Here is a 72,089-nt window from a genome sequence, read left to right on the forward strand (position 1 = left end):
GTAAGCGTCGAGAAGAGATCTGAAGTTTCTCACACAGATCTGGTAACTGAAATCAAAGAAGGGGTCATGCATGTAGCAGATCTGCCCCCTTTCACAACAGACCGGGTCAGATCTTGCAGATCCGGGATGGATCTATCAGATCTGTCCATTTCCAGGCAGCAGAGCGGTGAAAATCCGCCAGATCCAGTATTCAAATCAGTAAACCTGGACCAGGATAAGGTAGACTCAGCGGATTTGAAGCAAATTTTCATCAGATCGACAGAAGGCAGACATGTCTGTGTGCAGATCTGGGAATGGATGAGTGTATTGGAACTAAAAAAAGAGATTCAGGTCAAACTGGGAACCCCAGTTGCATTACAAAATTTACTATTTTCAGGACTCTATTTACAGGATCAACACACACTACAACACTACAGGGTTGCTAAGGACTCAACCATCATTCTCAATATGAGATTGCGAGGTGGATCCAAGGGAGCCTGCTCAAAATCAACAGGTACCTTCCGCGATGCAGCCAAAGGGAAAGAACCCCAAAAGGGGAAAGAACCTACAGTTGCTAAGGAACCCCCAGGGCAGTATATTGTAGATCAAATGCCGGAGAGCCCCTCTATCTCCTTGGACATACCAGAGGTAAACTTCATATTCTCAGATCTACAAAAAAATGCAGTTATTTGCAGATTCAACGGGTTCTGGCCTAGAACTGATGCATTATACCAATGGATTCACACGGTTTGGACAAAAAATTGCCAAATCTACCTATGCCCAAAGGGATTCTTCATAGTTCTTTTCCACTCAGAAGAAGAAAAGGAAAAAATTCTCAACCAAGGACCATGGTTTTGGGGTAGTGCTGGACTTTTTGTTACTCCATGGTTTCAGGATTTTGATGCCAACACCATGGTGGTATCAAGGATGCCAGTATGGGTTAGGTTGCATAATCTCCCGTTACATTTCTGGCATTCCAAGGCCTTAAGAGCTATTGGAAACACCCTCGGGAAAATGTTAAACACTGATGCAGAGAGACATATAAAAGGAATTTTTACCTTTGCCAGAATATGTGTCGAGGTAGATTTCAGCCAAGGTCTACCTGAAAGCATAATTCTAAACTTCAATAACTCACAGTGGAAACAATCTTTGGATTATGAGAATACAACTTTTAAATGCAGGGGATGTCAACAAACAGGCCATCTGTTCAATGCATGTCAAAGTTTCGACAAAAGCAAGATGCAACAAAGGAAGCCCAAAGGCTGGCAGAATGTAGATGATCATGTAAAGAAGAGAGATACTGAAAAGAAAGAACCCAATACAACACAGAAGGAAGACCGGGACAAAAAGGAAAAAGAGAATATTGAAGAAAAGGAAGAAGATCTTCAGCAGGAAATAAGTGGGAACAAACGAAGTCACAGTCCTGAAGGATCAGATTCAGACAAGGAACAACAAATGAATCCAGAGGAAAACCAGCTTACTATTATTGACTCCATGCACAACACAGAGGGTTGGCGAAAAGTGGAGAAAAAGAAGGGTCGAAAGACTTAGGTTAGTTGGTTTTTGTTTCTTTTTGCTTTCCGAATATCTAGGAAGCTTTTTTCTTTTATGTTTGTAGTCAAAAAAGCTGAAAGCTGATACCAAATATCAGCAATATCAGAAATGCTTACAGCATATGCAATGTAACTTTTTATTTTTTCTTAATAAAAAGTTTGCTTTTTTCTTCAGAAAAAAAAAAAATCTATTTTTTTCCTAATACTTTTTATATTATAAATCAGATTTATATTTTAAAAATTTAGTAATTTAGTATTAACAAAAAGGGAGATTATGGGCCAACAGTGTTCTAAAATTTGTACATGAAAATATACTTCTACCTAAACTACCAAAAAATTGTTCTTGGCACTATAGTTATTGCTTATACAAAAAGGATTGCCACTAAGTACACAACAGAAGGAATCAAGAATCAAACGATACTTGTAAGGAAACATAAAATAGTTTTATGCAGACGACCAGACCAACTAAAATAAAAAAACTGCAACAACCACCATCAACCTCGACCGTTGCTTGATGAATTAGCTCCGCGATGACACTAAGTTTTTTTTTCTGAGCAGAACTGGGTCTGGAACCACCCTGTCCAAATTCAACGCTTCAAGTGATGAAGTTTTCCACTAATGTGACCCAAGCATTGAGGGAGGATAGCTCTTGGTGTAGCTCATTCAACGAGAGTTTCATAAAGAACTTGAAGGACTGTCACTGCTTCTCGGCCATATTGTGTTGTCTTTTCCTCACCTCCAGCAAGGTCTTGGTCGAGTCCAAAACTATATCAAATACCAGAACTTCATTTTCATGGTCTAGAGACTTTGAGGGGTCCGCCATGGACAAAGAATGCCACTCAGCGCTGGAAACAGACACACAAGATCAGCCTTTAGAATTTGGATAAGAGCACACTCCATGCATTATAGAGGGAGCCCGAATTAGAAATAAATAAACTACATAGGGACGCAGACACAAGCCGAACTGAAATTTGAAATCCAAATCTGTATCCATATATTCGAAAGGGCTAGGGAAAGATTTATAATGGTAAAATTAGTTTTAATGTAGGATGAAAAAATGATGTATTTCTCAATAAAATATTATCACGATAATTATACCAAAGTGAATAGAGTTTAAACTACCCTGAGAGATAGTTTAATTCTCCGTTTAACATGTTTTTTATCCTTAACCCTTATCCAAATTTAAACTTAAAACCCAGAAAACCATTAAACTTTGACATACACCTTAACCATTAAGGTGAAAAATGAAACAAACAACCATTAAATGTAAATAATACTTTTTATACATATATTCAATTCAATACATTGATATTAAGCACCCTGCATTGTCCATAGTACACCAATCCCCTAGAACCAGTCGTAACATTAACGTACATTAAGTTTTACATGTAACGTACACCTCAACGGAGGAAAACGCCATAGTCAATTTAGGGGTTAAATTTGACGGGTAGTCACCCCATAGTTCATTTAGGGGTTAAATTTGACCGGTGACTAACTGTTAGAGCATTTTTTTTATGACAATTTTATTTTTAAATTGTCCATCATATGACTTTTTAATATTTATTTCTACAAATTTCATTTATTTTTTATAATTTGCAAAATTTTCATAATGTGTTGTATCAATCAACTCAAATGTCATAGCTACACTTTCATTTCAAACGATGAAATCTCTAAATTTTTTATTTCTAAAAAATAACAAAAATATATATATATATATATATATAATGACTCTCACATGAAAGAGTCACTGTAAATATTATTGCAATGAAAATTGGACAAAAAAATTCACACATTTTCTTCCTCATGTTTATACCAACTTATAACTATTTCATGGAAGCTGATATATTTTAGAGTAATTGAATTATATATTTCCAAAATTCAATCAATATAAACAAATCAAACAGTTGAATTTTGAAATATCAATAAATTGACTTCTCTTATATCTATGAAAATTAGTAAATCTAGTTGGAATCTGTAAAGATGACAGATTTATATTCATTAATTATTAAATCTAATTTTAGAGGTTTCCAGAATCGATCCCTAGGCTATGATGGTATGAAACACACATTATCTCCCACTCTAATGCAGCCATCTGGCACAAATGCCTGTAAATATTACACACTATAGGATAAATTGACTCACTGTTTTTACATTTTTATTATACAACGGTAAAATAATATTCACGTGGTAATTAATATTTTTCATCTGAATAAACATAAACTGTCTTGAAATTTGAATAATTTTTTTTTATCAACTTGGGAATTTCAAAACAGATCCACTTATTAAATATCACAGTTTTCACACTTTACTTACCCATATTCACAATTTCAAAGAAAAATATTTACGATTTTGTAAAAAATTTAATTATATTTGACTAGCAAAGCACCTAATTTCATCTTTGCTTATGACCTCTTTACACGAATCAAACTAATTATGAAAGCCCTCATATAGAAGTTTAGAATGTAGCTATTGTCAATGGCGGTAGAAGAAAAACAGACAAAACACTTCAAAGTCTTATGGACTCAAAATTTATTGAACATCTCAAAATCCTAATAACTAAAATCATCAATACAAATTATGTGATATAAGTGTTTACTAAAAGAAGCAACTGTTGACGTTGATTTTGCACTAATTTTTGGAGTGTTTCTGGCTACCAGAAAATACCAAGATGGATGAGGTGAAGGCTTCAATGGAAAACAGCGTGTTAATTGTCATTGTACCCAAGTAGTGTGAGATTAAACATGAAGTTAGGGACTGAACGGAAAATGTTTGTAAATGGCAGTTATGTATACAGGTTTACTTTTTATTTAGCGGGTTGTTTTGTTTTGGATTTTTAAAGGGTTTGGGTTTTGAGATGGTACTGTAGAGCCCTTGTGGTAAAGACATGGTAGTCTTAAATGTAAATGGTTGACGATTTATAATTGTGGAAATAATGAAATAGATGGCTATTTTTACCCTCTTTGATTGTAATCGGTTGTATTGCTAAGCTTTTGATGGATCATAAATTATGGCAATTAGTTACCATTCTACAATTGCCTATTTTAATCTAGTGTACTGATTATTGTTGTAGGTTTCTAATTAAAATTAGTTTCAAAAAGTTGTATTTCTGAATTGGGTTTAAGAAAGTTGTATTTCTGAATTGAGTTTTTGGTTGTTTTAAGTTTATTTTTGGGTGATGAATGTGTAATTCCTAATATATGAATTGGAAAAATCCATTATTTACTGAAATAAAATGTACAGAAAACCTCTCTTTGAATAGAAAGCCAAGCAGACAAGTTAATTTTTCCTACGACCTTGAATTTTATAAATTGATTTTTACTTCTAATCAATAGTCCTTCATTTGCTACAATTGTAAATATTTTTTTTAATAATCCATGTGAATAGTAGAGAAAAGTTGAGCAAGAACAAGCACAAGAAGATTTTGTTCATATATTAAAATCAAGTTTGATCAAGAATGTAAATATATTCAATGGAGTCATTATTTCAAAATTTTCGGATAAAAAAGCAAAAGAATTTTCAGATAAAAACACAAAAGAATCAAGTGCAAAAACCACCTACCTGTAGCCAAATCCACCAGCGAGATGCTTAAGAACCATTCAACATATTTTTGTTCTCAAACTCTGCTAGAGTCTGTGTTCAAATTATGATAGCTAAAAAAGCTAGAATTTGGAACTTGAATTGGAGCTCGTGAAGTTGTGAATATAACTGGTAGGGTGGTAACTACTCGCTGGAAGCCTTAAGGTCACGACTCACCAATCCAATTAATTCATGCTACATGAAATGGCATGCTTAGTCCTCTGGGCTTAACTATGTAACACCTTTTCATCATGGGTTCATGGTTTAGGGGAACACTGTATTATTTTTTAGGTCACGACTCACCAATCCAATTAATTCATGTTACATGAAATGGCATGCTTAGTCATGTGGGCTTAACTATGTAACACCTTTTCATCATGGGTTCATGGCTTAGGGGAACACTGTATTATTTTTTAGGTTAGGCTTTTATCGTACAATTTACTTTCCTTATGAAATATCTGCATATACATTCATACGCTTTAAAAATATAGTTATAGAAAATTGCACATACTTTATATAAAGTTAAAGTTGTTCCGCTGTCAAAACAATTAATTTTATATCATTACGTATGGGATATGAGATTTTTGTTCAACATATCATATCAGAATCTAGATTTTATCATATCAGAATCTAGATTTTATCATGCGGTAGTTATCAGACATGTCGATATTATAAAAATAAACAGGTCACTGAAAAAGCAAGCAGGAAGGAGGCGTTCTAGGTCTGTTATTTAGTAACATTAATGAACTGAACGCTGAAACAGCTATTAAACTCTGCCATCACTGCAGTGTATATATATAATAATAAAAAATGTAAACTGTTCAATTTTCAATACGCCCGTCAATATGACATTTTCAAAAATTATTCACCAATTAGCGATGACGTGTAGAGTTGGAAATCAATAATATTTAACTTGTAAAAACCCAAAACACTGGCATACGGGCGTCAAATTTAACCCGAGTCCACTCAATCAAATTCATATATATATATATATCACCGTAAAATCCCATTCAATACATTGACATCAATTACCAATTACCCTGCAATGTCCGGAGTACATAAATCCCAGAAGAATAATAAATGAATTTTTCGATCTCTTCAAAATAAAGCCGTTACATATTTAGTCAATTTGGAGGTGTACCGATGATGCTAGAGTCGCTAACTGCGCAGCTTGGCTGCCTTATTTCCCACCAACGATTCCATTGTGGATTAACAATATGTAGAAGAATTGGGTTGCCGTCAGAACAAAAGGAATACCTCCACTGTTTCCTGCACCACCACCCATAACAGCAGTGGCCAAATGTACACAAATTTCTAGCCTCATTAACAAACACATCTAGCAACTAATTCGAGCTAATTTTCCTACCGGCATTTAACAATAGGTACACAGCTCTTACCAGGCGTGAGTTCCTGCCCTGCAAATCAATTTCCTTGCATTCCACCCTGCACAAGCTCATTAATACCAGTCATGTGTTGATGAAGATAGATAGCTAAATAGGTTTGGTGCTGCAATATCTGCCAGATATACATATACACATATAGACTGTGATCCATTAAACTCAATATATGTTAATATATACGTATATCCCCTAATTGATCATATTATTGGTGATATTGTTTCAAATTCAAGATTGTACAGCCTGAATATATATTAGATTTAATGCCATACTTCTCATTGATTATTAATTAATGAATATAATTATAAATCAATGAGAAGTATCAATTTGAGGCCCGTATGGCAGGGTTATATTAGATTTAATGTCATCCTTCTTCTTTATGCTGACGATATTGTTTTTTTGGCAAGGTGCCCATCTTATCTTAATAAGCAACTCAAGCTTCTTAAGGATTTCTGCTCTACCATGGGTATGACTGTTAACACTGACAAAACAAAAGTTATGATTATCAAATCCAATAAGGACACTTACGCTAATTTTATGTATGACAATAATAACTTGGAGGAAGTGTATTCTTACAAGTACGTAGGAATTGATATTCATCACAAGCTCAACTGGAACCATAGCATTGAGAAAAGGATTAATGGGGGGTGGAAAGCTTACTATGGTCTTGAAAATAATTGTAAAATTGCAAACCTTGTAATGTGGGATAAGAAGAAGTTCCTCTTTGAAACTTTAGTCACTCCTGTTATCTTATATGGCTGTGAGGTTTGGGGTTGCAGCATCTCCAGAGAATCATGGAGAAAGATTGAGCAAATCTAGAAGCGTTTTATAACTTATAACCTGAAAATTAAAAGTAATACACCCTATCCTATTCTCCTTATAGAAGCAGGTCTTTCCCCTATTGAGAGCCTAGCTATGCTTAGGTTTCTGTTGTACAAGCACAAAATCAGTAACATAAACGATCATAGACTTCCTAAGCTAGCTTTAAATTCTAGCCAAAACCACCTAAGGCTCAATCGAGGGTGGCATAAAGACACAAGGGCCTGGTTAAACTATTGGGAGATCAACGAAAATGATGCATTGCAAAACACAAATAACATTAAAGATATTGTTACTTCTAAGTTCAAAGAAAAAATGTGGTGTGAGAAAGACTTAGCGGCTAAAAGAAAATTAAGTTATTATAAGAAGGTCATCAACCCCACCCTAGAAGATCAAAAGTATCTCTCTATTTTAACTAGCTCAAAGAAGAAAATTAATATAGCAAAGATTAGAACGAATTCTCATGAGCTCCATAGTGAAACAGGTCGTTGGGCAGTTCCTAAAACGCCATGGACGGAAAGGATCTGCCATATATGTAAGAATAGGGACATCGAGGATGAGAACCACTTCCTCTTAGAGTGCCCCGCGTATAACCACATTAGATCTCAGTTTCACAATCTTTGTTACAATACTGACCTTCCTAGCCTTTTACAATGTCAAAATTATAGTGAGCTCGGGAGGCTTCTCTCCAAGCTTTTTGAGCATAGGAATAAAATCTTAAATCAAAATAGATAATTTGTTTCTTTAGGTCCGATAGACCATTATTTGGTCTCAGCGGACGTTAACCATCATCATCATCATCATCAAATAATTTGAAAATTATAACAAATATCTCACTTCAAAATTATATATATAATGTTTTACATATACGTGCATTCTAATCACTTTGTACCGTAGGCAATGATACAAACATATATTTTTTGAGAGGATTGTCTCTCATACACAATGGACAAAACAAAACAAAAAAATCAGTTAAATACATGAAGTGCTACATGCATCAAAGAAAACAAAAAGAAAAAAAGGTCCAGAAAGGTATCAAAGCCAAAAACATGTCATGCCCTTGAGGAAAAAAAGGAGGCCCAAGCCGAAATAGAAACAGAGAGAGTCAGCAAAACTCAAAGGAGCCGAGACTTCAAATGAAACCATGGAACCACTCATTATCTGTTCAAAATGCATATAACCGAGCAAAAGAGATGAACATGTTTTAAGAGGGCATCAACGTCAACGCTCTGCTATCTGAAGACGAGTTGAAATGTGACCTCCGAGAAGAGTTCCTTAAGGTCTCAAATGCTCTACATCCAGTTGAGAAGGGCAAGGAACCTGAAAAGAAAACCTCCCTTAAATCCACTAGATCGTGGAAAGAGAGTCCCCGATAATCAAAATGCTATCAATACTGAGTCATTGTGCCACCTGTAAAGCCCCCAATAAATCCAACATCTCAGCCCTATAGTTGTTCCCTATGCCCCCAAACCATTTGAGCGAAAGGATAGAGAAGGGTCAATATGGAGTGAAACACCGCACCCACAACGGCTACTAGTAGGGGCCCCATCAAAGTAATAAATAGGTAAGTTATTAGCCAGATTGATAAAAATGATAGACCAGGAGGAAACCTTGGGTGTCCTTGGCCCCAATAAAGAAAGTCGTGATGTGGAGGGAAATCAATAAGGCATCAGGGGAGGATCCTTCAAAGATGTGTGCGTCTTGGGCACACCAAATACCCCAGAAGACATAGAGGGGAACAACTCTATAAGCTTGATTTTGCCATTCCCATGAGCATATGTAAGCAACCACTAAGGAATGGTCAGCTCGAATCTTTAATCCCAAGAGAGAAATCACCCGCTTCCAAATGTCCTTAGCGAAAGGGTAGAGGATGAAAAGATGGAAACAAGCCTCGGCCTTTGACTTATAGAGCAAACATCTGCCATGTCCAACAAATCTTTTGTTCAAAAGGTTGTCCCAAATAAGAACGTGATTGTGTAGAAATAACCATGTAAAACACAAGGTCTTAAGTGGGACTTCCCAACTCCAGAGCCGAAAAGTAAGATCGACAAGGAGGGATTGAGAGTAGGAAATGATGTGCTCATATGCTTCCAAACCTGCAATTCTGCCATCAAATAATAGACCGCCCCACACAAGTCTATCTGGACTAGTGTACAAGGAAATACCAGCCTGACAAAGATTGTCTCTATATTGTGTACAAGGAAATACCAGCCTGACAGAGATTGTCTCCATATGTTTCCCATTCGGCCTCTAGGAATGTCAGTATCCCAAAATATCGTTTGTGAGGCCAAGAAATGGTTGATAGAGGCAGCTGTTGACCCCTCCCAATACTGGCCAAATTGTTGGGCCCTTTCATATTGAGAAAATTGATTAACAAAACCAATAGGAGGTGACTTCTTGGCATACCTTTGATGGCATCCAACCCCACTTGAATTCTTTGTCCATTCCCTACAACCTAGCGTAGATTGTTGCATAAGTATGGGATCAGAGTCTTTAGACTCCACCAAATAGCTAAAATGCAAGACTTCGATGGAGTTTATGCTTGTATCCATGCCTCTAGCTCACCTCAAGAAATATACTTCACCATCATAATGGATTTCCATAGACCTTGCTCCCAAAATACATGCCAGAGACTAGTCATTAGGAGAGTGTGAATAAAGCTTTTGATATTTTGGATTCCCCGACCACCTTTATTTACAGGGCTAGAAATGAGATTTAGTCCAACAAGTGGAATCCTTTTTTTGGTAGCACATCCAAAACACAAAAAAATTTACCTAATGGACTCAACATTTTTTATAATAACATGAGAAATTAGGAAAATGTGCATCCAAAATATAGGGAGACCTTGAAAAATGTTATGTAAAAATAATTTAATTTTAGGTTTATTATTTAATTTTAGGTTAATTAGATGAAAAGGCACGATCATAAGATCATGCCCTTTCCCCAAAGGGTGCCCATGGTGGTATATAAGCCAGGGACCCTCACTGTAAATAATCATCATTCAATTCAATCAATTATTAATAAATAATTTTATATATATCTTTGTGTATCGTAGAAGTTTTTACTTCATCTGGTATTGGAGCGAACGGTCTTTTTGCCTGGCAATCACCAACCTTCATCTCTGCTGCGTCATCCGTCATCTCCCCGTTCTGCTACCACCTTACCATCCGCACCCCATCCCAATCCACCTACTCTACCTCTGTTTCCACTGTCCATAATTCCACTGCCATCGTAGTTGACCCAGCATTACTGACAAACCCCCGAGCTGCGTTATTCCCTCTGCTGCCCTTCGCCCCCGCTTTTGTCGACAGCCCCACCATATCCTTTTTTTCTACCCCCTTCGCATCTTGTTTTCCCCAATGTCCGCCTGTCCCTCCGCTCGAAATACTGCGTCCATCTCTCCGCTGTCTCCATCCGCCCGGAAGACTGCAACCTCCATCATCCCTGTCCGTTGTCCACAGTTTGTCTGCTGTCTGTCGGTTGTCTATCCGTCACCTTGCTGCCTTCCCGTCCGTTGCCGTGCTCACACCATGTCCCTGCTATTTCCGTCTGCTGACCTTGTGCAGATTTGAGCAAATACAACATCATATTAGTTAAAAAAAAAAGGTCACTGTCGGGAGGTAACCGTTCAGCGAGACGTAACTATCCACACGATATATATATATATATATATATATATATATATATATATATATATATATATATATATATATATATAATATAATTATAATTATATATAAGTTATATATAATATATAACTTTAATTTAGTTATAAGTTATATATATATAACGTTAATTTAATTAATTAATTTTTTTTAATTAATTAAAAAAACTTATGTCATATAATTAATTTAATTTAATTATTAAAAAAATAAATAAACTGGCAGATAAATATACACCCCCACAAACTCGCTCAATGTCGACAATATCAATCACCGATTTCAATAAAAGATTGACTGGAATGGATATTGAGGTGACTAACAACTCTGACGATGTCAATATGAGATTAATCGATCTCAAGGGTAAGTTTAGTAGGAAGTCTGATGATATCAAGAGGCTTTAGGATACGACAAATCGAATAGAACAACAAATGGATTAGAATGAGAGCCGGTCGGAATTGAACCAAAAACAGGCTTTGGCCATGTTGAATTTATTGTGTAGAAAGCATGATATTACACCCAAACAACTACTCCAAGAAGATGAAGAAAATCAAGAGCATTATTCATTAGACTCAACAAAATCAATAGATTTTCATAAAGTTGAATCTCCAAAAAAATCAGCGACGTCCCCACCAAAAAAATAGTAAAGCAACTTTTTCAAATAAGCAACTTTAGGATACATTTACCAATCAACATCCTTTTTTGGTTCAACCATTAGCGACATATCAAAAAAGGGCAAAAGTCAAGATGCCTAAATTCGATGGAAACGAAAAATACAATGTTTCATGGATAAATAAAGCAAAAGAATACTTCGAGATTTATGACATCAACGATGATGACGAAAATGGAAGGGGAAGCATATAATTGGTATATGCGGTGGAAAAAGATGATACACGCAATTAGTTGGAGGAAATTTAAGTATGCATTCTTTAAAAGATTCCAAGGTGTAAAAGAAGAAGAATTCTTTTCAACACTCATCAAAATTACGACAAAAAAGAAGTGTGGACGAATACACTCAAGAATGGGAGACCTTAGTAACACGAGTACTTGGGTTATCAGAGTCTCGTCTAATTCAATCATACGTCTCCGGACTTAAAACCCATTTACACGTAGAACTTGAGATGCATGACATTACATCAATAGAAGTAGCAAGATGAAAAACAAAAACTGCTGAGAAGAAATTTGAACAAATATTTTGGTCAAAATAGGAAAAAGCATATTCAAGATGAAGAGTACCCTGGTCTATGGACTCAAACAATACAAGATATGTTCCACCACATTGTTGTGAAGATGAAAAATCTAATGTGGAAATACAAAGGATAAAAGAAGGCAAATGCAAACGCTGTGGTGAGAAGTGGGACCCCAAGCATAGGTGTGCTAAGAGAAAATAATCAAAGAAACTATATAATTGTGAAACAACTAATGATTCAAACAGTGAGGAATCTGATATAGAAGATACAAAAGATGCCCCAGAATTCTCACCAGAATTAGATGATGGAAGTATTCCGTAAGTGTCACTATCAGCTACGATAGGTATATCACAACCTCAAACCTTAAAGTTAAAAGGAAACATAAAGAAAAACAACATAGTACTTCTCATTGACTCTGGTAGCACACATAATTTTTTAGATGCAACCATAGCAAAGAGACTCAATATTTTTTCATTTCCGTTACCAACATGAAAGTGATGGTAGCTGATGGTAAGAAGATTGAAATTGTGGGGAAATGCCATAAGGTCAAATTGTAGATTCAAGACTTTAATTTAGAGTCTCTGTTCTTCACGGCACCATTAGGAGGAGTAGATGTAGTCTTAGGTATCCATTGGCTATGAAATTTAGGTACTTATGCCGCCAACCATCAAGTAAATTCATAAAATTCAAATGGGGAGGTCAGAAGTACAACTTACATGAATTCCAAGCACCAAAGAATCAAATCGTATCATCATCTCAGATGATGAAGATGATTCAAAAAGGAGCACCCACTTATGTAGTACAATGTCACCAATTGGAAATGTTAGCTGCAAATATGACCAGCGAAGAGTCACCAGAGATACAAGATCTAATTTAGAAGCATGAAAAAGTATTTCAAGACCTACCTATGAAAATGCCTCCTAACAGGGAAATTGCATATACAATAGAAGTCAAAGTAGGGTCAGACCTCGTCAACATCAAGCCATAACGATATCCACATCACCAAAAGACGGAAATTGAGAAATTAATCCAAGACCTTTTAAAGTGTGGGATCATCTCGAAAAGTAGAAGTCCGTATGTTGCTCAAGTGGTATTGGTAAGGAAGAAGGATGGTTCATTTAGGCTATGCATTGATTATAGAGGAATGAACAAAATAACAATTAAAAACAAGTTCCCAATTCCATTTACCGATGAAATGTTGGATGAGCTACATGGCGCAAAATACTTCTCAAAATTGGACTTAAGGTCAGGCTACTATCAAATCAGGATCGGATTGGAAGACATACCAAAAACGACATTCCAAACACACGAAGGTCACTATAAATTTAAAGTAATGTCATTTGGGTTAACCAATGCACCAGCAACATTTCAAGAAACTATGAACAAATTATTTCGTCCACATCTTAGGAAGTTTGTATTAGTATTCTTTGACAATATTTTAATTTACAGTAAAACTTGGAAAGAGCACTTACACCATCTGGATAAAGTTCGTACACTACTAAAAGAGCATCAATTTTATGCAAAAAAATCCAAATGCACCTTCGGAAAGGAAGAAGTAGAATACCTTAGACACATTATATACCATGAAGGCATATTTAAGGTGGACCCTAATAAAATCAAAACTATAAAAGAATGGACCAAACCTGTTAATGTATCCAAGCTAAGAGGGTTCTTAGGTTTCACTGGATACTACCGAAGGTTTATTAAAAGCTATGCACATATAACTGTGCCTCTGACAAACCTTTTAAAGAAGAATTCATTTCTATGGGATGAGGAAGTAGGAAAGTGTTTTGAAAAATTAAAGGAAGTTATGTCTAATGCCTCCATATTGGCAACACCGGATTTTTCTAAACTATTTATCATTGAGTGTGATGCTTCCGGATTCAGAATAGGTGCAGTATTAATGCAAGAAGGGCATCCAATAGATTTTGAAAGTAGGAAGCTTAACAAAAGAGAATGCCTCAAGTCCACATACAACAAAGAAATGCTCGCTATTATGCATGCACTAGCTAAGTGGAGGAAATATCTTTTGGGAAGTAAGTTTTCCATTTGAACAGACCATAATAGTCTCCAACACCTCCTTCAACAAAAAACAGTTTCTGAAGAACAACAAAAATGGATTGAAAAAATTGCTGCCTTTGACATGGAAATACTACATAAAAGAGGAGAAGACAATGTAGTAGCAGATGCCTTATCCAGGAAAGATGAAGAACCAACACTACTGGCAATCTCGATTGTTGTTCTTAAATGGCTTAACGAAATTCGAAGTGATTATGCCAAGGATCCAAAAATCATGACAATAATCAATAACCTTCCCAACAACTCAAAATTTGAGTGGAAGAATGATATCCTATGGTACAAGAGAAGAATCTATCTAAATGCAAATTCCAAGTTTAAATTTAAGATACTCAAGGAGTCACATGACTCACCATCAACTAGACATGTAGGATTCTTTAAGACTTACTACAATGCACGTCAATCCTTCTTTTGGAAAGGAATGAGTCGCGATATTTAGAAGTATGTAGCAGAGTGTGACACATGTCAAAGGAATAAAAGTGAAAATATTACGACATCAGGATTACTTCACCCTTTTAACATTCCAAATCAGAAATGGGAAGAAATTTCAATGGACTTTCTCGAAGGACTACCAGTATCTAAAGGCAAGGACAATATTTTCGTAGTAGTCGACAAACTCACCAAATATGCTCACTTTATGGCAATCAAGAAATCATACTTAGCGAAAGAAATTGCTGAAATAATTTGCAAAAATATATATAAGTTACACGGTTTTCCGAAAGTCATTGTGAGTGATAGAGATGCCAAATTCAAGGGTAATTTCTAGAAGGAGTTGTTCAACCACATAGGAACCTACCTAAATATGAGTTTCGCTTATCATCCTCAAACAGATGGAAAAACAGAGGTTGTCAATAAATGTTTGGAGGCATACCCACATTGCTACACTACAGAAAAACAAAATAAGTGGGTTCAATGGTTACATCTCGCTGAGTGGTGGTATAATTCTACTTATCATACGTTAACAAAAGTGACGCCATTTCAAGCTTTGTATGGATATGAACCCCCAAAATGGAAGGATCTAGCTGTTGTCTAAACAAATCTACCTGCTGTTAAAGATCAACTAGAAGAAACCCAAAAAATCATCTAAATATTAAAAGAAAACTTGAATAATGCAAGGAATTGTATGAAGCAACAAGCAGACCGAAACAGAACCAAAAGAGAGTTTGAAGTCGGAGAATGGGTGTTTGTTAAGCTCCAACCATACAAACAATTATCCTTAAAACAGAAAGGAAAAAAAAAATTGGCACCAAAGTTCTATGGACCTTATCAGATCAACAAAGATATTAGCCAGGTTGCGTATGGTTTAAGCCTTCCAGAGAAAATTTGTGTTCACAACATCGTCCATGTCTCCTACCTTAAAAGGGCGCTAGGTGACCATCAATTAGTGCAAACAATGTTTCCATCCCTGGATGATGAGGGAAGGGTCATTCTAGAACTAGAAGGTATTTTATCTACTAGAGAAAGAAAGCTTCGACATCGTACAATGAAGGAATATTTGATCAAGTGGAAGGACTTACCCGAAGAAGAAGCTTCTTGGGAGAATGAATCATTTTGTCAACAACATCCATCGTTACGTATGATTTGAGGATAAATCATTCTTTCGAGAGGAAGGCAATGTTATTTAAAAATTATTTAATTTTAGGTTTATTATACGAAAGGTCATGATCATAAGATCATGCGCTTTCCCCAAAGGGTGCCCATGGCGGTATATAAGCCAGGGACCCTCACTGTAAACAATCATCATTCAGTTCAATTAATTATTAATAAATATTTTTGTATATATCTTTGTGTATCGTAGAATTTTTGCCTTCAAAAAACCGCTCAGACCATGATTAACTTGCCTCCCATAGATAACCATTTATGGTCCCATCTTAGCAATGCCCTCTCAAATTTAACAGTGAACCAATCCCAATTAGATATCTTATATTTCTTTGGCTTCAAGATGCATCCCAATTATTTGAATCCCAGGGATATTGATCGAATCTTCACCCCAAACAATGATTCTATGCCATTTAATTCAGATGAGTCTCCCCCATGAGAGATAAGCTCAGAGTTTTCATTGTTTTTGAAGAGACTTGAGGCCTTGTGGAAGTTCTGAAATATCTTATGAAAGGATTACCATTAAGAAAGTTTTGCTTCCCCTACACAAGGGATGTGGTCTACAAATAATAGATGCAATAATTGACTGTTCCTAGAAATCCGACATCCCTTAATCGCACTTGGTTCCTTCATGGTTTTATACCTTTGCTGAAAGCATTTATGATGAAGATACATAACAATGGAGACAATGCAAATCCTTGTCTCAACGTTTTTTTCATTTTGAAGAAATTTGTAGGCCCCCCATTGATAAGAACCACCATTGAAGCCGAAGAAATGCATGCCATTATCCATTGAATGTGCCTATCCTTAAATACAATTTTATAGAGAATCATAGTAAGGAATTCCTAATCAACATAGTCATATGCCTGATTAAGATCAATTTTCATAAGACATGATTTATATTTCCTAGATTGAATTGAGTGTATGCATTCTTTAGCAATAGCCACAACATTTTGAATTCTCCTATTGGACAAAAGACTGAATTTCTCCAACAAAATGTGAAGGGAAATGATCTTTTTGACACGATTATCAATGAGCTTGAACATCATTTTGTAGACATAATTACATAATGAGATTGGCCTATAGTCTGAAAGAGACTTAGAATTCAATTTCTTGGGAAATAGAGTTAGGAAGGCCGAATTGATTGCACCTAAAATACGTCCAGAGGTTCTAATTTCTTTTGCCGTCCTTACTAGCTCTGGCCCCATCAGGTCAAAGAAATGGAGAAAGAAATTTCTTAGCCAACCATCAAGCCCAGGGATTTTATCCTTGGCCATATCCTTGAGAGTTTGATGTAACTCCTCATCAGTGATCTAAGCATCCATCAATGTTGTGTACTCATCGCTGACCTAATTAGAAAATTTATTGGAAAAATCCATATTTTCTGCCATACACTCTTCCTCCCTGACGTGGAATTGGTTTTTGAAAAATAAGAATGCTCCCTCTTTAATCTCCTCGGATGAAGAAATAATGTGCCTTGTCCCATCTTCAATGACTCATATTGTATTAATTTGTCTCCTCTTAGATGCAGCGCAATGGAAAAATTTAGTGTTTCGATCTCCACCTTTAGTCCATGCCAATTTGCTTTTCTAGCGCCATTCTTCCTCTTGCATGTTTAATATTTTGTATTTTTTAGACACCATATCTAAGATGGCCCAATGTTGCTGTTCAGAGAAGAGGACAAGGGAATTTGGGTCCAATGTAATGGATATTTCGTTGTCAATGAATAAAATTTCATTTTTGAGCTCCATCCTGCGATTTTTTATCCATTATTTGACCAATTTTTTTAGACGTCAGAGTTTCTCCAATGATCCCGCTATCGTATTGTTCATATCATAGATAGTAGGTTTAGACCATGATTGATAAACTAGATCCATAAGATTATACTCTTTGACCCATATTAGATTAAATTTGAAAGGAATCTTGACCTCCTCCAATCGCCCTGCCATTCCAAAACAATGGCATCATGTTTTGAGATATCTGAGTAAAAAGACCAGGATTTGACATGTATCATCCTATGGAACAAAAAAGAGTCCATGTGATATTCCCACTTAGCAATATTGCTAAGGGAAATATCAATCTTGCCCAATTTTGTCTTATTTCATGTTTTCACCTAGGAGATGTGGGTTCAGAGGTCCCACATGAATTTTGGGGTTAAGTGGGGTCCCAAACATTGGGAACGAAGGGAAATATTGCGGCTCTAGTGGAGTGTGGGGACCACCCCATGGAGAATTATGGCCCACATGTGGAAGACACTCTCATTGGAGTGAAGTTGGTGGGGAAAGTCGATCTGGGCCCACGTAGGCATTTTGGAGGCTCTTTAAAATATAGAGAAAGAGGCACTCATTTTGGTCATTCATTCATCTATTCAAAAATCGTGTCTTTGACATAGCACGCTTAAGCTGAAGCCAAGTCTGTAGTGTTGTTTAGCAAAGAGTGTCTCCGAGCGTAGATATCAACCCTTGCTTCGGTGGAGTTCAAGCGTTATCCCAAGGAAGGAGTCCTACCTATACCAGTTTGTACCAGCTGCGGGGAGTGCGCATTTGTGGAGAGGATTGGCAACAACATTATAGGGACTACGCAGCTCTTGGAGAAGGCACACTTGGAGGTTGTGGAGTGAAGGGAGTTAGGGGATGAAACTTGAGGTGAAGTCCGGGGAAGTGTTGTGGGGGCTTTTCCAATATTTTGGCGGAGCAAAAAACAATACATTTGCTTCAGGTTACATCTTTATGCTTGTGGAGGAGGGCCAAGCATTTGGGCGTCAATTTTCGAGTGTCAGAACTAGGACGAACTCTTTCTGGGTTTTTATGGGTTTATTGAGGAGAGGCCAAGATTAATTTGGCATAATTTTCTGATTAGATTTTAGGGGTCAAACAGGGGCCCCAACTCAGCCAAGAGCTATATTCCCTAAGGAAAAGTTGGGCCAAAATTCCAAGGTCAACATTTGGCCAATTCCTTTCGTGGGTTTTTGTGGGTTATTGGTGGAGAGTCTGGGGTTAATTTCCCAAAATTTTATGAGCATCTGAGGAGGCCCTAGCAGTAGTTCTTTCCAGCCAACAACATATTTTCTAGGTAGTTTCAACACATAGCCAGGAGAGAGCAACATTAGATTTGAGAGGGATTTCTTATTGTTCTTTTGGGCTTAGCTAGCTTGCCTTGAGTAAGCCCAGGTGCACTTTTTTAAACACCACATTGTACCCTCTTATTTATTAATAAAATGGCTCAGATCAACGCAATTCATGGAGATTTTTGGTTGTTAAATGTGCTGTAAAATTTTGTATGTGTTTCTGCTATGTTTTATTTGTTTAACATTGTATATTTCCATTATGAATATTACAGTCCATCAGGAATCTGTTTAATTCTTTTTGCAATTCTCTCATTCCCCAACCTACCATTGTGAAATGTTGGCCCCAAAGGGTTAGGGACACTATCATGGAGATCCTTTCGACAGAGGAGATTGAAGAAAAAACCTGTTAAGGGATCCATTTTTTCTTTGTGTCCCCAACACTCATTGGTGTGTGGTGTGAAATTCAGATCCTCAACCACAATGAGAGGATGTAAATCCAGGATGCTATAGGAATCAACTAGATCCCATAAAGATTTGCGATTAGAGTATGGAGCATATAGATTTAATATATGGAACCTGCAATTCCAACCAGGACCATGGCATGTTAAAGTTAATCTAGCATTGATTGTATAAGTCTGAAAAGTGAAATAGGAGAGATCCTAGATAGCTGTGAGACCTCCCAAATTTCCAAAGGAATTGGAAGCACAACCATGCCATGATAGACAAATGGTGAGTAGGATCTCCAATGCTTTCTCTTTGGACATCACCGTTTCTTGAAGTTGAACAATAGACAAAGTTGTAGTTCTTATGTGATATTGAGGAATACTTTTGTCGGGGCAGATCCCAACCCTCTCAGGTTAAGGGACTTTAGCTTCATTGAGAACTAGATGACACAAGGAATGACGCTCTAAGGTCCTCATTGTGAGTATCATCCCTCGATTCATATAACTCATTTGAAGGTCCCGGATTGAAAGATGGAAGAAGTGTCTCCTCTATTGCTTCAGAAAACCTATGATTCAATTCAGATTCGATATCTCCAGTAGGAGTATTTTTTCTGTATTTTGGCTCTTTTTGCCTGCATCGATTATGATCCAATGATACCGAGCCACCATCCTTCATGGATAATCTGCTAAGATATGGATTTTCTTTATATAAATTGGTTCGAGACCCAATCCAAGAAAATCCTCTAGGGTTGGATGTCCACGTCCACCGATAAAGGAGACATATTTGTGTCAATGATATTCTTGTTGCAAATTGGTGATAGCAGAGATATTCGACTAGATTTGTTTGTGGACTGTACAACCTCTTTTCCTTTTCTTTTTGTAAGATTCCTAAAAGGAGACTCCCTAGATTTCTCCTTATTTACATTCCCATATTCTCCATTCACTTCAACCATTGGGAATTCTAGTGCCTTTCTTGAGTTAGGAATTGGTTGCTCTTTTTGTGTAGATGCCTCAAAACTAGACCATTCTCCCGATACAAACTTGCTCAGATCAGGCCCCTTATCTTGCCAGCGTGGGTGTATATTGTCCATGATGAAATCCCTAGACAGCCACATCCTATCCCCACAGCACATCTGACAATTGGCCAAAAGATGCCCTGTTTTGTGGCATTCCAAGCACCTAAAGGGGATTCCCCAATAATCAACTTGTTTTCTGATAGAGAATGTTGCCCAACATATGTCAATTGTAGCTTGTAGCCCCCCAGCTAGGTTCACTTCCATCAAGAACCAACCAACCTTCTTATCAAGAAACCTCATACAACCATCATCGACATAGTAATTTACCTATTTTGCCTGCAATTTCCTTAATAATGGCCTTTGTTCATAACTCCATGGGGAAACCAGATAGTTTAGCCCAATTGATTTTTCTTTTTGTAGTTTCAACCACAGGGTCAAAGCCAAGTTTCCAATGTTGGAGGGTCAAGAAACCTTGGCCTTTAGCCCATAGCAAGCTAGCATTCTTCGCTGCATCCTCCTCATTTAAAAAATGGAATCCAAGCCACTCATTGACCATCGCACTGAACTTCGGCCGATAATCGAGGAGGGATGTCTAACACTTGTGTGTCAATTCCTTCATCTGAACTTTGTTCATCTTTATGAACTCCCACCTCCCAAGTAGCATACACTTTCTGAGCCATACCACGTTTTCCCAATCTAGATCAACTCCAAGGATTACTTTATGAATTTCCTCATGGGCCTTGATTGGCTTCTTGCCTTTATCCTTGGTTGTTTTCCAGTCTAATGATTTTTCTTGGGCATAACTACTTGGGCTAGACTCCTCTGTCGATCCAAATGGGACCTCTCTGCCCCTAGCTAATCCGAAAGTAGTATTGTGTTGATACTCGCCAAAGAACATACCTTTTTTCCCCTCCTTCCCTGAAGGAGGATGTGGCCCATGTTTTCCTGTATTGGAATGTTTTTTCCTATTACTCGCAACAATTTCATTTCGGGGTGCCACAATGACTTCTATTAACCTTGCCACATCGACATCCAAATCCATAATTGGGCATTGGGCCTCCATTTGGATTATATCTACTTCCCACAAGGTCCAAAAGAATAATGAGAGTAATGCAATTCACAATCTTGATCAACATAATCTAACTGGTTGATCTAATGGGGAAATAAAAAGAAAAATCAAAACCTTATGAACAATATTCGTGATTGCATAGCACCAATACTTAACTATTGAGACCGCCCTGATTAATGTATTCTTCCTACCAATCACCATACAGAAAAGAACCACCAATCATAAAACAAAGTCGTAAGATTGTCTTATTCGAGGGCCTATAAGAAGTTCACACCTGGCACCAGTAGATGTGGTTTGACAAACGGTCAATATCCACCAACCTTAGGTCGTAGTCTAACGAGACTATTTTTTTTGCCCTAAAAGTTATGAAAATTCCGGCCATATTTTGAGAATATCCAGCAAAGATTTATTGTAAATCCAAGTTACAATGGTTAAACTTCAAAATTTTAAGTGCCCTAGACGTTTTTGATGGTGCTGAATCCATTTTCACCATTAAAAACATGATTCAAACACTGTCTCTACAAGGTTTTTTGTCTTTTTTTTTTGCCTAAATTCCAACCACATTTAACCATCGGTGCCATTCCTCTGCCTCGTAAACGACTCCCCAACCCTACTCAGTGATGTCCAATCTTTATTAAGAATTTAACAAGTGAATACGATTAGATTTGGGGGCCCTTCGAAACCCGATTGAATGAGTGGGGCAACTGGACAATAGATTCATGCCGCCAGACCAATATACCGCCGCCATGTCCTTTGAACCCATTCCCTCTGATTGGACACAAAGGTTCAATATCGAACCAATGAAATTTCCACTTTATTCTTTTCTCCGAATATTTTTTTCCTTGTACTGCGGGGTAGGTCTGCCAGATATTACCAAACCGTAAATGGCTTTGGAATGGCCAATTGTTTACAGTCCATCAATCATTTCAAATCACTTGTGGGATCCAAAATGACGGAACCAATCCCTAACTTGCAATCGATATATGGATAGTGGAATTTCAAATATACCTAGCACCACCAACCTTCATTAATTGCCAACGCTTAATCTAGAGACTGCTACAACATCGGTTTAGGTTCGAATGTGGGGGTCAAAAGTAACCAGAAAATTTCTCTAAGCTGTAAAATCCAATAGTTCTGCAACCAACAACTGCATTTTAACCATTTCTCTGCTAATCTGCACGTTGAAGTTTCCAAACTTGTCACATGTCGGTTCTTCTCCCTCGGGCTTTTCCTCTAGGATCTGTTTAATGGTTTTTGTTATCTACATCCTTATGAATCAGGACTACGTTAAGATATCAATTAGGGTATCAATGTCCATTGTCAACTCAATACTTCCAAATCACTTGGATACAAGACCCCAGATTTACAAGTAGGGGAGTTTTCCACTAAAATTCAGCTTTGGCAACCAAACTATCACTCTGCCGGTGAATATAGTTCATATATATATATATATATATACTATAGTTTATAAAAATATGAGATAGCACCCAGGCCGTAATAGCAGCTGATGCAGTAGCGGCCAAACTCTTTTCTGACCATAACCTGATATGATTCATCCCAGAAATGCAAGAAGCCGCTCCCACCACGCCTGCTATTAGCGCAAAGATGACCATGAAGCCCGTAGCAGCGTTTCCCATCGGAAAATACACCCAGAAGGGGTCGGGAAATGGAATTCCAGGCCTACATCCGCACCATTACATTATTTTCATTTATTCTGTTCGTTTCTATTGTAGTGAGAGAAACCAGATGTGTTTTACAATTGAGAAATGCAACATAATCTATTCTAGAACTTACACAACATAATCTAATCTACAATTTACATTAAATATGATGCTAAATAAATACGCATACCTATAACAAGTGCATTTTCATCGCTTCGTTAATGGCCCATCCTGCGGTTCCACATACGATTGCATACATACAGAAATTCAAAACCAACAGAAGCCGTGCAATCGGTTTGGATTCTTCCCTCTTAGCCATAATTAATTAATTAACGCGCAAACACACAGAGACATATATGTAGACTGCTTTCAGCTCAACTCGTAGGCTACGAAGGAAAACGGACCCCTTCAAACTGTAATGAAAGTTGAAGGACAAACTGCACTTCTTAAAGAGCGAAGCAGACAAAAGGAATGGAATATCTCATGATCATTCGAGAAAGGAAAGGAGGAGACGTGGCGTAGATGTAAGGATAAATGGACGCTTTTGTTTTTTTGGTTTATAATATTTTGTAATAAACATCATCCGGTCATATTTGTCAAATCTCGGGCAAAGGAAAATGAACTCGGAGGGTCATCCTACCTCATCACAATTTTACAGAGCTGGTCTCATGCACTCAACTTGAACTTCTTATTGATGACGATGACGTGGTTTATATATATGATATCATGAAAATGCTTTTAGATATAAAGAGTAAATGGACAATTTTTTTTAAACGTGAGGATGATGACGATGATGAGCCCAACAACAATGATGACAAGGACATGATGATGATCAACGATGACAAAGACAATGATGATTTTGAGGATGATGACCACTGCTACGACAAAGGATGCTGACATGATGATGACGTGCCATCTTATCTCAACACAATTTCACAAAGTTTGTCACATTCACTCAATTAAACTATCAACATGATCACGACCACGATGAAGAAAATCCACTAAAAGCTATATGGTTTATTGGATGTTATGAAGGTAAGAGATTAATCAAATATTTTGAAAATTAGATATGGATAATTTAAGACAAAGTGCTTTTCTCTTCAATTTTCTTACAATCACATAGGTGACAAACTCTTTCATCTCATGGCATTTTAGGAATTGACCAAAGCATAGTTTCATTATGAAGCTCATGAGAAATAGTTTATTTTTTTTAAACAATAATGAGTACTTTTTCTATTAAGTCTCAGTCCATACACTACAAATACTCGGGGAATTTACACTTCAGCTACATTAATGGGCATCAATTTTGACATTTTCAGACTATCTAGCCATGCCCACTTGTCATCACTAACTTTAAAAAGTAATAATACTCTTGTTATTCAACTAGTGCAACCACGACCAAACTGTGACAGAAGGTAAATGCAGTAGAAACCAATTATTACAATTGCAAATTAGATGTTAGGATCAGCTAGGCAGATTATGTTAAAGTCCATGCTCATTTCTTCTGGAGGGGTGCTCGGCTTGGCCATCTACAACTGAAGGTCCTCTATCATGCTTCTCAATGCCCCGACCTCATTCTCTAAGTGGATTATCTATTTTGTTTTATATCTACGGTGTCTAAATTCTCACATGCAAATTCACTTTGTTAATGCAACAATATTTGCAGGTCATATATTTTTGCTCTTAATTCGGCAGTCTCTCTATCACATTATTCACAGACAAAGAGGACTGGGGATGCAGAATTAGGATAACTCCTTTCAATAGCCAAATTCTTGAAGGTGCTTTTCACGACCCAACCTGAGAATGCTTGCTGACGACCTTAGGAACTGGTAGCCATGGAGAATAAACTTCGCAAAGAAGAGACAAAAATGTGAAGGGAGAGATAAAGGAACTTAATTGACCCCCAAATAGAGTTGAGGAATTCTCTTCACTTGCCGAGATTCTCTTCATAGAGACAATTTCTCGGAAAAGGGAGGCATAACCTAGACCAAATAGGTGAGTCACCCTAGATTGAGATGCACCTACCTTCACCATAAAGAAATTAAAAATCCATACCCTTACTAGCTTTTGGTCAGACTTGTCGATAACCAACAAAATGGAGAAATTTAAATGGCCCCAATGTGATTCAGAGTATGAGAAATTCACGTCACCCGTCGAAATTCTCTTCACAGAGCTAATTTTTCTGAAAGGGGATGCACAATCTAGAGAAAATAGAGGAGTATCCCTAAGCTTAGACACTCCCACCTTGACCACAGAGAGATTAAAAATCCATACGTTTACTAACTTCTATCCGGACCAGTGAGCATCGAACATTATGGAAAAATTTAAATGACCCCAAGGTGATTTATAGAATTTACCTTGCTGATACCTTATGCGGAGATAAAATATGGAATCCGAGCCACTAGGATCCCAAGAAGCCTCCATCATCAACCTGGTGATTGAGGGGAATCATTCTGCATGTAGTCTGAGCCTCAATCCATCAAGCGGTCTAATCTTGTCCAAAGGGACTAAATGTAGCTCTCTGGTTGAGGGAATTCGTATGAGGAGAAATTGATGTTTCCTGAGATGAGTCTTGATCAGTGAGGAAGGAAGGAATTTTCTCACACTTGCATGCAAATTCAGCTAGATGAATGTCACGTGGGGATGGTTGAGAATGCCTTGTGTCATGATGAAGAGAGAGGGGATGATCATGGTCTTGAGTGGAGAGGTACTACATTTCGATGCCAACAAATTGAGGAGTAGAGAGTTGGTGGGTTATGAGGAGTTCATGGGGGGGATAGGGATAATGATATTATGCTTCCTTTTGGGAATGAGACTAGAAAGATAATTATAAATGAGAGCCAAATCCATCATAACCCTTAGGGGATAGGGGAGAAACCTTCAACACCATTAATTTATGTTTGACCTTCTTTCATTTGGCAAGCCTTGTTTTCCAGTAGATCGGCCTTCAAATTTAGGTTCCTTAGGATATGAAAGGATTGAGAGCTAGCGAATGAGAGGAGGATACCTTGGGCTCATTGAAGCATCTGATTTAGCTTGTTATCCTGAGAGATGGAGCTTGCTCGCAAATGCCTTATGACAAGAAAATAGTCTCCTAGGATTAAGATGTCTCTAATTCCCCTCTTTTGGGCTAAGAGGAGCCCAGTGTAGAGACCATATGCATCTGCCTGATTATTTGACTTTCTTCCTAATCCCCAAGCATACATTTTGACTTTTATTCCTCTGGGATTGCAGAGAATCCCTCCCCCTCCTGCTAGCCCTAGCTCATGAGAATTAATTATAATCATGGTAATATTCATTTTCTTTTTAACACTAGTCAATACAAAGAGATGCCTTTGTTTTTCAAGATTGGGATTGGGGTTTATCATTAATTTGTAAATTACCGTGGAAATTCCATTGGATGGTTCATCACAATGCATATACTAAAATATATCAAAAAAATATGAAACCTACACTATGAGAGTTTATTTCTCCTTAGATTTATCGATATGTTAATTTTTTTTTATTGCATATGCATGCAAATTAAAATTATGTATAAAATACAAAACAATGAAATAAAACTCATAAACCACAAGTGACATAAAATATAACCTATAAAATTCTTTAGGGAGAAAACCCACTTGGAAGGTGAGGTTGTTCTTCTCTCTTTCTCTAAATGGAAAATGGTTGAAAGTACAAAGAAATGGGGTATGTGGCCCATGGGATGCTACAATGCACAAATCCTCTTTGTTTTCTCTCTCCCTATCCATTCTCGGCTACTTTGCTCATCTATGGAACAAAATGCACTAAAAATACAATAGTAGTATTTAAAATTATTTCTACTAGCCAAAGCATTGAAAATATGTCTAATGATATATTGGATCATGAACTACCCGTGTCATTGCTAAACTAACCATCGAGAATAAGCGGTTGTACACTCCTCTACTTATCCTAGAAAATCCCACTGGGAGTCAATATCGATGGATTACACACAACAACATGACCAACACAAGGTTCCACACAAGTTTCAACTTGGTGATAATGTGTGGTCACATTTACAAAAGGGGTTCATTACATACCCCAATAGGAAGCTCAAACCACTCTAATATTGAATTTACTCAATCACAAATGGTATGGGTGAAAATGATTTTGAATTGAGCATTCCCCAGCCTTTCCTTGGCTTGCACCTAGTGTTTAATGTGCAGTTGCTTCGACCATATTTCCACCTCTACTGGACACCTCAAAGGCATCCAAGGAATTGCCCCCCATAGAAATTAATCGTGTTTGTATTGAAATGAATAAAATGGATCATAGCATGGACACCAAGACAAATGATACTCGCAAACAACACATACAACTCTATTAAGTTGTGAAAGCAGGGCAACTTATTCACTAAGGAAAGTGGCTCACCATGAGGCAAATTGAGTAGATGTTTCCCCATTTGATGGGGGAACTAAATGCAATGGAGAGAATTTCTTGCTAAGAGGGAAGGACTGATTTAGGTGGATATCATTGGCCACCTAACTATTCCATAGGCTCAAAGAACAATTCTCGATTTTGGTAGTTTTTCTACAATATTTTTTTTGGTCGTAAAATTTTGGGGCCATTTTGAAGACCTAAATGAAATGTTTTTGACATGTCGAGGGACCAGGTAAAATCTTTAGGGTTTAGCTTGGGCCCCAATAAAAATGTATAATTCTCATCTTGATCTTTCCAGTAGGCTACCAAATGCATTAAAGTGATATCCTAGATAAACGTTATGACCCCATGAAGTTGACATACCAACTAACCCCATCATGAGAATTAGTTATAATCATGGCAATATTCATTTTCTTCTTAATGCTAGTCAAGTTAGAGAGATAATTTTGGTTTATGAGATTGGGGTTGATCATGGATTTGTAAATGTCATGAATATTCCATTGGAAAAATCATTACAATAAATATACTAAACATATATTAGAAAAATATGTGATCTACACTATGAGGGTTTATTTTTCCTTTGATTTATGAATTTTTATTTACTATTTATTATGTATGCATGCAAATTATAATTATGTAGAAAATAGATAACAATGAAATAAAACTCACAAACCATAATTGACACAAGATATAACTTGTGAAACCATTTTGAGAGAAAACCAAAATAGAAGGTGAGACTAATCTAATCTCCTTCTTTGAATGGAAAATGGATGCAAGTATAAAAAGTGAGGTCTGTAGCCCATGGGATGTTATGGTGCACACATATTCTCTGTTTGTTCTCTCCCTATCCACTGTCAGCTACTCTACTCATCTGTGGAACAAAATACACTAAAGGAGAGTGGAACCCCTTTCCCTCCTTGTGGCCTAGTTATAACACATCCTGATAGCCTACTAGTGGTTAGGGCTAACTTGGCATCCTCTCAAATCTTGGTGGTCAAAATAGGAAGATCAAGTTCTGGGTGGTATAAATTTTGCATACAGACTCTCATGAGGTGATTCATGCTGCATTGAAAAGGTATCTGTTTGTAGGAAAACACTATTGAAAAGGTTCAACACTTAAGAAAAAAATTTACCCCCTCCAAAACATGTCATTTAATTCCTCAAACTAATTTTGAAAATTTTTAGACTGCAGTTCTCCAATTTGGGAATGACTGGTAAAAATGGTCCCACGATCTGATTCCTCCACGTTTTACACTCTAAAAGCATTAATATGGATGAAAAATAATATAATGATCTAATATGGATCACACCTCCCCATTTTGGAAGGCTTTTGGTTCCTAATATATTGTACTAAATGAGGTGAGGACATTTTTCCTTCACCTTCGCTCAGGTGTACCATTTAGCTTTGCCTTCAAGCTTTCCTTTCAACCCAATATACCAAAGGTCATGCTACCCTTGTCTTGTAGTTTTGGAACTATTATGCAAAACTATATCCTCTATGAACTCTACCTGAGCATCTAGTGCCAAATATTCTACAAAAGGTAGGATTTGTCTCTCTTTCTAATCTAGCATGGAAGGCTCATAAATTTTTTAGATTCTACATTCACTAATAAGTAAATGTGCATGTTTGGAGGTAGAATGAGTTTATAGGAATTATCTCTCACCCTTTCTAGTATCCTAAAGGGACCATATCACAAAGCCTTTATTTTTCTTACGAGGACCCTGTAGCCTCTCCTTATTCAAATATATCCATACTTTGTCCCCAACTTGAAGGACTTCTCTGTTTTGTGCTGATCATTCTTGGCCTTATATCTTTCCTTTGACTTCTGTAGTGTTTTTTGTGACTATATATGGATTTTCTTGATATTTTCAACAACCTTTTTCTGCCCTTAAAGCATCCCTTGGAAGATCCTTCGTTGCTTCTCCTTTCTATCCATATGCAATATCCAAAGGTGAAGGTATAAAATTTCCAAAAACATCTTCCAAATGGGGACTTACCAGTGGAAGTGTTGTTATGAGTGTTGTATATATACTAGATTTCCGTCCCAAGTCTTCGAATATGACTTTGATTGTAACCCCTCAAAAGATACACCAAAGTCCTATTTACTATTTTTGTCTACCCATATATGTATGAATGGAATTCTTTAGACCCTTTTAACTTAGTGTACATATTATCCCACAATGTAGTCCAAAATGTGTTGTATTAGAGGAAATTTCGGCCTAAAAGTGGCCTCCTAAGGAAAAATAATAAAATAATAGTTAAAATAATAAAATAAGAGATAAATTTTGGAGGGAAAATATATATTTTTTTAATTGTATTTTTGGCTTAACTCCCTATAGTTTTACTCAAATTTCAAGTGTAGACACTCGTTGGATGTGGAAATTTAATTCCACATCCAATGCATACCCATTATGCATACTTTTGAGAAGGCCCACATTGATATGTATCTTCAATTTTTATCAATGTGAGTCTTCTCAAAAGTATGTGTAATGGGTACTCATTGGATGTGGAATTTAATTCTGCATACAACAAGTGTATACACTCGAAATTTGAGTAAACCTATAAGGAAATAAATTAAAAATAGAATTACAAAAAATAGTTTTTTTTTTTTTTTTCTTTTCCGACCAAAATATTTACATGTACGTTTTTTAAATTTAATGTATTTTAATTGGTTTACATATTATGACATGGAAATTACATGCAAATTTCATGGACATTTTTAGGCTGAAATTTCCTCTAATGAGAAATATTGTATCTCTATTTGAAAGGATGCCCCTTCATATCCCAAAGTGAAAAAACCAATTTCATATCATCTTTCCTGCTTATGGTATTTTTCTAGGCCATTAGAACACACATCTTTCTAAACCTATCAACTTCAATGAATAGTTAGACATGTCCCTTCATGGTTGTTTGTAAGCCTCCAACAAAGTCCATGTATATGTTTTCCAAAAGAAGATTGGGTACATATTAGGGATGATATAAGCCCTTCTTCCTATTACTAAGCTTGTTGGTACAGCAAAACATGCATCCTATTATGAACCTAGCTTGAATCTTGGGCCAATACACATATCTCTACAAGTTGGCCATTGTCTTCCCTTCATCAAAGTCCCCTGCAACCTTAGAGGTGTAAGCCTCTTTAATTAGTTGTATTCACTCACCTATAGGATCATATAACTTATCCTGACTGTAGAATAAATTATCTTGGATATGGTAGTCAACTATGTTGTCACCATTTTGCATATGGATCCGGATTTTCAACTATTGAAACACCTCCTTGAAGTCCTCCTCCTTGGAATATCCCTCATTATATGCATCATGGGTGAATGGATCCATGTGCATCAAAGTTCCCAAAGCTGTGATCTTTGATTTGGGTGGTCTTTAAAGCATGTCAGCCAACGTGTTTGTGCTACCCTTCTTATATTTGATCACTAAATGAAACTAATGTAGAACCTCATCCACTTATAATGCCTATTCTATTGTAGCTTACTATGGGCCTATAAGTATCATAGTAACTAATTATTTAGATGGATTACTATCTCGTTTCCCATCAGATAGTGTTTCTACTTCTTCACAACTTTCATTTGGGCATAAAGATCCTTATCATAAGTAAGGTAGTTAAGAACCACCCAATGAAATACTTCAAAATTATGACATACTTTCCTTCCTTTCTACATCAAGACTACTCCCATAACATACCCACTCACATCTGTCTCCACTTCAAATGGATGTTGCAAGTTCGGTAATTCCAAAATTAATACTTAATTGATCTTCTTTTTTAACTCCTCAAAGGCCCTTTGTTGACCCTTCCCCACTGTAAACTCTTACCACCTACCATTATGGCATGGAGTGGTGTTGATACCACTGAAAGTGAGACTATGAATATACTCAGGTACTGTGCTACACCAACTGAAACTCTTGATCTTAGAAACATTAGTAGGAACTGATCGGTTCATGATGCCCTCTACCTTGGTAAGATTTATATTTGGTTCTCTTCCACCTCTCACACACTCCAAATACATCAAATACTATTGTACAAAATCAAACTTCTTTATATTTTCTATAAGTTCATACTATTTTAATGTCTCTAGAACTTGCATCAAATGTGAGATGTGCTCCTCCAAGGTGGCACTGTGTACTAGTTTATCATCCAAATAGAAAATAGCAACTGATCTATGAAAGGGTGCAAACCCAAACGGCCTCATATGATGGAATAAAACAGAGATGATGGAGTAGGAGATCCTATGAAGTCGTTTCTCGAAGAAGCACTGACGTGATAGAGGAATGAGATGATTGAAATTTTTTCCTAGATCCTTCGATAACTAGCAACAACGACTGATGAAACTTCAACATGTGGTAATTTTGGAGGTATGAAACACTTCAATGTACAAATTAACTTTTATATCCCATTATGCGAAGGCCAAATAGATGCAGATTCTTTGGAGAAATAATTAAGTTTGTTATAGGGATATTACTTTGTTCAAAATATTTCCTTAAATGAGAAGATCACATTCACACTCCTGAAAGTCGTTCCCCATGTCAAACATAGGTGGGCAGGTTACTAGGAGAGACACAATGAAGATGATTCTATTATGTTCAATGTATGAACAACTTGGGCCACCTTTTTTATTCCCTTAAGGAGGAATTCTACCCTATAGGAACTATGATAAACAATACAGAATATGGAAAACTCTACCACAATAGAGAGACCAAATGTTGCTATAGTACACCAGTAACCTCCATACCTTACTATTAGAGCTAGGTATTAGAGACTCTAAGTGGAACCCAATATTGAACTGATGTGGTGGCCTACAAAAGTGCATTCAAATGGATATGGAGTTCCTAGACATCTCCTCATTGGGATCCACTTATCGATATGTTTTCAAAAATGAGAAAAAATTGAAGCAAAGGAAAAAATAGTCGTTGGGTTATACAAATCCACCACAATAGAAACCTAGAAAAGGAAACCATAACTCACAAAATAATAGAAAATAAAGGATAATTAACCTCATGAAAACAAACCCAAGTTGTAGATGAAGAACGGTAACATGAAGTAAAAAAAAGGACACTAGAAAGTGGTGTGAGTTCCACCAAAAGGCCTTGGCACAACACTAATGAATGCTTCGTGAAAGAATAATTATTGGTTGAGGTTAAATGAAAGGAAATACAATATAGATTTGATTCCAATCTAGAAAAATATTAAGGAAATTGAATCATCAATGCATATCCTAGCTCTACCATTGCAAACATAATTCAAATCTAAATAATGCCCTTTGGAGTGGTTGGTCATTACCTTTGGCTTGACTAATGCTCCAGTAATTTTCATGAGGATGATGGTGTTATGAAACCAACTCACAAAAAGATAGAAAAGATAGATGAATGCCTTAGAAATAAGCCTCTTCGAGGGGAAAACCTCCTTTAAATTACACAAATGAAGAATTCTTGGATGATACAAATGACAAGACCTACTTTCTATATATAGGATTCTATGGGGTCATAATATAATCAGAGCCAACATAATAATAATAATGTAAGGGCACAATAATAACAATAGTGGGCTTCTACGAGGCAAAATAATAACAATATGGGGACTACATGGGCACAACAATATAATAAGGGGGTTGTACTAATAACAATAAGGGGTTACACTAGTAGTATAGGGACCTAAAACGCCCCTCTCCTTCAAACAGTGTTGTCCTCAACACTTGAGTAGTTGTTGATGCTTCTGTATAAATTCTTGTCCTTCTATGTGGAATCTTTAGCGGGTAAGTTCTTCCACTTGATGAGATACTCTGAAACTGATCTATTTCGTAGCTGTCGATTTCTCGGTTCTGTGATTGCTTCATGTTCCAATATGATTTTTCCTTCCTTGTCAAGTTCTTGCAATACTATTTGAATTGGGATATTCTCCAACTTTTGAATTATTTCCCACTCCTTTGGGCATATGGATATCTGTAAGGCCTGATGTTTAGAGGAACACTTCCTGGAATCAAATGAATAGCATGATCATGATCACAAATAGGTGGGAGGCCTTTGGGAGTCGCAAATACCTTGGAATGATTGTCCAAAACATTTTGGAGATCTGGAGAAATACATGATTTCGATGTGGGATCCTCTAGTGAACATAATTTTGCAATTACGCCCCATTGTTATTTATTTAGAAGTTTTGTCATGCTGTTAGATTTGATTATCTTTCTAGGTTTCCCTTTGATACCCCTCAATTCAACTTCCTTCCCTTCCTAAAAAAATTTCAAGAAAAGTTCTTGAAAATTAAAAGCTATCGTACCCAAAGATTGTAGCCATTGGACTCCTAGTAAAACATCAATACCACCCATTGGAATGGAAAGCATTGGGCTATTCAATACATATTCTCCCATGGATATCTTGATATTATGGCTCTTTCTAGAGCAATTTATGGTTCCTCCACTTGCAACCATCACTTGACACTCTGGTGGTGGATATAGGAAGCAATTCAATTCCTTGGCTATCTTACAATGAATAAAATTATGGGTACTGCCTGAATCAATCAACACTATTACCTTATTCTTCTTGATATGTCCTTCTACCGTGATAGTTTGAGGAGTGGTAATTTCTTCCAATGCATTACAAGATATGGTCGGATTCATTTCTTGATGCTCGATGTGATCTTTCAATTCTTGAACATTTTTCTTCTTGATATGTCCTTATATATTGATAGTTTGAGGAGTAGTAATTTAGGCCAATGCATTACAAGATATGATTAGATTCATTTCTTATTTCTTGATGTGATCTTTCACTTCTTGAACCTTTTTCTTCTTGATATGTCCTTTTATCTTGAGAGTTTGAGGAGTGATAATTATTTCCAATGCTTTACAAGATATGATCAGATTCATTTCTTCTTTATCTGGGGTGGGTTCCTGGTGTATATCCTCTTCTTTTAATATTTCTTGATCCTTTTCTTCTTGCTCTTCATAATCTATGTAAAATAATTTCTTCTCAGCACACTTATGACCATTAGTGTATTTGTTACCACAGTTGTAACAAAGCCATTTTTTGCTTTTTTCTTCCAATTGTTGTGGTGTAAACCTTGTAGGTTGTGGAAGGCTAGGAGAAAAAACACTTCTATAATTATAGTCATGAGTGGTGGTATTCCTTGTTTCCATAATTTCGCTTTCAATTTTTCTTGCCAACCTGAATGCCTTCTCCAATGAATCAGGTTCCCAATGACAAACCTCGTGTTGAATGTTATCCTTTAAAGTCCTTATGAAGACATCAACCATTTTCTTCTCTGGAATATCATTTACCCTTATATTCAATTTTTGGAAGTCCTCCATGTGCTCTACCATTGAACCCTTTTGTTTGAGATTTATCAATTGGCTAAAGAAGGTGTTTCTCTTTGTATCCTCATAATGTGCTATCATTTCCTCCGTGAAAATTGACCACGTGACAAGTGGTTTACGAGAACAAAGCCCTTTATACCATAAAAATTGATTTGATTCTAAATAATTAGTGCAATACATACCTTTTGTAACATTGGTACAACATTTAGATCAAAATATTTCTCCGTCTGTAGTATCCAATTTACCAGATCATTGCCATCAAACTTCCTCATCTCGCTTTTTCTTGATTTTAGGAGATCGATCTTGAAATGACTGTAACTCTGTACTTTCGGATCTTTAAGTTCTGAAATTTCGGTCTGTAATAGCCCTCTAATTCCTCTTTCTAACTCTGCAAGTCTGAGCACAATTGGATTCCTGAAGAAAGATCTATTCCCAATCTCCCGTGATGACCTAATTATAGACTAGTTCAGTAGAGTGAACTTGTATGACATTCCATGTGTTGTTGTTGCAACTTTAGGTTCTGAAAATTATGCCTGAACAAAACAAAATCTTTCCTCTTTCTGTAACTTCTTACGAAATTTCAATCTGATGCTCAGAGAGAACGTTATGATGATTTTCCCAAGGTCAACTATTTAGGATGTAATTCAGGAGTTTGGAAAACCCCTAACTTCCTCAGATCATATATCCGTAAATATAGCAAGACAAGATCTGAAATTTAGAACCAAGGTTTATACCGCTTTCTTCTCAAATGGGTTTTTTTTTAGCTTCCAAAACTTTGTAGCGAACAAGTTATAACAAAACTTCCATGATGACCCGTTTTAGATGAAATTCTGGAGCTTGAAAAAACCCTAACTTCATCAGATCATATATACAAAAATGTAGCGTGATAAGATTTGAAATTAGGACCTGAGGTTCAATGATATTTCTTATCAAATGGGTTTTTTTTGTTAGCTTCTGAAACGTCACAGAAAAAAGTTATAGTGAACATTCCATGATGATCTGTTTGGAGCAGTGAAACCCTAGAATCCAAAGCTCTGATACCAAATGTTATGAAACTAGCTCACAAAAAGATGGAAAAGATAGATGAACGCCTTCAAAATAAGTCTCTTTGAGGGAGAAAACTCCTTTACATTACACAAATGAGATATTATTGGATGATACAAATGACATGACCTCCTTTCTATATATAGGAATCTATGGGGTCATAATATAATCAGAGCCAACATAACGATAATAATGTGAGGGCACAATAATAACAATAGTGGGCTTCTATGGGGCATAATAATAACAATATGAGGACTACATGGGCACAAAAATACAATAAAAGGATTGTGCTAATAACAATAAGGGGTTACACTAGTAGTATAGGGACCTAACAAATGGATAATATTCTGTGGTCATTTACAAGCTATTTTGTGGTTGTATATTTGGATTGAATTCTCATCTTTAGTAGAACCTAGATGGAGCATTTGGAAAAAATTCAATAGGTCTTGAAAACCCTACGACAACATAATTTGTATGCCAATTTGGATAAATTCTCATTTGGAATGCAAAAAAAACAATACTTTGGATAAATTGTGGATGAACATGTGGTGCACGTGGACCTAGATAAGATACAATTTATTTAGGATTGGCCAGCCTTGATGACTCTAATGGAGCTTCATAGCTTCTTGGCCTTGCTATATTCTACTGGAGATTCATGTTGGGTTTCTCTTATACCATGTATCTTAATTAAAGTGACCAAAGAAGGACAAAACTCTTTTTTTCTCCTGATTTGTGTCACAACACAAGACATTCGAGGATCTAAAACAATGCCTTTTCTATGCACTATTCCTCACCCTACTTTACTTGCAACTGTGATTTCAGAATAAGACATATGCCTCTAACTATGTTATTGGCACTATCCTCAGTTAACAAGGACATTTTGTTATGCAACCAACTCACAAGTAGATAGAACAATGACTTAAATATTATGCTCTTCGAGGGGGAAACCTCCTTTACATTACATAAATTAATAATTCATGGATGATACAAATGACAAGACCTCCTTTGTATATATAGGAGTCTAAGGTGTCACAATATAATTAGATCCTATATGACAATAATAATGTAAGGGAACAACAATAACAATAATGGGCTTCTATGGTGCACACCAATAACAATATGGGGTCTACATGGGCACAACAATAACAATAAGGGGGATACACTAGTATTATAGGGACCTACCATGCCCCTATCCTTCAAAAAAGTGTTGTCCTCAACACTTGAGTAGTTCTGGATGCTTCTGTATAAAATTATCATCCTCCAATGTGGAATCTTCAACGGGTAAGTTATTCCGTTTAATGAGATACTCTGAAATTGAGCGATTATGTAGATATCAGGTTCTTGTTTTCGTGATTGCTTCAGGCTCACATATGGTTTTTCCTTCTTCATCAAGTTCTACTAACATTGTTCAAACTAGAAGCTTGTCATCTATAACCTTATTTAAGGATGAAACATGGAAAGCTGGGTGTACTCGGGAAGATGCAGGCAACTCCAATTTGTATGCCATAGTACCAATCTTTTGCAACACCTTTTAAGGACTATAGTACTTGGGTAATAATTTATTATCCTTCTTAGCTTTCTTGAGAAACATTTGTTTGTATGGTTGTAGCCATAAAAATACACAGTCACCTACATCAAAAATTCTTTCACTGCGATGTTGATATGCATGATATTTGATTCGATTCCATGCTAGAGTGAGGTTATCCTTTAAGAGTTGGATAACTTGTTGTTCATGCTCGATGTGATCTTCCACTGCATGAACCTTAGAATTTTCTCTTAAAGCTGATGTGATGGATGATATCCATAAAGTTCCATAAATGGGGTCATTTTTGCTACAGTATGGAAGGAATTGTTATACTACCATTCAACTAGAGGTAACTGTTGGGTTGTGTTATATTCTTTCCAGGACTAGCCCACGTAGTTAACCGGGGGGTTAGAAGGGGGCAGATCTCCCCCTTCGTTGCGCCGATTGCGTATCGGGGGGTGTCACAGGGGGTTCGAGGGGTGTAGGTAACCCCACTCTATGTGGTCCAGGGCAGCACCCCATAAAATTTTATTTTTGGACCCTATATTAGGTTGGGCGGACCTACCTATGGTTTTGTGCATGATTTTTACACATGGTTTTGGACGCGATGGTTTTCGGTCGATGGTTTTGGACGCGATGGTTTTCGGTCCACGGTATTGGATGCCTCGGCATGTATAAATATGTATTGTAACATTGAAAGGAACATAATGAAAAATCAAGCTGGTAGTCCTGGTTTTGGGATCCAGGGGAAAATCTCTGTATATATGTGTTTTATGTGTTATGCTCTCGCATTATTTATTTTCTGTGTTTTAGAATTTGTATGCAGGTAATTTTTGTATGGGGTTAAAACCTACAGTAACCACTTCACCCATTGTGTTTGTTTGTTAGATATAAAGCAACAAAGATATCCTTCCAAACATTTGTTCATTATCTCCGTTTTCCCATCAGATTGAGGATGATAGGATGAGCTATGAGCTAATTGAGTACAAAGAGAAGAAAATAATTCCGTCCAAAAAATTCTAGTGAAAATGGGATCTTTATCACTTACTATAATATTTGTATTTCCATGAAGTTTTTGAATTGTTTCTATAAATTTAGTAGCAATTGTGTTGGCTTTAAAATGATGAGATAATGCATAAAAGTGTGCATACTTGGTAAGTCTATCAATTACCACCATGATGAAAATGTTTCCTTCAAACTTGGGTAAACCTACGATAAAATCCATCGATACCTCCTCCCAACACTGACTTGGAATGGCTAATGGTTTTAGCAGACCCTGGTATTAACTCTCTCAACTTTATTTTGTTGGAAAACCAAACATTCTACCACAAATTTCTGAATAACAAATTTAAGGCCATCCCAAAACAATTCCTTCTTGAACCTATGGTAAGTTTTTAAAAATCCTGAGTGGCCTCCTAAGGGAGAGGTGTGCAATTCCAAAAGAATCTTTTGTTTGAGTTGGGAATTCTTACAAAGATATAAGCGACCACTGTACCATAATGAATCATTTTTCCAGCTAAATGTATCAGATGTACTCGGATCTTGCTGCAGCTTTTGAATGAGTGACCACACCTCTTCATCATTCTTCCATTCATCCCTTGCTTAGGTTATCCTTCTATCTTGAGAGTTTTAGAAGTGGTAATTCCTGCCAATGCATTACAAGATATGGTTGGATTTATTTCTTCTTTCTTCAGAGTTGGTTCCTCATGTATATCCTCCTATTTTGATGTTTCTTGTTCCTTTTCTTCCTCCTCTTCACAATCTATGTAGAATAATTTCTTCTCAACTTACTTATGACCTTTAGTGCATTTTCTATCACAACTATAACAAAGCCCTTTTGCTCTGTTTTCCTCCAATTGTCATGGTTTCAACCTTGTAGGTGTGGAAGACTAGGAGCAACAAAGCTTCCATCTTTATGGTTGTGAGTGGTAGACTTCCTTGTTGCCATAATTTTTCTTTTAACTTTTCTTGCCACCCTAAATGCCTTCTCCAATGAATTAAGTTCCCAAAGGCAAACCTCATGTTGGATGTTATCTTTTAATATCCCTATGAATACATCAACCCTATTCTCCTTTGGATTACCCTAATATTCTTTTTTTGGAAGTGTTCAATGTTCTCTACCATTGAACCCTTTTATTTGAGATTTATCAATTGGCGAAAGAAGGTGTTTCTATCTGTATCTTCATAGTATGCTATCATTTCCTTCGTAAAAATTGACCAGGTGAAAAGTGGTTTACAAGAAAAAAATCCATCTATATGATACAAACTAATTGGGTTCTAAATATAAGGATGCAATACGTACCTATTGTGAGGGTTTCATATCCTGTAGATCAAAATATTGCTCCATATGTAGTATGCAAGTTACCGGATCGTTGCCACCAAACTTCCTCATATCTATCTTTGGAATGTGGTGGTTCTTAAAACCAAAATTGGAGTATCTAAAATAATAATTCATATTCTTTTTGTCTTCATCATTATTTTCATGGATTCCTTTGTTACCATTGGGAAACCTTTCTTCTAGCAACTTTACCAAACCTTCCTTCAACTCCTCTATCTTGACATTCATCATTGCTTCCATGTCTAATTTTAACTCATCATTCAAAACTCCCACGTCCCTTTTCATACCATCTATCTTAACTCCCCTGTCCCCTTTTATACAATCTATATTAACATTCATAATGGCTTCCAATTCATTTTTTGTTACTATTTGCGAGAGCGAAATTTGTTGCACTTGGTCTCGTAAATTTGCTATATCATTCTATGTTTCTTCCTGTTCTTCATGCGTCATAGAAGACATTTCTGGTTGCTTACTAGGTGTGTCCATTTTTTTTCTTCACGATATTTTAGAATCAAATAATGATATATATGCTTCAATACTCCCCTTGAATCACTTCAAACTAATTTTTCAAACAAAAGTTATGCAAAAGATACACACCTTTTTCTTGTGTTTTAGGATCTCGATATTGCAGCTATTGTATCTCTGTAATTGCAAATTTCCAAGATCTGAAATTTCTTCTTGTGGTGGATATCTAAGTCCTCTTTCCAACCCCACAAGTCTTATCAATATTGGATTCTTCAAGAAATATTTATGCAAAATATCCAATGATGACCCGATTATGGACGGGTTCAGTAGAGCAACGTTACATGGGATGCCATGTGTCATTGTTTCTACCTTAGGCTTTGAAATTTCTACACAAAAAACTATACTATGTGAAATTTCAGTCACTTTTTACATAATTCAAATCGAATGCCCGAAACGAAAGTTATGACAATTTTCCCTAGGTCATTTGTTTGAGATAGAATTCTAGACCCCACAAAAACCCTAACTTCCTCAGAGCATATCTCTGAAAATATAGCGAACCAATATCTAAAATTTGTACACAAAGTTCTATGAGATTTTGGCTCCACATCGTAAAAATTTCAGCTTATGACGACTCTTAGAAAAAACACTATAGCGAAAATTCCATGAAAACCTATTTGAAGAAGAAAAACCCTAGAATCCAAAGCTCTAAAAGCAAATGTTATGCAACCAGCTCACAAATAGATAGATCAACAACTTAAAAATTATCCTCTTCGAGGGGGAAACCTCATTTAAATTATATAAATGAAAAATTATTGGATAATAGAAATGACAATACCTCCTTTGTATATATAGGAGTCTAAGGGGCCACAATATAATGAGAGCCTACATAACAATAAAAATGTAAGGGCACAACAATAACAATAATGGGCTTCTATGGGGCACAACAATAAAAATATGTGGGCTACATGGGCACACAAATAAAAATAAGGGGGATATAATAGTATTATAGGGACCTAACACATTTGGTGCCCTATCATAGTGAAATTCGCTTTTATATTGTCCAAAGATACCTCACCTATCATAAGGAGACGTACTCCATTATGCAAGCATGATGACAAAGGAAGCATTATATTATGGGGAAGGAGAGACAATGCCAAGTACAAGTAACGACATGACTAGCACAGGGCTCCACATAAGTCTTATTTTGGTGATAAGGTGTGGCTATTGTTGGGACTCAGAAATGTCATATTTTCATCCACCTTTTTCTTCACTATTCCTTACATTTCATCATCCCATTAACCTTTTATCATATCATTTTCATAAATACATTTGGGTTTCACCTTCTTATTTTACATTTTATTCATTTTTGTATTACAAGTGAATTTATGATTAAATATTAGAAAATATACATATTTTTATATATATCTCAAGAATATGTGAGTTTTGTGATGTGTAGGAAATATGTGAAGAATTAATTCCAAGAGACTTCTCAAATATCTCCTCCACCATATTAAGGAGATAATTATGCAAGCCTATTCCTAAGGAGAAAATCATGGAGGATTTGGTTGGCATATCTTATCCATATCTCCTCCACCATATTAAGGAGATAATTATGCAAGCCTATTCCTAAGGAGAAAATCATGGAGGATTTGGTTAGCATATCTTATCCAAGATATCTGAGAGATTTGTGGAGGATTCAAAGGGATCATATTTTGTAATAATGGGAAATTAGTTGAGAGTGCTTGAGAGAATATTGCATATGTAATTATGAGATGGTTATCTTCCTCATGTATATAAGGGAGTGCTCTCTCTTCATTTTGATAATAATGAATAATGGAAAGGAATTCTTAGTTTTTCATCTTTTATTGTTATGCTTTCATGATTTGTAATTTGATTCTTGTAATATAATTTGAGATAGTTTTATTGTTGTGAGCTCACATATGTTGTTTGTAATTCAATTCTTCACATGTTGTATTGCTTTTCCTTTATGCAATTTCCTGCTTTCATAGTTAATGTTTCAATGCCTTCTTAGATTAATTTGATTCCAATAATCTAGATTAAATTAGTTCCACTTTAGTCCTGCATATATAGTGCATGTGCCTCGTAAGTCTACGAACCTCGGATTGATAAATTAAATAGTTGGGCAAGTACTACAACAAAATTAAACGAACATATTTTCACCCAACATTTTGGCGCCGTTGCCGGGGAGGCACGATCGATTGAAGTTTAGTTTGATTTTTCATGTGTGAATTTCAATATTTGCAAGTGTGTTTGATTTTCGCAACTGTGAAGAGTGTTTGATGAATTCATGGTTCATGGTTGTAGTTGAAGAATTCAATTACTCAATTAATGAGCAGTCCTTGTAAGAGGGTTTAATTGAGTATTGAATTCAAGATTATTTCTGTGGTCCTTTTGTTTTTACTTCAATTTTTAGTGTGCTAATTTTCAAGAGTTTTTGTGAACTAAAACCTTGTAAAAGGATTAAAATCTCAGACAATTATTAGCACTCTGTTTTTAGTATGTAAGAATTCCTTTTTCAACATGGTTTAACAATGAGTTTCAGCTTGGAACTACTCACTCAGATCCTTGCAGAAGTCGGAATCTCCTCTTCCCTGGAAAAGGAGATCTTGACAAGAATTAAAGGTTCAACTACTCCCAAGAAACAGACGAAGATTCAAAAACTGAAGAATCCTGCGTATCTGATGGCGAACAATCATTCGAACAGGAGATCAAGGAAGAAGAACAACAGATCGAAGAAGAAGAACAGGAGTTACAACATGATCTAAGTGAGAGAAACTGCGCCTATCAAAGCTTTATCGAGCAATGGTTCCAGATAAGTACTAGATTAGATTTATCTTTTTATTTTTTAGTTGATTTGCAGTTACAACAACTAAATTCATTCACTGTCGAATATTTTCATCCATCATTTAAAAAATTGCTTCTGGATATATTGTTGTTATTGCTACGTGAATGGCTTCATTGGAAGTTTAATTACACGTAACTAATTTTTTTCTAATTAGTATAGAGTAGGTAGGCTTTCATTTTGATTTTTTAGTTTTGCTTTTACCTAGAATAAGTATGCTCTCCTCCGCGCTTAGTGTGATCATGAGGATCAGAAAATAGGGATGATTTAGATGACTAATTTCAGGAATAAATAAATGTTTTGCAATATGATTCATCAAAAACATCTTTCAATATGCAAATCACTATGTCCATTTGTTAAAAAAATTAAGTCTAGAGAAAGTTTAGTTTCTTTATAAATTTATTTTTTCATTAATTAAATTTATTTATTTTTTAAAAACTTACCATTTTTTGTTTTTGTAAAGATAGGGTTAATTTCATTTTTTTTAGACTTTTAATAATATATATATATATATATATATATATATATATATATATATATATATATATATATATATATCTATATCTATATCTATATCTATATATATATCTATATATATATCTATATATATATATATATATATATATATATATATATATATATATATATATATATATATATATATATAAAACAACCAACCAGCGCACTCACAAAAACAGAAAAATAAAACATAAAAAAATATTAAAAGCATCGTCGAGAGGAGAAAAAGAAAAAAAAAACGCACTATAGATTGCGGGCCCGAGACTGGAGATTCACCAACGCCATTTCTCAACATTTCTCAATGAATTTTGGTGGCAACGCTTCACCAGGCCTTGCTACGGTAGAGCAGAGACGTGCATAGAAGAAACCATTGCTTCTGCTGCATAATAAACTTGGAATTCAATCACTACACCTACACATTTAAAACAATTTTGTCATAGCGTTCTCATACATATGCCTTGGGACTGAGACTTGGGGATTGTAGGTTATTTGTGCAAATCGAAAAAATGTAAACGAATTGTCAATACAAAAATGGAAAAGATTCCCTTCGCCATCGCAACTCCCTCATGCAACCCAGTAGAAATGAAACATAAGAACTCTTCCTATTAGAAAATAACCATAGGCATTAGAGAATAAACCATACAAATCCATAGACAAGTAGACAATAGCTTCAGAAAAAGGATTTGAAATGACAAAACATGTTAAAACTAAATTGTCATGAAAAAAAGCTCAAACAAAGCTAGGAATTGAACGTCAGTGCTCATGCAAAAAGATTCATCTCCTGTTCTGGTCCCTGAAGCCTTTCTCAGCCTCAGCCTTCAAAGTTTTTGAAGCTTGTTCAAGTTGTTCAAATAATTTCTCTCTTTGCTGAAGAGCTCTCTGAGAAATTTCTTCCAAAGCTTTCGATTATTTCACAGCAAATCTCTGAAATGAATGACTGTTGGCCAGGCGATCCACAACGAGTTCGTTCACTATGTAGGTGAGAACCCTATGCATGAAATTTCCGCCCGCCATTTTGTCCCCTCAACCAACCTAAAACAAACCAACAAAGTTCTATATAGCGCTTTGCATTGGACACACAAACTTAGAACTTTACTAGGTTCATTGAGAGAAATTGCTAGGTTTAGCCGGACTTTGATCACAGGATTGAATAATAATGCGTATCAGATATCAAGAGGAAAAGAGCTTAACAGGCAATGTGCGCTAGACAAAAGCTGTGATTTTGTCAAGGGAAACTTCATGACGATGCCTTTCTCCAATGATACTTTTGATGCAATTTATGCAATTGAGGCTACCTGTCATGCAGCAGATGCAGTTGGCTGCTACAAAGAGATAAAAAGAGTACTGAAACCTGGCCAACTGTTTGCGGCATATGAATGGTGCATGACTGACTCTTTTGACCCAAAGAATGAAGAACACCAGAAGATTAAGGCAAAAATTGAACTTGCAGCCTTTGGTCGTTTTAGGGTTAGTTTCCTTTATTATTTTTATTATTAGTTTTGTTTTTAATAAATAAATAAAAATAATCGACATAAATAATAAATTAAAAACTTTTGATTTTGAATTTGTTATTTACTAATAATAAAAAATAAAATAAATAAAAATAAAAAATAAAATAAAATTGCCCACATTCATTCATAATACTTGTTCCCTAAGAAATACAAAAGCCTTTTCAAATTTTTTAAATCAATTTTCCTGCAAACCAATAAAAACATTTTGAAAAAGTATTGCACAATCAATGAGTAAATTGCATGAGGACATGCAATATTTCTAGTTGGGGGGAAATAAAAGTATGTTGGAATTTATCATTTATTTTTGTGGGCAAGAGTTAGGATGCATATACTAACAAGTGAAATGAGATTGGTGTTATGTGTAGGTCAACGAGAAGCTTATGTAGAAAGCTCAACATTACAATGTGACACCCTTTTCATCCACAATTAGTGTAACTTCGAAAAATAATTAAAAAAAATGGAAATTTCATAAATTCTTGAAAATGAGCTAATTTGTTTTTGAGTCACTTCATACAGGAATGATCGATGGAGATGGCACACAAAGATGACAATTTTTATGCAGGAATGGTGCTAAGTTTTTCAGAGTGAAGACAATCTAATGCAAAAGTGATTTTTGAGATCACAATGAAACATGCATCATTGGATGCTTGAAGGAACTAATTCTTCACTGCACATATCATGACATTTTCCACTACACAAAAATCCTTTTGCGTCATGACTACTCACCTATTTCCTTCCAAATGCCTAGACCATCCTTATGTTGCAGCCCATCTTCCATTACCTTATCTTTCGCGACTTCATGCACGCCTATTTTTCTGAATCGCATACATTCCTTTATCCTTTTCAGTTTATTTTTGCCTTCCAGTTTTCCTTTTGAATAAAACTCATTCCCTTTCCATGATTACATTGCCTTGTTTTCCTCGCCATGCTGATCCACACTGCTTGTCCGTGAGTTCTTTCCATTTATAGTCCTACCAAATATTTTTGTACAAACTCGCATTGACTGATGTGGGATTCCTTAAGGCCAACCTTTCAACAAGTCTTTCCCCATCGACATCATCACCTTATCTGGGAAATAGATTAGAGTTCCTTTTGAGTACCTAGAGGCTTGCATGCCTTAATGGCAAGTTCTCTCGCTGACGATCATGGGAATACATCAATGTCCCTTGATCTTCAGATCTTGCAAGTGGCTCGACCTCAGCACATCCATTCGCACTTTGCAATATGTACTCGGGTACCTTGGCACTCATTGACATCAATAGTGAGTTTCCTCGCATTGGTTAATGGCATGCATCAATGGCCGGTAATCCAATGATTTCTTTTCATGCTCAACATCAACACATTCTTTCGCATGATTAGAATTGTACCAAGAAGTTTAGTAGCAGGTGAAGACTATACACTTTTTCACGACCCCCTCAGCAGTTATAGGAGCATGAATTCTGATCTATGGGAGTACCACAGTTCCACTTTCACCGTTTATCTTTTCCATGATTTAGCATCAAAAGTTCAGATTCCTTCATTTCCTAGGATCCAGTTACAACAACATCAGTCACATTTTCTTGATCCAGCGGCAACAGTAGTTACATTCCTATTGCATAGTTCATCATTCTTGGGTAAGTAGAGGTATGTTGTTTTCTAATCTTTAATCATACAATTCCTTATATGCTAACTTGAATATTTTGGAAAATTCCCTCACCATGCTACATTTCCTGAGCCATGTCAAGTTGCATGAGGACATGCAACCAATTTAGTTGGGGGGGGGGGGGGGAGAACTATATTCACTACCATGATTCCATTTCTTCACCACTATCACTCCATTTTTCTCATTTACCATTCACCAACATTTATTTTCCAATGATACTTTGTTGCACTTTGCTTCATACGCAATATTGACATGCTTCATTAATATTACAAAAGGGATTTCTTATGCACATTATGATTTCCAGTGAGTGTTTACATTATTATTGAAGAAAAGTGAACAGAAAACGAAATGAACGTTGTTAACACAAGAACCAACATTCTTTGTATTCATGGTTGTCACACAAGAACCAACCATAAGAAAATGTAAGTTGTTACTCATGTCTTTCATATATCCTAGAAACATTCATTATTAAAAGACATCATCATGTAAAGCCAAAGTTCAAGATGCCAAATGTTCTTAAAGAGACCCATGCATGGTTGCATGAGGACATGGAACAAGTTTAGTTAGGGAGGATGTTGGGACTCAGAAATGTCATATTTTCATCCACCTTTTTCTTCACTATTCCTTACATTTCATCATTCCATTAACCTTTTATCATATCATTTTTATAAATACATTTGGGTTTCACCTTCTTATTTTCCATTTTATTCATTTTTGTCTTACAAGTGAATTTATGATTAAATATTAGAAAATATACATATTTTTATATATATCTCAAGAATATGTGAGTTTTGTGATGTGTAGGAAATATGTGAAGAATTAATTCCAAGAGACTTCTCAAATATCTCCTCCACCATATTAAGGAGATAATTATTCAAGCCTATTCCTAAGGAGAAAATCATGGAGGATTTGGTTGGCATATCTTATCCATATCTCCTCCACCATATTAAGGAGATAATTATGCAAGCCTATTCCTAAGGAGAAAATCATGGAGGATTTGTTTAGCATATCTTATCCAAGATATGTGAGAGATTTGTGGAGGATTCAAAGGGATCATATTTTGTAATAATGGGAAATTAGTTGAGAGTGCTTGAGAGAATATTGGATATGTAATTATGAGATGGTTATCTACCTCATGTATATAATTTAGCGCTCTCTCTTCATTTTGATAATAATGAATAATGGAAAGGAATTCTTAGTTTTTCATCTTTTATTGTTATGCTTTTATGATTTGTAATTTGATTCTTGTAATATAATTTGAGATAGTTTTATTGTTGTGAGCTCACATAAGTTGTTTGTCATTCAATTCTTCACATGTTGTATTGCTTTTCCTTTATGCAATTTCCTGCTTTCATAGTTAATGTTTCAATGCCTTCTTATATTAATTTGATTCCAGTAATCTAGATTAAATTAGTTCCACTTTAGCCCTGCATATATAGTGCATGTGCCTCGTAAGTCTACGAACCTTGGATTGATAAATTAAATAGTTGGGCAAGTACTACAACAGAATTAAACGAACATATTTTCACCCAACAACTATATTTAGAAAAAGAGTGCCTTTCATGGCCTAGTAGGAAGCTCAAGCCAATCTAAATTGGGTATTACAAAATCACAAAGGACGTGTGTGAAAAATATTTTGAATTGAGCATTCCCCCTTTCCTTGGCTTGCACCCAATGTTTAATGTGGAGTTTCTTTGACCATATTTTACACCTATGTTGGAAACCTTGGAGGAAAATGAGAAATTTCCCCCCACAAAAATCAATCACGAATTCATTGAAATGGATACAGTTATGAAAACAAGGCAACTTTTCACCAAGGAAAGTGGCTCACTAGAAGCCAAATTCAGTTTTCCCCATCTAATGGGAGCACTAAACACAATGGATACCATTTCTTACTGAGAGGAGAGGATTGATCTAGGTGGATATTGGTTTCCACCCACCTATTCCATTGGCTCAAAGCACAATTCTCCATGATCTTGGTAGTTTTTCCACAACTTTTTTGGGTCCTAAAATTTTAGGGTCATTTTGAGGCCCTAAGCAAGTTATTTTGACATGGTGGGGGCCTATGCGATAGCCTTAGGCTCTAGCTTAGGTCCCAGTTAAAATGTATAATTCTTGGCTAGATATTTCCAATAGCTACAAAACATGCCAAACAAAGATCATATGGAAAATTTACAACCCTCGGAAGTTGATGTACCAAATAACCCCACCGGGGCTTGCAAGACTTTTGTCATTTCATCTTTAGGGTTAGGTTTTTGGCTCTCTAGCATTCTTTCTTTATGTTAAAATAAAATTCTATTGGCCTCACGTAATATCTTTTTCAGAATGTGCATAGTTTTCATCTCTCTATGTTTAAAGATAAATACCTCCATTCTAACAAGTTTGTGTTCTACAATATTTTATTATTTCATTCATTAATAAAAATTGGTTTTCCACCACATTATTGTAATCTCTGCTATATTTCTTTGTGTGTGTTTCATTTACTTTCCTGCATTTCATTTAATTCCTTGTACACCCCAGATCAAATATTTTTAAAATTATCTCTATGGCAAAGATCAATGAAAAAGTCATATGAAAATGAATTTTATCCTTGACACATACACTAAAACAGTGGCATCATATTATTTCTTAGTAAGGAAAACATCCTTCACATTAATCACCATCCTCTTACTTTTTTAACTCTTAATCTAAGCTATAGGAACACCAACATCTTGAATGGGATTCCTACATCCAACCATTTCATTTTGTGATTATATATAAGATAAGCACCAATAAGATAGATAACATGCTCACTTGCACCCTATTTTGTGTATTTCACATTGTAAATGTCCTTTGTGAAACTTATGAGGATTGTAGGGAATTTTATTCAATAAATCCCTTGTTTGGATACATGTAGTACTGCAACACCACATCCTTAAACAAACATCCTTTTCTAGACTATGTCATTTGACATGGCTAATTATATAGGCTTGGGAACCTTTGTGTTCCTTAGGAACCTATTATATTATTACTCATTAGGTGTAATGCCCCTAGGATGACCCTTGTGTATATTGTACATAATATTTGTAGGTTGGTGAGCTGAGAAATATTTTGGGGCTTGATTTCCTACACACACACACACATGATTATATACATACATACATACAAGTGTTTTATGATAACATGGCTATGTTTTTATGTTTTGAGGCTAGAGTTCCTACGTGATTCTAGGCTACTAAGATTATGTACTAAAAGGCCAAAGAGCCTAGCTTTGCAAATATGTAATCACATGCATATTAGCAAAATATGTCACTCTTGCAAAACAAAAATAGACAAGAGAGTATGGGAGGATAGGGTTATATGAGTTGGAGAAGGAGATATGGGCTAAGTGATAAAGGGGGTTAAGTCCAAGAGACTAAGTCATTTTTAAAATATGCCTAAAGTCAAAATTGATATGTTTTTATCCTAAGTCCATAAAGTGACTTCACGAGGTTCCATTTGTCAAAAATGGCATATGCGCATAAAAAAAGAAAATTTAGTCTTGTTCTATTCATTCTATTCCATGAGAAGGATGTCACTGATTACTAAATTTCTTGGTGGAGGAAGAGGGAATGAACTTGTGAAATTTTCTACCCTATTAGTATTTAGAGGATTTGGGCATGGGGAAGTGGTCTAGGGGTAGATGTTTGGATCCAATGGTGGAAGGGACTTATGGGAAGGGGTAAAAGGGGATAGGGGCATAGGATTGAGTCAAATGGCTAAGAGGACATAGGAGGTGAGAGGAAAATTACTTAATGTTATAGGTATGGGCCGATGTGTGGGGGAGCCTAGGGGTGAGTTGACATGGAAAGAACCCACAAAATTTTCGACTAGAAAATTTTAGGGTCCCTACTGCTAGAATTTCATGTTGGTGAATTATTATATAGAATTACTTGATTTTGATTTGTTCTCCTCTTTGAAATCAAATGTTGTAAAAGAATTTTCTTGATCCATCTTATTACATTGTAAATTAATTAAACCCCAAATGCAAAATATTTTCCTCTTTTATGTTTATTGAGATAGGAAATTATCAAAATTTTCTTATTTGTTGTTGTCGTTGTTGTTCCCTTTCATTTGTTTTTGTTTAAATGCACTTTTATTTCTTATTTGTTTTCATCTTCCACTCTACTTCATAAACCTAAAATATTGGCATACTGGCTGTTGGATTCTCATTTGCATTTCATTCACTACATTGTCTGATGCACTCATATCATATCACAACAGTAAATTAAGCATCAAGTAAACTTCCCCCCTATCGATTGACGAATGTTTATAAATATTGATATTGGAGTATCAATGACCCACATTTACATCTCCAATATTTCTTTGTAATATCGAATACTCAATATCTACAAGCCCAATATTGAGTATTGACATATTTACAAAATTATTGAACTTCAACTCCAAGGAAGCCTCGATATTCTATATTCGATACTCCACATAACCATTCTGACTCATCTTTAGACAGCTAAACACACTTTGCCACATGGCATATTGATGAAATGACACATGACTAATGTCACTTACTCCCTACATTTTCACATGTTGATTTTTCATTTCTGACTTGACACATGACACCCTTTTGGCATTGCCATGTCACAAGAGTATTGACATTATGACTATATGTGGTCATTGATGTCAACCTAGATTGTTTTTACACGAACTCTACAACATTCACATGAATAGCATAGGTGGAGAACTAGATTCGTTAATGTTGATTGGTTGGTTGGTCATTAGTTATGGAAATTGCATGTGGTGAATATGATTATGGAAATTAAATTTATTTGACCAACGCTTTTTCATAACAAAATGTTTTTTTTTTTAATGCGGATGGTTATATCTCGGCTGATTATCATTGAAATAAAAAAATAGAGGCCACGGTTCTCGTCATTGTTGGTTGGCAAATAAATTGTTCATGGTCCATTCCACTTGCATACAAGTAATTTATGGTGGTGGTCTGGTTGAAGTGAAAATTGAGGCCATCTTTGAAGTTGGTTATGTTCCAACATAACTGGTCATCACTCTTGAAAGAATTTTTTTTGACGAAATAAATAATAACAAAAATAAAAATATCATTTTATCAATTAAAATTGTGCCCAAGGTTTTTGAATACCATAGAATTTTCCAATGGTAATGACATGGAGAGAAGACATAAAAAGGATATCGATCTTAGTACTTGTGTGTGCATTCTTTTTGAGATCAACCTGGTCTGGACGGTGTTCTCGTGAGATTGATCTCTTCTTTGGTATTTTGTTTTTCGTTATGGACTGGTAAAAGAAGAAGATATGAAGTGAATATTTAATGGAGGCCAATCTAGGTATGTGCATCCTGATGGGTCGACCTTTTGAAGCACACTTGTGAGATCAATTTTGTTTACATTGTCTTTATTTGGAAAATGATATGAAATATGAAGAATAGGAAATAACACACTTTCTAATTCGATACATGCTCAAGACAACGCAAATCTAATACACACGAGGCTTGTGTACGCATGGTAGGTTATGTACATTTTTGATGATGTATTTGAAATATCGATTTGTGTCTTTTTGGTGTGACATGGCACTGATGGGATGAATACATGGTGTACACATATTTTCTATTGTTTCATCTGCTGCCTTAATTGTGTGCTGAGGGTGCATTGATCTCAGTTTAAATATATATATATTTCCCTGCGTTGATCTTTGTGTTGACATATTTTTCCCTATGTTGATATACATCTATCTCTGCATTGACATGTATATTTTTCCTCTACGCTGTCTCTCTGGTGATTTATGGCTTTGGCTCAATGTTGATATTTGGCTCCTTCTCTGCGTTGAAATGGATCTGCATTTATAATTTTTTGGTTCTGGCTATGTGTTGATACTGTCCACTGAGTTGATGTTGAAGTGTGTGCACAGGATTGGTATTGAAAAACCGTGGATTTGGGTCTGCGTTGATGTTGAAGTATGTGCATAGGATATATTGATAGATTGTTATATTTATCTCTGCATTGATATATTAATTCTATCCCAACGCTGAATGATATTTTGTACACAGGATTAATGGATTTGGCTTTGCGTTGATTAATATTGTTCATAGGTTTCTTCACTAGTTTATTTGCAGAATGTCTTTGCAGATATGTGTGCTCAAGGATTGGATGAAGTTCATTTAAATTTTCACTAATGTGGTTGGTCCCTTACACAATATTAATTTGAGCTTTGAAGTAATTTCTTCTAGATCTGTCATGTCCTTTGAAGAACAAAGTGCACTATATCATTAGTCTCAAATTTGATATGCTGCGTCTTTTGATGTGAGCTGGCCCTTGTGCATATTAATTATATATATATATATATATATTTCTCAACATTGAAGTATATATATATGCTTGATAATTGAAGTGCCAATAGTGCGTGGATCTTGTTTCTGGTGACTGCTCATGGAATATAGTTCTTGATCTATATACTGTATACATAGACTTATATGGCAAAATGATGTACACTCGTATAGTCTCTATAATGATTTATTAATGGGAAATAGATGTTATATTATATACTAGTCTATTGGGTGACATGTATTACAATTTAAAGCCAATTTACGTTGCTTCCATGATGATCTAATTAGCTTGTACATATTTGCCAAGTTCCTGTTACAATAATGTAATTCGTGTGACTGCAGCACTATTCATTTTCCTGGAATATTGTTCCTGTGACAGTGGTACGTGATTAGTTCTGACATAGGTCTTTGAATGACAAGGATTGTACGGAGGGCATATGGTGCACAAGACAAAGGAAAGAAAAAAGCATTGCCTCAAATATTTACGCATTGCCTCAAATATTTACATGTTGATGTTGTCTTGCTTATCTAGTTGATGAATATTTGTGACAAAAGTTTGATGATGTGTTTTGTTTGCTGCTACTTGAGTATTGATCTACTATATGACAGTTTTGATGAGAAGATAATTGGCTTGATATTCTATAGTTTGGATTGACATTCCATTAACTAGTGTTTTATCACGTGATTTGTTTACTCTTGCTCACTTTCAAATATTTTATTTGATGCACACAAGTTTTGGCTTTGATGGAAAGGGTTTAAGGAATTGTCGCTTATTTTGTTAAATCTTGTTCCCATTTAGAGATTACACTTGCTGCGGAATGAGATTGGAATTATTGAGAGTTTTGGGTCTATGACAAGATTATGTATCTAATATTACTTGGTATGGCATTTGACAATGTTGGTCGTTTTGACAATGTACTTGACATGATTTTGCTTGGGTTGTGATATGGTTGGTAGTTGGCTTAGTATTGACAAGAATGATGAATAAATAATTTTCATGGTTTGATGAGGGATAATGGCTTGGTCTATGTTACTGAAATTTTTCTTGACATAAACAATATTGATGAGTTATTTGGATTGGAATGAAACTATTATGGTTTGACAAGATTTGTCTTTGAATGTGATTATGGCTTGATATCGATAGTGATTTGGTTATGGCTTGGTATATTGGTTTGATCATTGATACAATTGTATTGGTTATTCAATGATTAGTATATTGGTATTCATATTGTAGTTGGGTAGCTTCCTACAAGTTTTGATAGTTGATTGAGACATGTGGATATAGCATGAAAATTTTGAAATGTGGTCGAGAAAGGTGTTGAGGGTCGTAATCTTTAGTGAGGGATTAGGATCTTCCTTCCAATAGTAAATGATAAAGTTGTTGAGGGAGTAGGAGCTTCCTTTAGGTAGGAGCTCTTAAACTTGTTTAGGGAGTAGTAGATTCCTTTCAAGCGGAGTTAGAGAAACCAGAGGTTGTATCCTCTTTCAGGTAGGAGCCTACTTAATGGTAAGGGTCTACATGAGTGCAAGATGTAAAATATTTTATTCATAATAAGAAAGAAGAAATAGATGCTAGAAATGGTGGTTTTCTCCCACATTGGCTTTCCACCTAAAAATATGGGTATTCCTATGTGTCTTGTTTTGATGTGTTTATGTTTACATGATTTTATAATTAATGTTGCTCATTGTTCATAACACTGTATACTGCTAGTGAAATAATGGTTAAATATAGATTTGAAATGAAAACATAAGTTAAGTAAATTTAAATTGGGCATGAAATACTGCTTCACTAGCCCTCCCCTTAATATTTCTAACAATTGATATAAGAGCAAGTCTCTCTAGTAAAGCTTAATCACTTGGGAGTAGATCAAGGATAATGGGAAGGAAGCACAAGAAGAAGGAAACACAAAGGAAGAGGCTAAGCCAAGAAAGAAGTGAGAGTGATGTATATGATGCCGTGGAAATATTTGCAATCATAAATCAAGGACAATCAATGGCAGAACAAGCCAAGTAAGAAAGTATGGATAATAAAGGTATGCTCATTCTTGATGATACTAATTATTGCGATTGGAAAGAAAAGATGAAGTCTAGGATAATGGCCCTTAGATATGATGTTTGGCATTTAGTCTGTAATGGTTATACAAAAACTCCTCCATTAGGAAAAGATCTTTAGAATAATAGCCAGGCATTAAATGCAATATTATATAACATACCTGATTCAATATTAGAGAAAGTTATGCATTATGGAACCACAAAGGAGGTATGGGATAATTTATAGGTCATCCATGAAGGATAAGGAAAACAAGTAAAGGGAGTTTTCTCATTAGGTAAACTGTTAGGTAATCTTGTTTCTTAGACATTAAATGAATTTAAAGGAAATTGTGGTTTGTCAGAACATGAGAGTGATCATGAAACAACCTTTGTTATATCATATAGAGTTACTGATTCAAAAGAAGGTAGGTTAGAGAAAGTACTTAAACTTGGAAGAAAATATGCTTATGATTTGAAAAATATTAACATTCTTGAGAATATGTTGTGGGAATATGAAAACAAAGATCATGATGAGTCAGTGAATATTGTAGAAGTAACAAAACAACTTAAAGAAAGGAAACACTATTGTGAAGGACTTGAAGCTAAGATCATCTCTTGAAAAGTCAAACAAATGAAATGAAGAGATACTTCAAGTATTTGAAGAATAAGAGAATGGGCTTAAGGAAGATATTATCAAATTAAGAACACAAGTTGAAGAAGGAAGAAATATTGGATAAGGAATGATGAAGTAGTATATGGAAAAGGAAGATCAATGTCAAATGCTAGATGCTAAGGTAAGCATTCTAAAAGGTAAATTAATAGAAAAAGACAAACACAAATACTAGAGGCTAAGGTAAGCATTCTAAAAGGTAAATTAATAGAAAAAGGCAAACATTTGAAATTACATAATAGTACCAAGATATTGGACAGTCTTCTTAACAGTCAAAGAACCCCCTCCATCAAATCAAGCCTTATTTTTCATGAATCTATTAAGGAAGAATCTAGTTCACAAGCCTATGCAAGTAATTTTTAGGATACTAAAGAAAAATACGAGAATCCTGGCAAAGAATTAAGAATTCAACTAGACCAACAACAAAGGGAAGTTAATTTTCAAAAGAAATCATTTTCTCTTAATAATAGAAACAACAATTGATTCTCTCCTTTGATCAATGATATTAAATGTTTTATCGGTCATAATTATGGACACATTGCAACCAATTGCATGAGTATATTATTCAAATTTCGAGAAACTAATATCTCCATATGAAGATCATCGGCTCCCAGGTACTCAATATTATTTTAGCATTATTGTTTTACATGTAATGTATTTGGTCACAAAGCTATAGATTACAATAAGAGAAATATGAAGCAGAAATATTATGATTCTCTTGTTCTTTTCTTTGGTCATGTAAGGTGTTATACAGTGCAAGAAAAAGATAATGAATTCATAGAGACAATAAGTAGATTCCCTCCAAATAAAGCAATGAGACAGTAATGCTGAAAGACCGAAAAAAGATGGATCCACCAACACTACTCATATTAAGCAGAAGGAAGAGGAACAAGTAAGGTGTGGCCTTGCTATGTTCGAATTTGAAGAAGAATATCAATGGTACATAGATAACAGATGCTCTCATCGCATGTCTCGAAATAAGAATGAATTTACATTTCTTAAGAAAAACAAGAGTGATAAGGTTATTCTTGGAAATAATTCACCTGCAAAGGTAGAAGGTAAGGGTAATGTTGATCTTAGTGTTAAAAATAGAGAAGAAGCTGATGTATTATTGGTTGAAGGGCTAAAGATATTTTTTTTAAGTGTAGGAAAAATAGCTGATAAAGGACATGAAATTATATTTACATCAACTAGATGCAATATTATAGAAGAAGATAGTGGATAAGTTATATCAAAAGGCTTTAGAAATGAAGATAAATTATGTGTACTAAAGAAGAATCTAAACATAAATAAGAGGTCTAACTCCTCTTATACATATTCAGAGTAAAGGAAGATAGTCCCCACTATGGTCTATTATATATAATGCCTATTTATAAAAGGACTGCAAAAGTTCAAGTGGAACAAATGATTAATTAAGGACAATTAGGTCCATCGGATCAGTTGTTCATGATCTCAGGGGGAGCCTTGCATTGATGATGATTTCATATGTTATTTGATTATTATTTTTATGACGAATTATGTTGTGTTGTTCAGTAAAAGATATAACATGTTCATGAGGAGCTTCTCACATGCTCATTGTTGGCATTATGGTTTTGAAATTGATTTATTGTAGACAATTGATATGATGTCTAAGTGTGATGAGTTACGCATATTTTATGATCAATATTGGTGATGAAGGACCAACATAGGTTCAGGGGGAGCATCTCCTATGCTTCCATTGGTTCATTGTAGCATGAGACTACTTATCTGATGTGATCTATGGTTATTTATTTTGTTAATTTGTCCTATTTTACTTATGGCTTGTGATGCTAGAGATCTTCTTTGACTTTTCATATGTTGTTGATGAGTCTCTTGTTCAAACTATTGATGGATGTCTTAAATGTTGATCATGCATAAAGGAAAGGTCCCACATATGTTGATGATGAAATGAAGTATTGAATGGTCTTTGATATCATGAATGCATGGAGCTTTTTTCATGTCATATACTTGTTGCTTTGGGTGATTGATGTTTATGGGAAGGATATTATTTGAGGTCTAGTATATGCTCAGGGGAGTGTGGTATGTATGGTTATATGAATCATATCTTGTAGAAAATTTTCTTGTTTCACATTAGTAAAATTTATAGTGTTAAGCATTGCAGGAGGTGAACTTTTCTCAACTTATGCCCTTTGCCTTTGATATCAAAGGGGGGAGAAGGCTTGGTGTTGTTTTGTAGAGGTTTGAAATCAAGTCCAAAAGGATATATTGCTGGTATTATAACTATATGTTTTCCTTGATGTCAACCTAGACTATTATCATAGGAACTCTACGACATTCATAGGAATAATATAGGTGCAGAACTCAATTGGTTAATGCTGTTTGGTTGATTGGTCATTAGTTATTGAAATTACACATGGTGTTTGTGAGTATGGAAATTAAATTTATTAGACCAATGCTTTTTCATAACAAAATATTTTTTAATGTGGATGGTTATCTCTTAGCTAGCGATCATTTAAATAAAAAAATTAGAGGCCATGGATCCAATCTTTGATTGTTGGAAAATAAATTGGTCATGGTCCATTCCACTTGCATACAAGTATTTTATGGTGGTGGTATGGTTGAAGTGAACATTGAGGCCATAATTGAAGTTGGTTATGTTCCAATAGAATTGGTCATGAAAGTTGAAAGTAAATTTTTGTTTGACCAAATAAATAATACAAAATTTAATTTTATCAATTAAAATTGGCCCAAGGTTTTTGAATACCATATAATTTTCATATGGTAATGACACGGAGAGACGACATAAAAATAAGATGAATATTGGTCATTTTGTGTGCAATTTGTTTGAAATCGATTTGGTCTAGGTGGTGTATTTGTGATATCGATCTGTTCTATAGTATTTTGTTTTCATTATTGATTGGTAAAGGAATAAGATCTTAAGTGAATATGTAATGAAGGTCAATTGGGGTATGCACAACTCTTGATGGGACGAAATTTTGTGATCTATGCATCAATTGAAGTACACTTGTGAGATTAATTTTTTTTGTAGTTCCTTTGTTTCCTTATGATCTGGCACAAGGCAAATGTTGACACCTAATCCTAGGGATTGGGTGAACAACTGTAATTAGTGTAAATACATAATAAAGGAAATGAAGAGTCATCGAGAGATGAACTGAACAATCACTCCATATTGTATATAATAATGAAAAACGTGAATGAATAATACGATTACATTTGAGGAGTTACCTCCTGGTCTGACATGGTATCAGAGCCAATGCCATTTTTGGCTTCCCTCTCTGCTTTGTAACTCCCTTCTACCTATGTTCTGTCTATTTTGTAGAACTGACCACAGGTGTGCCTCTCTCAAGAATTTGATAACCGTTCTACAGGTTTTCCCCTCTCTGACAACTGCTGCCCCTCTCTGGCAGCTACTGCAGACGTTCGGCTGGTTATCAGGTATTTTTTCTCTATTCATAAATTTTATTTATAAATCACAGTCAATTAGTCTTAAGCTCTAAATACTGAGTTTAAGCACTAAACATTTCCTTAAGCACGCCTCTATTATAGATATAAATTAAGAACATGGGTGGTATTGATAAGTGTAAGCGGTATCTCGTGTGTCCTAAAGGTTATAAGCAGAATTCCAAAATTTCATGCAATTAACCTTAACGGGTGACACGTAGCATGAGAAAACCACTTTTCTCGCGCACTCTCAACTTGTTATGCATCGTGCAAGATTTCACATGAGATTACACAATAGCTGTTAGATCAAGCGAGATTGATCAACGGTGGAGATTGGCCAAGCTAGTTGGCGAGCGGGTGACGCGATAGCCGTTCAATTAGACGGGTCAGATATAATAGTGATCGTGTTAGAAGATGCATGTGATTTAATTTAAATCTCGGATGCGATAAGGTTTTATACAATGAGATAAAACCTTGTTGAGTTCCAGCCATCAAGACCATTTGTTGGTTGAATGATTGGATGCATATCGCTTCCGAAAGTGCATGGAGGTTAATGTTAAAAATGAACGTGATAAGGTTATGAACTGGAGTTTTAATTCCTTTTGGTTTCGTTGGACGCGATATCTGTTGGATCTAGAGAAGTGAGACCAACGACGCGGATTGAAGCACTTGATAAGAGGAGAAGTCAATGAGGGACCGACAATGATTGGTCAGATAAGTGGGACCAATCCATGTAGAAAACCAGATTTAAGCACAACTCATTAGTTACAAAGTTAACCAGTAGTCGAATTACACAAAACACATTTTTTGAAATGCATTCATTGATATCTATTATGGGAGTGGTTCTCATCGGGAATGAGAACTATCCTGAATGGTCATGGAAAGTCAAACACGCTCTCATTTATAATGAGCCGTGGAAAGGAGTGTGTGTTGGAGATGGAGACAAAGAGCCAGAACAACCTACCTCAAACAAGGAATTATCCATTTGGGAAAATAAGAGCAGCAAGGCTTATGCATTGATTGCAACATCAGTAAGTAAAGAGGTGAGTCACCATATTTTTCCATTTTCAAATGCTTTCGAAGCCTTACAAAAACTGAAGGAACTCTATGACTCACACTATGGACTCGAAGTTGTTCAACTCATGACTAAATTGTTCACCCTTGAATTACGAAATGATGATCCTCTTGCTCTTGAATCAGAAGTAAAATCTATTATGCATGATATAAAAGTCACTAATGCTGAACTAGAAATTCCTCTGATAGGTTTTCTCATGTCACTTTATCCCACATACTCTAATTATCTTGAGTCATTGCAAGCAAATGGAAACCTAAAAGATATTACCTTTGACTCCCTTGTGAAAAAAATTGTTGAAAGAGAGAAAGCTTTTGGGAAGTAGACAACTCCTCAGTCTTCTGAAGAGGTTGTGTTCCTTGCACATAGAGAGAAGAATCTCGCTCAAGATTCTTCAAGAGGAAGAGGTTGTCAAAGAGGAAGAGGAAGATATTTCAGAGGTAGGGGGGGGTAGACATTATCAAGGAGAAAATTCAGATTTGCACTGCATACGCTGCAAAAGAGATGTAGCACATGATGCATCCACATGCAAGTTTCCTTGGGACAGAATTGAGCATGAAAGAAACCAATCCAAAGGTAAAAATAATGATAAAGAGAAAGGTAAATCACCTGAATATGCTCACTATCTTGTGGCACATTGTAATATTGGAGTAAATGAAGACTTATTTAATGCTTCACTTGCTTCTTGGAAAAATAATTCGTTGCTTGATTCAGGAGCAACTTGTCACATGACTTTTAGAAGAGATTTTTTGAAGAATTTACTGACAATGTTGATGGAGCAGTATACTTTGCAGACAAATCAAAACTCAAGCCATCAGGGCTTGGTACAATTAGGCTTAAATTTCCTGGCCATCTAGACTTTCTTCTGCATCATGTTTTATATCTCCCACAACTGAGGAGAAACTTGTTGTCCTTGGTCCACATCCGCCAGCAAGGACACTCCATTCATATGTTTGATGGCAAGCTTGAGGTGAGAAAAGTATCAGATCACTCACTTGTCATCACGGGGATAGAAGAAGAAAGGCTTCTCAAACTGCAGGGTACCTCTGCTCACGCACAAAATTTCTCATACAATTCTCATTATGAAGAAGGTACATTTCCATCAAGTTTATTATGGCATGCTAGATTTGGACACTTGAACTATGACAGCCTTATCAATCAATTACACTGTCTTATTTTTTGTGCGCTCAAGAGAACATAGATTTAATACATAAGAGGTTTGTGTATGCATGTTAGGTTATGAAATTTTTTGATGATGTACTTTGAAAGATCGATTTGTGTCATTTTGGTGTGATGTGCTATTGATCAGGTAAAGACATGGTGTATGCATTTAGTTTATGCTTTCAACTGTTGCCTTAATTGTGTGTTGAAGGTGTGTTGATCTCTACGTTAATATATATTTGGCCCTGCGTTGATCTCCATGTTGACATATATTTTCCCCTGCATTGATCTCCATGTTGGCATATATTTTCCCGTTCATTAATATACATCTATCTCTACATTGACATATATATTTTGCCTCTACTCTAGCTTTATGATGATTTATGGCTTCGCCTCAATGTTGATACATGTCTATGTTGATATTTGGCTCTCACTCCATGTTGAAATGGATCTTCATTTATCATTGTTTGGATATGGCTCTTTGTTGATATTTTCTCGTGTTGATGTCGAAGTTTGTGCACAAGATTGGTAATGAGAAATTATGGATCTCGCTCTGCGTTGATGCTGAAGTATGTGCACAGGATATGTATTGAGAGATTATTGGATTTATCTTAGCATTGATATAATAATTCTATCTCAGTGTTTAATGATATTTTGTGCACATGATTGATGGATTTGGCTATGTGTTGATTAATATTGTGCATTAGGTTTCTTCACTAGTTTATTTGCAACATGCCTTTGTAGATATCTGGTTTCAAGGATTGGATATAGTTCATTGAAATGTTCACTAGTGTGGTTGGTCCCTTACATGAAACCAATTTGAGCATTGAAGTAGTTTTGTCTATATCTGTCTTGGTCCATTGAAGAACAAAGTACATTATATCTTTAGTCTTTAATTTTATATGTTGTGTCTTTTGATGTGTGTTGGCCCTTGTACATTATGACTATATATATATATATATATATATATATATATATATATATATATATATATATATATATATATATATATATATATATATATATATATATATATATATATATATATATATATAGATGTAAGCATTGGAGTTTGTAATGGAGCTTCATCTTGCAAGTATGCTTGACAATTGAAGTTCCAATAGTGTGTGGATCTTATTTCTGGTTACTGCTCATGGAATATTGCCTTTTATCTAGAGACTATATGCACAATCTTATATGGAAGAAGGATGTACACTTGTATGGTTTTTATAATGATTTATTAATGGAATAGGGCTACCATATTATATACTAGTCTCTTGGGTGACATGTATTACACTTTAAAGTCAATTTACATTGCTTCCATGGTGATCTAATTAACTTGCAAAGGCTTGACAAGTTCTTGTTACAATAGTGTAATTCCCGTGACTGTAGTACTATTCCTATTCTTGTAATATTGTTCCTGTGATAATGGTACATGACTGGTTCTGACATAGGTCTTTGAATGACAAGGATTTTATGTAGGGTATATGGTGCATAGTACAAAGGAAAGCAAAAAGCATTGCCTCAAATATTTACATGTTATTGTTGCCTTTCTTATCTAGTTGATGAATATTTGTGAGAAAAGTTTGATGATGTGTTTTTTTTTTGTTTCTATTTGAGTATTGATCTAGTATATGGAAATTTTGATGAGAATAGAATTGTCTTGATATTCTACAGTTTGGCTTGGAATATGATGAACTAGGGTTTTATCAGGTGGCTTGTTGAATCTTGTTCACATTCAAAGATTGTATTGATATTATATAGTTTTTCTTGGCATCTGATGAAATGGGTTTTTATCACATGGTTTGTTAAATCTTGTTCACATTTAGAGATTGTATTTGATGCAAATAAGGTTTGGATATGATTGAAAGGTTTTGACTAATTGTCACATGTTCTGTTGAATCTTTTTCACATTTAGAGGTTATACCTTTTGCGGAATGAGATTGGAATTTTGAAAGTTTCTGGCTTATGAAAATATTATGCATCTCCCGCTACTTAGTATTAGGGTTAGTTAGGGTTTTGATAATGTACTTGACAAGATTTGGTTTGGGTTCTAACATGGTTGGTATTTTGATTAGTATTGATAGTTATGATGAACAAATGATTTTCATTGTTTGATGAAGGATATTGACTTGGTCTATTTTACTAAAACTTGGCTTGAGATAGACAATGTTGATGAGCTATTTGCTTGGCATGACCGTGTTATGGTTTGACAGGAATTTCCTTAGAATTTGGTTATGGCTTGATGTCAATATTGATTTGATTGTGGCTTGGTGTATTGGTTTGATAAGTGATATTTTGCATTAGTTATCCAATGATTGGTATATTCGTATTCAAATTGTTTTTGGGTAGTTGCTTATAGGTTTTGATGGTTGTTTGAGACATGTGGATCCAGTATGAAAATTTTGAAACGTGGTCCAAAAAGGTGCTGAGGGTCATAACCTTTAGTGGCGGAGTAGGATCTTCCTTCCAGTAGTAGCTGGTAAAATTGTTGAGGGAGTAAGAGCTTTCTTTCTGTAGGAGTCAATAGACATGGAGCTTCCTTTCAGTAGGAGTCAATAAAATCGATCAGGGAATAGTGGCTTCCTTCGATTTAGAGCTGAAGAAACTAGAGGTTGTAGCCTCCTATAGGTAGGGGCCCACGTAGTGGTAAGAATCTAGGCTAGTACAAGATGTAAAATCTAGGGTGGTTTTCTCCCACAATGGGTTTTCACCTAAAAATCCTCGTGTTCCTATGTGTCTTGTGTTGATGTGTTGATGTTTACATTCTTTTATACTTAACACTACTCATGTTTTATAACACTGTATCCTTCTAATGAAATAATGATTCAACATAAATTTGAAATGAGAGCATAAGAGAAGAAAATTTAAATTGGGTATGAAATATTGATACACCCCGCCCCCTTAGTATTTCTAACAATGAGGTGGCATCACATAAAGAAATTCCAGATGCACAAATATCAGATATTGTCATATCAGGTTACTTTTTAGTAGTATGTCATTGAGAATGATATGCCGATATACAATAGCATTAAGATATTGTGATTATTCTTTGATCAAGGTTTGAAAATGAGGTTAATATGTATTAAGCACTAAATTAAGGTTAAACACCATTAAATTTAAAAAATAGTTCCAATTTAGGATTTTCATGTTAAATGAATTATTTGTGCATGCTAAATTTTAATCACATCTTAAATTAAAAGCACCATCCACTCCCTATGATGTCACTAACGGTCAATTAACCCTCCTTTAAAGTGATACAAGATGAAGTTCTTTCACAATTATGCTCTGATTCGCACCCCAACTAATATTCAAGAAATTCACATAGCTTTCATAACTTGTTTCTAGTTATCGACATTCCAGGCACTGTAACTAATTTTTTTCTACAAAATTCAATCTTAAACTACTGCAATTGAAATAAGTAATATTCATCTAGTAGTTAATTAGTAGTATTTTCTGTATTATATCCATTTTATTCTAATGCAAATTTTTTGCAGATTCTAAAATGCCTCCTAAGAAAACCATAAAGCAACCAAAGGTGGCCAATTGTTTGGAGGGTAATGACAATAACCCAAATATAACTCTCTTTCCCAACACTTCCTACAAAATTATAAGAAAATCCATGAGTTGGAGTGATATGTTCAAGTACATCGAACAAGGATAGTTCAGTGATGAGTACCAAGAAGACAAAGATATTTACATTGATCTTCGAAGGTATTCCCTTAACAAGATTACATTGAAGCCTATTCTCATACAATACATAGACATGGTAACTTGGACTCTCACTCACTTTGATCTTAAAACTGATACCATCCTAAACGATAAAAGAGAAGCCATAGGATCATTACAAATTATTTATAAGTTACCTGCTCATGAACTCAAATATGATAGGGAATTCCTCAAGGCCTTCATGAAAAGGAAAGATATTGAGAATGGTTTAGAGAAGACAACTCGCAGGAAAGGGTGGTGGATGAATGGTGATTCATTCAAAACCAAGGAAAAGAACACATAAACTATTGAACATATGAAAAATTTCCTTGCAACCACTTCTACTAAGATATACAGATTACATAGGGAACACAAATCTTTGTTATTCAGGACATATTCAATCCCTGTAGTGCATTAGGCAATTAACAAGGGTGAATTTTATTAGGAAACTATTTTGCCCAATAATTTGAATAAACATTAGACAAATTTTGAGGTATAAAATGGGCATCCTAAGGAATATTATAAAATAATAGTGAAAATAATAAAATAATATTATATTACCTCATCAAGTTGTTGAGGGAAAAAAGAAAAACCTAATTTTTCAACTTGTAATTTCAAATTATCTCCCTATGATTTTATTCAAATTTCAAGCGAGAGCACTCGTTGGATGTAAAATTTAATTTTTCATCTAAGGAGTACCCATGTTGCATACTTTCGATGGACCCTACTACATGAAAAATGTGAAATACATGAGAACACATGATTGCAAGAACATTTTTTCATGTATTTCACATTTTTCACGTAGTAGGGTCCATCGAAAGTATGCAACATGGGTACTCATTATATGAAAAATTAAATTTCACATCCAAGGAGAGCTGCTACTTGAAATTTGAGTAAAATTTTAGGGAGATAAGTTGAAAATATGAGTTGAAAAAGGTAGTTTTTTTTATTTTTTTATTTTTTATCATTTTACCTCTTTACTACAAAAGTGGTGAATCATTCCCCATGGTTGACATAATAATATTGAATCCTATTGGTTCTTATAAAGTTGATTTTTATTGTACATTTTTGTTTAGAGGCCTGTTTTTGACCTCAAAATTTCTCTAATGCCGATTGAAAAATCCTCTATTGCTCCCCACCCACTTCGTCATTTCAACATTTCTCCTAGATGTCATTTGTGTTAGGACATCATTTTCTTTAATGCAATAGAGTTGTCCTAGTCGTGAACCAAGTCATATATGTTGTTCCAAACTATCATATATTAAAACCACTGAATGTTGCTATGAAATTTGTAATAATTTTGTGATTACCCTACACTAGGTGTTATTTAGTAGTCTGCTCCTAAGGTTCATTGAAGAAGATATTTATGTAATTGCAACAATTGGGGATTGTTTTATATATGCAAAATTATCTTACATAAGGATCTATGGTTGTGAATGGCCTCATGATGACTTTCTAATATATGTCCTTGACAGGATTTCACTCAAAGATATATCCTATCAAGCTGTCTCCATAGGTATTTCCCGAGAATTACATGCTAGATCAAAAAATGTTTGGCATTTTTTTAATCAATTTGGGATTTACTCCCTAAAAAATTCCAAGCATTCCAAACAAGATACAACCTTATAATGACTTCACTTATCTTGAATTGCATTAAATAAACACGCCCCCTTGGAAATTTTTCAAGATCATTGCAAAACTCAAAATGTCTTCCAAATTTATACTAACAAATAATCACCCTTTAATTAAGTGTTTCTAATATCTATATCATATGAAGAGATAATTAAAATAATTAAAGAATTTATAGAATACCTAGATAAAGTCAATTTATTAGCTTTTAAGAGGTGAAGAGCTTAGGATTTGGGAAAATATTTTGGTTCTAGAGAACATAAATTAATTTAATCGAACACCATGCGAATTGATCAACCCCCAGTGAATTATTCATAGGGTGAATCATCAATTCTAGAGGAATCAACATAAATTGAACAAGTATTTTTAGAGCCTTTGCTACTTTTGTCTATTCAACCAAATCTAGTACGATCGTAAGAGGTATAGTTAGAGGAGGAGACATAAGTCTCAGGAATTCCAATGGAACACATTGAAATAGAAACTCCAGAAATGCCAGAGCCCTTATAAATTTAGGTGATATAATTAAAACTAGTTACAAAACCAGAACCATAAGATGAACAGAGTTTTGAGTTTCAATCTCCTTCTTTTAAGGTTAAACATAAAGAATATGTACGTGCTATAAAAAAAACAACCATTAGTAAAAATCCTATAATTATTTACCCATGTATTACCATTTTCACAATCATTCATGTGGAATATATTGAACCCAATGAAGGAAAAGAAAATATCTTTTACTGAATACCTTTTTAGTAGTTATAGGAAAGTAGTTGTAGAAGGTAAATACAAAAATAGGAAGGTAGGGGAAATACAAACATCCCATACCAAACAAGAAACCATTTGGGATGCTTCTAAATTTAACAATGAGGAATTTGCTGATGAAGTAGCTAGTTCTACGTTTTTTTCACATGAAAATATATCTAGGGGAGGTATATAAAAAGCTGAGAAAGACTTGCTAAGGAAGAAGAGGTGCATTGAGTCGTAAAGTGATAGAGAGAAGAAGGTGAACATATTGAGGCTTAATGGAAGGTACAAGAGATTGGGAAAAAACATGGATAAAAAAATTAAGGTCCTAGGAGAGGAAATTTCCATAGAAAGGAAAAAGTAGATGAGGATTTCATAGGATCTTGGGATTGAACAAATGAAGCAGATAAAAACAAAAGAAAATGAAAATGCATATTAAAATAAAAGAAGAAAAGAAGATGGTGAAAATGAAGGAAGAAGAAGAAGAAATAGTACTATGTGTTTAAAATATTGAGATGGAAAGGCATTGGATCCTTGAAAGATGACATCTCTAAGAAGTTTAATTTTCTTACTTAAATAATGTTTTTGAATGATGAAAAGGAATGGTCTTGGTCCAATATTTTTATAATGGCTAGATTATATTGAGTTTAAATTTTGAAATTGTAAGTTCCTGAGTCAATATTGATTTAAGCCCTGATGTGGCATGTATACCCACACAATTTGTTATGTTGAAAAATTCATGGTCCTCTAAAACTTAATTTGTAGTGAATGGTTCATAGTAAACCATAAATTGATTGTCATGAAAGAGGAAGGTTTATGGTTAGAAAGAAGCCACTTGATGTAATGTATTATTTGTGTTAAGTAGAAACCACTTGAGGATATAATGGTTAAGGATCACATATAAAAAGAATCTCAAATGTGGGTAGAAACATTGACTTGAGGTTGTCCAAAATTGCCAAAAACTTAAATCCAAGGTATCTAGGGAAATTTCAAGTCATGAAAAGGGACTTGAATAATTTAATAAAAGAATGATAATGATAGATCATCCTTAGAAATAGGTTTGAGGGTTATTATTTGACAAGAAAACCCAATATGTGTTTATGGGTGAGCCAAATAAAAAACAAAATGATGATTGATGATGATGCACTCATAAGGAGTATCTTTAATACTTATTTAAGAGAAAATATAATCCACTTGAATATGCTACATGGATGGAAAATACATATGTTGGCATTATGATGCATGTGTTGTACTTGATGGCAACCCACTTGTAGTAGAACAACTCACTTGTATATGGTAACTAGATGAATCTACGTAACTAGATGAATCTATAGGAGAGATATCAGATGTGACATAATGCATGACAGTTGTGTTTACAGATGTGACAAAATGCAGGGCAGTTCAAAGGAATTATTTCAGAAGTAATATGGAAAATTACAGTGTAATAGGTCTATTCAGAGGTAACAGGGCACTGGTATAGAAGAACATGAAGATGGAACTAAGGTCTACTGATTAGAATAAAGAAGGTAAAGGAAAAGGTTGATGTAAAGTAGTTTAAGAAGTATACATAGGTCCACTTAGTCCAAAAAGCATATACACGCTTTTCGATAGAACATAAAGAGCGTATACGTATACACGCACTCCCATAGGAGGAAAAGTGCATACATGTTGGAAAACCAAGGTTTTTGTCCGAGGTATTTGGTCCAAGGTATTGACCCTAGGTATTTGGTCCAAGGTATTGGTCCTAAGTAGTTTTGGTTCGAGGTATTGACAAATCATCTAAGTACATAAGGAGGAGAAAATCAAAGGGCCAAAGTGTGCAAGTATTGAATATCTTATGATGTGTTAGATCAAATATGCAGGTTATGGGTTTCTGATGCTTTGCTTGATCTGAACTAAGGATGCACCTATGTGGTTGATGATGGATGATGGATTGGGATCATAAGGCCTAAAATGAATGATCATTATGTGGTTTGATCATGATCTGAATATTGACACATGTTTTATTATGTAAATGTTATGATCTGGGTATGACTGAAGTCTAGAATAGCTGTGAAGTTGTAAGTTAGTATTTGTAGATTTGTACCCTAGTTCGCTTTGGCAAAGGTGTGTATACATGCTGGTTCGGCTCTTCCATGTAGCGTATGCAAAAGAAAAGCTTGATGATCAAGGATGACTAGTCTATCAGATCAAAGTTGTTGTTTTATTGCTGTCTGTCAATGAAGTCTTCTTAGATCTTAAAGTAAAACTGAATGCATAAAGAGTTTGTGTCTCATTGATTAATTGATTGAGAAAGAAGGGTGATCCTTGTTGCTATCTATTTAGAACTCTGTAAGTAGATCTTCAGAATGTCACTGATTGGTACAGTTTGAGGTTTAGAGGTTTTATGATTCAGTACCTTTAGAGGTATACGTAGGTTGGACAAAAGGAAGTAGTGTATGCACGCATGTTTTCTTCATTAAAGGAGCGTATACATTATGACACATGCCATTTGAGGTTACTGTTAGTTCTGGTTGTTGATGCAGTGTTTTGGGTTCAGATCTGTGTACTGGTTATAGTTATCTGTATGTTCCAGTTGAATGGTTGAATTTGATTAAGTTTGAATGAATGGTTCATTCAGTTGTGTCAAAGGTTCAGCGTTTGTTTGATTCAGTTGTGTCAAAGGTTCAGAGGTTTCAATGATTGATTGTTTCAGTTATATCAGAGATTGATGATTGGGTTTTAGTTATATCAGAGATTGATTGGGTTTCAGTGATTGGTTGATGCAGATGTATTTGACTATTGTATTGTAGTTATGATTTTGAGCTTCAATGTTATTGATGGGTCCAGTATGAAAATTTAATGAAACATGGCCTTCAGATTCTGGTGTTGTGTTCTAGGAGTATCTAGTCTCAAAATTTATGAAACGTGGTCCCTGGAGGAAGAGAGAAGGTCGTAGCCTTGTGTAGTTTGGCGCCTCCATACTGGTAAACATATTAGCTAGTACAAGAGCCAGGGGGTTGGAGCTCCCTTTCAGTAGCAACTAGAAAATGAGTGAAGGTTGGAGCCTTCTGTAGGTCAGTGCCTACGTACTAGTAAATGGATTAGCTAGTACAAGAGCTAGGGGGTTGTAGCTCACTTCCAGTAGTAGTTGGAAAACGAGATAAGGATGTAGCCTTCTACAAGTGGGTGCTTACGTACTAGTATGAGTCTGCACCAGTACAAGATTATAAACAGATTTTCTTATTATTAAAATAAGACAAAGACAACAGCAGTAGGTGGTTTTCACCCACATTGGGTTTCCACCTTAAATCTTGCTTTTCATGTGTGTTGCTTATGTGTGATGGTTTATTATGTTATTATTGCACATGGTTACTGTTTAATGTTTAATAAAGTACTGATGCACTGATTAAAGATCAACATATGATGAATTAGCTGAATCATAAGTTCACTGGATATACGATGGCTTCCTTAAGAACAGTTGTGTGCACACGCGAGTTCCCTTCACTGAAGTAGCGTATATAAATCTAATTATGGAGATGAAAAGGTTATTGATTTGTAAATATTGATTCACCCCCCCCCCCCCCCCCTCTCAATATTATTTCCAACAACATATATATCCAAACATGGTAGAAGCATTGAAGAACTCACGAACAAGAGCTTATGAAGCATTGCTTAGTTCCTTGGTAGTTTGATGTAGGTGCATTAAGTGTCTAATTATAGGTAAGCGAAAGAAAATTTATGATGATGCAAGGAGAGAAAAAAGTATAAGTATGGAGATTTGTGATTGAATAATGGTTGATGAATCATGTAAGAGATTTTTTTTTCTAGAGAATTAGCATGTATAGTGGCCAATGCCCCATGTATTATAGTGGATGGTAAATTTTGTTTTTTATATGGAATTAAACAATGTTTTTGTTTTGTAGATACAAGAATAAAAATGAAGAATGAATAATTCTAAAGATTGTAGAAGACTAAATATGAAGACTAAAAGAACCAAAGGAAAATATCATATAATATAAAGATGAAGAAGGTCCTAGTCCAATGAAGATTTCATGTTGATATCAAATGTAGTCGTTAAAGGGGAGTATGTGGGAACAAATCCTACATGTGGTGTTTAATGAAAAATTTGTATTATGGTTTATATTGATGCATATAAATTTGAGAAGCCTATGTACGAATGAGAGATGACAAGAAATGAGAGAAGTTAGGGATGAAAATTTGTTGAGAGATTCATGGAGATATTGTGGATATATTTATGCATTTGGTTAAGCTAATAATCTAATTATAACATAGTTGTTATGGTCACCTACAGTTATATGAAGGGGCAATTTGTAAAATAGAAAGGACACATAAAATGATTTTATTAATATAGTTTTCCCTTTGGGATTCCTTGAGCATATACTCCCAATGTTCCTTTCTTGTCATATGTTTGTGTTTATTTGTTGTTGGATTTGATTCCATCAAATATCAATGTAAATATTCCCAACACTTTTCAAACTAGGCCATGATCATAGTTCTAGTGGGTGGAAATAAGGACATTACTACACCTCGCTTGATCATTCTTAGTATACCTTTCTACAACTGTGTTATCCATGTTT

The 72,089-nt window shown here is 35.2% G+C and overlaps 1 protein-coding gene and 1 pseudogene across 1 annotated transcript; both read right to left on the reverse strand.

The window, feature by feature from the left end:
* Positions 1–10,762: 10,762 nt before the first annotated feature.
* LOC149169791 (membrane protein PM19L-like) lies at positions 10,763–23,423 on the reverse strand. Its single transcript, XM_089425343.1, has 3 exons — positions 23,302–23,423; positions 22,903–23,123; positions 10,763–10,881 (listed from the first exon to the last, which is right to left on the reverse strand). The coding sequence occupies exons 1-3, from the start codon at positions 23,421–23,423 to the stop codon at positions 10,763–10,765; spliced, it is 462 nt and encodes a 153-aa protein (XP_089281469.1).
* A 20,726-nt stretch (positions 23,424–44,149) lies between these two features.
* Positions 44,150–44,630, reverse strand: LOC149169792 (uncharacterized; annotated as a pseudogene).
* Positions 44,631–72,089: the final 27,459 nt, after the last annotated feature.

Source organism: Pinus tabuliformis, chromosome 4_2 (genome assembly GCF_031772625.1).
Source record: "Pinus tabuliformis cultivar Carrire ecotype Pingquan chromosome 4_2, CPIR1, whole genome shotgun sequence".
NCBI classification, from domain to species: Eukaryota; Viridiplantae; Streptophyta; class Pinopsida; order Pinales; family Pinaceae; genus Pinus; species Pinus tabuliformis.

Excerpts from the sequence above, each read along its gene's own strand:
- LOC149169791 (XM_089425343.1), bottom strand. The coding sequence starts at position 23,423 with ATGGCTAAGAGGGAAGAATCCAAACCGATTGCACGGCTTCTGTTGGTT. Across the intron at positions 23,124-23,301 it reads GAAGCGATGAAAATGCACTT|GCCTGGAATTCCATTTCCCG; the intron begins GTTATAGGTATG and ends GTGCGGATGTAG. Across the intron at positions 10,882-22,902 it reads TCATATTTTTATAAACTATA|GTCAGCAGACGGAAATAGCA; the intron begins GTATATATATAT and ends AATCTGCACAAG.